This window comes from Pleurodeles waltl, chromosome 1_1 (genome assembly GCF_031143425.1).
Source record: "Pleurodeles waltl isolate 20211129_DDA chromosome 1_1, aPleWal1.hap1.20221129, whole genome shotgun sequence".
In the NCBI taxonomy this organism is placed as follows: domain Eukaryota; kingdom Metazoa; phylum Chordata; class Amphibia; order Caudata; family Salamandridae; genus Pleurodeles; species Pleurodeles waltl.
This window is the reverse complement of record NC_090436.1, coordinates 233365045-233437133: the sequence shown is the minus strand read 5'-3', so window position 1 is coordinate 233437133 and position 72089 is coordinate 233365045.

Below are 72089 nucleotides of genomic sequence, written 5' to 3'. Positions count from 1 at the left end.
AAATTCAAATTGTATAACCGCTTCCACAGACATGGATGCACCAAGGTGGTTAATTGGAAAGTGCCCACCGTACAATATATATATTTTTTAAATAAAAAAGCCATGTGAAACGTGGGCATGGATTTGGACAAATGCAAAGTCTACTCCTACAGTGATCTATAAAATAAAGGTATTTTTATACTGGCGTGTTATTTTAGCTTACTGGCGATGGATGAAAGGATCGTGCAGAGATGTGTTTATAAATGATCTTGGAAAGTGTGTTTAGGACGTGTGTCTGTAAGTTTCAAGCACACAGCTACGTTGTCCCATGCGGCGGCTTCGAAGTTTCTATGCTTCATTGAAAACAAAGGCAGGTGCTTTGAACGGTTTCAAAAGGATAAAACACAATTGTGGCGAAAGTAAATAACGTTTATTCACGGCAGAAACTATGAAAGCCTCAAAACAGACTCGTATACTCACTATATATTATTCATTTCAAAACAAAGAGTTTGCCGTTGTCTAATTTGCAACCACCCTCTAGCTTCTGCCCAGATTATGGAGTTGAACATTACTTTAGGAGGGGTTGTTTCTTTTCGCGACTGTGTTCTCGCTTCTGCTAGTTTCACTACACCCTCCCTGTTGCGCAGTCGGGGTTCATCCATTTTTCCCATAAACAGATAAACAGCCCTGCGGTTGTGCAACCTACACCGAAGATACTTCCCCGATGCACATTCGATCCGAGGGCAACATTTAAAAACGATTCAGATTCGTGCGGCCTACAAAACAGTTAAACAAATACGGTCGTTTCTCCAGAGCTCTCAAATGCTAACCTTTAACCATTGAATGGCGCGTTCATTAAAATAACGTGGACCGAATTCTTTTCACCTTAAATGAAAGGATATTGCCAACACGGCACTGTGGTCTTGTGTTGTTTGACGTTCTTTGAGCAAGACAGTTTGCTTTCCAGCGCCTCGATTGTTTTTGCTCGAAACTCTAATCTACCAACTCGCTTTAAAACCTAGCATTATCTCTAAATCGCAAAGCTTCACGGATGGTTGTCGCATGTCCACCTGAGGACTAGACATTTCCGACAGTTGTGGTAAAACACCAGAAAGGTGAACAGTCACATTAATAAGGTCATACAAAATGAGTTTTAAGTCTCACTCTTACAGGCTTATCTGGAGATTGGCAAAATTAGTACCATTGAGTTAGGTACTTCGTAGCCATGACATGTTGCCTAAAGCGCCACCAAACAGTATTTGCTATATAAAAACAAGCATTGGCAAAGCCAGGCGTTCTTGTCTCCTGCCCCTCCAAAGCAAACCTATCAACTTTGGCGGTGCGTTTGCTAATCTTAAAATGCATCAGCAGAAACAAAAACACGATACTGCTATATTGCCAATGTTGAACAGCACCGGTAAAATAGAAAAAAAGTGATGATGCATTAACACATAGGTATAATTACGCATGTACTTTGGCATCATAATGCTACAGTGGCCCCAGCATCTCCATGCATATGTATAATGCCACAGCGGTCGTTTTGATTTTTTAGAGTTGAGCGCGTAACATCTCTGCCCCGTGTTGTAATCACTCGGTGGGCTTTTAACCACGCCCATGTCACACCCATCACTTTCATTGGTTTGTGGGGTTGCCTTTTAAAATTCGTTTTATTTCATTAGTGAAAGGCATGCATACGTCATGCCTTTTCCGGTGTTTAGCCTTTCTTGAGTACAGACCGGCCAACTACTGAAAACATACAAGGCTCCATGTTTTCTGTATGGGTTCTGGACTACTTTTTCTTTTTATTTCGTAGGCAGCAAGATCTCGCTGGGCAGTAATAGAGTGCTTATCATGACTATAAGTTTAATTCTGTTGTTTGTCCTAGTGTTCCTTGGCAAAATCAAGGTTTTACACAGTGCACTCACACTCGTTTTTTTTTATTACTATGCAACGGAGAAACCGGTCTAGTCTTTCTGTTCTGATTAGTCACCTTCACGCTCATGGCGTGGTGCTTTAAATCAACTCCCTTATTTGAAATTGTATTACTTTTCATTTTCTGTTTATGTGGCAAGAAAAGTCTGGATAGGAGTTTACAGTGTTGATAGCTCTAACTCGAACAAATGCGAGACCCATTGAATTGCAAATGCTTGTTTTTTCAGTTGCTAATTCAGTTGCTGTATTTATGTAGTTGGACAATATCTTTTCAATAATGAATGGTGGACAACTGTCCAAAGATATCATGCTGAGACAACGTGTTTTGTTTTCTAAATTTTGCAAACTAACATGCTATGCTCAAGATTAATAAGTAGTGGGTGTTGTATTTTTCCATACATTATAACACATTACCACATCTCTTTGGGGGATATTCACGAACCCTGTAAGAGCTCGCATTTCTCTTCACTATTATTTGTGATCTCTGCTTAGGTCCTTTTCCTCACTGATGGCCATCTTTCTGAGGCTGCGGGGAAGTAGGTCAGCGGTGCAGTGCTGAGGATGTCAATGTGCAGAACTTCCACTAAAAATCATGATGGTGCGTGGACACCCGGTCAGTCTGATCAGACTCACTTGCTATCTGTAGCATGTCCGTATTGTTTAAAATATCTGCTATTTGGATTAACTGCTGGGGGCATTTTAATTCGTTATTTAACCTTTTGTTTGTCGCATTTCAAATAGTTTTTAATCTTGTTGCTGGGGACATTTTAAATCGTTGTAATCCTTCATACTGGATTTTGTCCTGAACCCTAAACACATTGCACCTTACTTACTTTACTCTTTTCTTGCACATCTCTTTGGGGATAATGGCAGAGCTTGTGAGAGCTTGCACTTGATGACGCAGAAAAGAAGGTTCGACATATATTCATGTACACCGTGTGACCGACATAAATATTTAAGTGTGATTTTAAATTAACGAAATAATGGACGAGGGAAATTGTGCCCTCGGGGTAGTTTGCCATCAGTATAAACGAGCTTTATTAATCATGAAGTATTAAAAATTTACTAATCCGTCATAATCGCAAATGTATGCCATGATTTCCTGTTTGAAAACTGTTTTGCTTAGCTTAAATTTAGTACAGGCTTTGGCCTAGTTGCTTGGTTTCAAATTCTAACTGCGTGATTTTTTTCCTTGAACTAATGAAACATATATTCTTGCTTGAAGTTGTATTTTTTCCAGTAGAAACTGGCTGGTACACTTATCTCCAAGGTTTCGTGCTAGGCCAGTTACATCCCCTTTGATACAAGGTCAGTCTCTGCAGGTGCGGACATTGAAGGTACAGATAGTAAAATAATTGGCAAACCTTGATACAATTTGTGTTCCAAGGCGCCAAGGACAGTGTATGCCTAAATGGGCGCTAGTAAAAGACAATTTTGATTGGACAATTTGAAGCCAACCTATGAACCCTCCAATGGAAGACCCTACAGAATTTGGAATGTTTCTTACTTAAACCCACCGGACAAAGAGAAGTCAGCCATTTTCCTCGATGCCAGTTTGAAGCCTGATGCCAGACTCCATTTTGGACGACACCCTGATGCCCTTTTCTCTATCTGAGAGAAAGAGACTTTAAGAATTCTCACCCTAGAGACTTTAACTTTGATTTGCCCCCGTCTTGCCCATGCAGTAACTTTGCCCCATTCTCCTTGCCGCTGCAGGGAAGCTTGCCCTTAACTTTGCCCCTTTGAAATTTGTCCCATGCTGATCAACCGGTACCTGAAGGACGAAGACTTTTCTTGAATGCTGATTGTATTTGGTAAATATGAAAGGATAAATGTATTATGCATTGTGTTTTTCCTTTTAGGTACCAACTGCTAATTTTGATAGAGTCCTAGCTAGAAGTTTTCCAAATTTGTGTTGACTAAATTCGTTTTGCATGAAGTCCCACATGCCGATGCTAATTAGAGGTTAGTCGAGGTATTCATTCAATGTATCATGAAGAATTGAAATCTTGTTATGCTGACCGAATGTATGCAATTAGTCAAATACAGTTAGTCACATTGGTGATTTGCATTGCTATAACAGAGTGTATCATCATTCAGATTTTGCGTAGATTGCGTTTCTTCCGCCGTTATGGACAGCTAGTAATGTTCATATACATATATCAATTGGTTTTGAGACACATATATATCGTGCTAGCTTTGTTAATATAGGGAAATAAATTCACTAACTTTTAATAAACTGGTGTGGTTATTCATGACTGAAAGGTCATGGTGCGCCGAAATACCAACTGTTATTGATTTCTGATGTGTTGTATTGATCTATTAATTGAATACTGATTACCGATTACAACAGTTAGTGATTATTGATTTGAGTGACCCGACTATTGAGGATGAGGAGAGCCCGACTCCGTTAAAAGATTCACCGACCTCCAACGTGTCCAGGTACAGGTAATTTATAAGGGCTGGACGCGTTATCAGTAGATGGTAGCAGAGATTGATGGTTTAGCCCTTTGGGACCTCATCCGAACAATAGACAGAGTCAGGTTAGAATTTTCTTTGATAAAACAAGTTGGAGAGATGATGATGCCCTAAGTCGCCGATGACTTTCCCGGGATCTCGGAGCTTGCGAATGAGGAACATGCAGGTATGAGAACGGTCTCAGCGTTTCTAGTGACGGTATGAGTGAAGTTAGGGTTTCGCGCTTGCACAGCTTATCGCCGCAGATTAATTGAGAAGTTTGTGAGGATTTTAAGGGGGGTTAAAAGATATTAGAGGAGTGTTACTCCAAAGGTGTGAGAGTAGGGAAGTCGTCGAACTTCACGTGTGTGTGGCGCTTTGAGCAGAAAAATTGTCCATGTGGTTGTTGATGTTGAGACGGGCCCTGCGAGGTCAAGAGACTCCGGAGTATGTTGAAAAGTGTATGAGACACTTGATTGATGTTGTGGTCTGGTCAGGTTTAATAGGTTGATCGGGCGTGGTCAACAAGTTGGTATGAATGTTGCAGAGTGAAAGAAAACTTCGACTTTGAGATTTGACGAATTCTAAAGTGCACTAGAATAGTTCATTGATCAGTTGAGAGTAAAGTTTGCGGGTCAAATTTTGCTTGTGAAAGTGGGAAACCGAGAAAGATGGAATAACTGCCGAGGCTAGTGAAAAATCCCTAAGGTTTCTGAAGCGATTGTATTACCTTTCCTGTAGTAAACCGACAGATCTGTTTTATTCTTTTGGTTAAGTGCTCGCATTATAGTGCAGAAATTAGTTTATGAGTGAAGCCGAATGAAAAGAGGACAAGCCGCGGGACTTTGTCAGCCGCAGTGTGTGAGTGTGACATCACTAGGAGCCGCGCTGGGATAGGTCGGTTGGTGAGAAGGGTCGCGCACGGATTGGACGCAGTCCGTGAAGCGCAATTGGAAGGGGAAAGGCAAGCGAAGAGTATTCCGGGAATTAAAGTCACTTATTGATTACATATTTTAGAAAAACAAAAGACGGAAAGATGAAATTTTTCAAAGCATTTAAGAGTGCCATGAGGGGAGATGTTTATATTAAAGCAAATGTAGGAGAAGAAACACCGCCTGAGGGTACACCAGCTTACATCGTCATTGAAGAAAAGGGTGTAGCGCCATGTCTTTGGTTAAAACAATGGTGCAAATTAACAGAAAAACATGGAAGTGTAGCGTTCCCTATCCATGGGCCGTTTAACCTAAGGGTTTTAGAAAACCTGAGATTTGCACTATACGACATGAAAGTACCTCCAAGACTAGCACAGTTTGAGGCATTAGCAATTTGGGAGCTAATAGCTAGAAACCAACAACAAAAGAAATTTGAGACAAGAATAAGAAAAGTAGAAAAGACACTAGCGGATGCTAGATGGGACAGCACACAAAAGGTTTGGAGATCAGACGTATTACAGGGAATTAAATTGTTTCCAGCGATTACCGAGGAAGCGGAGACGGATGGAAGGAAAGCCACCTGTAAGACAAACAGGAGTCAGTCCAGGGAGGGAGAGAGCAATAGGAACTCGAAAAGGGGAGACGAGTCAGATGATGAGGAGTTCATTATACAATTGCTGAATGATCGCCCACCACCATATGTGGAAAGCGAAAAAGGCTCGAGCATTAGTACTGCCCCTCCAGAGCCAATACAGGGTAATGTAACACCAAATTTGAGGGTATCTCAGAGACCGAGCAGCTCTGACATGCCTTTCTCACCACAAATACCACGGATTCAGAGAATGTACCCAGACGTGCCAACATTGAAACCTGCTGATAACTATCAGCCACAGGTTCAAAGACACTATTGCGATGAGCATAATGTGGGAATGACTTCCGATTCAATGGCGCAGGGAGGACAAAACTATCAGAGACCGACATTGATTCAAGCTGAATCAACACAGTTCTCGATGCCCCAAAAGCAGACACCAGAAGTGCAAGTGGTAGAAAGCCAGTTAGGTATGCCAGCAATGATGAACCACAATGTGGGGATTAACATGCCACAGAATTCGGGGAACAGACAGAATCCAGATGCAATATCTCTACCTATCACTGTAGGTCCACCAGTACCACTGTACATACAGGCAAATTCAAGCACCAGCGACCAAGGGTTAATGATACAGAATGGGACAGGGAGAAGATGCATAGAAACCACTCCAGAGACAACTCCGATAGCGGCACTGCCAAATGGATCTGGGTCCTTGTCAGAATTTAGTCCAATTCCAATTTGCGCTCCGTCAACCGTGGTAAGGTCATATCCACCACTATTAGTACCGTTAACCTCACAGACTGAAGCATTACAGAAACCGTCGATGGCAGTTGATGTAACTGCTACATTGATGGGACTGAACGCGCAACAGTTGACACAATGGTTCAACAGCCTGAACTCCCCACAGAGTACATCAAGCGGGAAGGGAGAAGAATACCTGAATAAAATAAGGTTGGGGATGGAGGCAGATTAACTGGTAGAAGGAACAATGGGTTTGAACAGATTAGAATCCTACACAGAGGAAGAACTAAGATACATGTGCCCTAGGATTACAAGAGAAGTGAGCAACATACATAAGAAATTACAAGAAATTGCAGACAGAAACGGGATCGATATAGGTAAGACCAAACATCTAAGCAGAAGCTACAGGTTAGACTTTGAGACAAAAGATTTTGAACACATGAGATCCGCAGGGATGAAAACACACCTTAAAGAGATACTGCAGAGTGCACAGGTTTGGAGATGTTTAGACAAGTGGGAAAGCAGGTGGGTCAAGAAAAAGGATAAAAAGAAGGAAAACACTTCAGAACGAAGTGAGAAAAAACAACAGAATGACGATCTGATAACCATGCTACCAATGAGAGAGACAGCAGGGGGAAAACTTGTGCATGTACCATGGCACAGGTGCGATATTCAATCCTTTACGTATGACTTTCCCAAATTAAGAGAGAAGCCGATTGAGTGGTATCAACAAACGGATAGATTTGTGAAACTCGCGAAGTGTCTCTGGGAAGACCTGAATACCTTATTTGAAATTGTGGTTCCGGCTGATTTGTGGGAAGATTGTAAAAGGGCTGTAGGTTGGCCGACGAGTGAACCAGAGAGAGATAGGGACACAGGTGCGCCATCACCTATGGTAATGAGTTTGTACCACAAGGTGATCGAGCACTTGAAAACCAAGGTTGCGTCGAAAAATGTGGATTGGCAAAGGATTGACAGGACCGCTCAAGAGGTTAAAGAATCTATACACGCGTATTATGAGAGGTTGTTGAAAGCGTTTAAAAATTACAGTGGCACGGAAACGATTGAGCCAAAAGACATGCTCCATTTTGTGTTCAGGTTTGTGGAAGGGCTGAGACCCGAAATTAGCCAGATGATTAAATCGCATTTGATTTGTTGGCAGTCAAAGTTGATCGATGAAGTGTTGAATTATGCAAAATACTGCAGTGATGAGATTGAGACAAAGCAGAAAAGATTGAAGGAAAAGGTGATGGTGATGCAGCTCAGAGCAGCTCAGACAGGTTTACAAGGTTTACAAGGGTTTCAACAACAGATGCCGCAGCAGCAGCAACAGGGAAATGCTATGTTTCAGCCGCAGATGAGAGGCAGAGGTCGAGGAGGTTTTGTGAATAATGATCCTGATTTGAATACCGTTATGATTCCAAATGGTATACAGGCAATGAAGAAGGTGATGCCATGTCACACGTGCTGAATTGTCGGGCATTGGAAACGGGAGTGCCCAATGATGGTGCAGGAAGGTGTAGGTCAGCAAAACAATGATGTCAATGCATTTCAGACTATGAGAGGACCGAAACTGAGAGGTCCGAACCCACATTTTCAAAACAATATGAACCAGATGCAGGGTCTACAACCCATGCAACCGCAACAGGTGCAAATGCCTTGTGTGCAAATGACACCATTGCAGCCAATGCAACAGCAGTTTCCTATGGTACCTAATCAGCAAATGCAAATACCCTTAGCACCAATGAATCAGCAGCAAGCAATGCTTCCTCAACAGGTCACGGGTCAGGGAATGAGTCAAAATGACACAGTACACCAATTCCCACTACACAGCGAGAATGGAATAAACGATGCATGGGAGAGTGAAAGTTCAGATGAGGAGGGAAATTGTGTGCTTGCAGCATCCTTGGAAGTTGATCAAAAGGGCCCGTATGTGGAGGGAAGAGTTATGGGCCATCGCGTCTCATTCTTGGTTGACACAGGAGCTACACGTTCCACTGTTAGGAGCATTGAAGTACCAAATCTGCCACTTTCAGGGAGAACAGTTCAAGTAGTGGGAGTAGCAAACAGGTACCTGACGAACCCAATCACAGACCCAGTACAAGTCAGAATTGGTAATTATCAAGGGTCACATAATTTTGTGGTATGTGACTCAAGCCCGATATCACTGTTAGGGAGAGACCTATTGTGCAAATTGGGATGTTCGATTATGTGTTCGAACGATGGAATTAGAATACAGACGAGCAGTGATGGGGAAGAAGAGGACAGTGTAGAAGGGGATGAGATGGAAACTGTCGATGAAGAGTATCCTCTGATTACCCTTTTTCCGATGATCACTGAAGCAGATATTCCAGCTGAATTACAGGAAACAGTCGGAAAAGAAGTGTGGGACATGACAGGAAAAGAGGTGGGATTGGTGAAAGGAGTGGAACCAGTGAAAGTGACCGTAAAACCCAATGTAACCTTTCCCCAGACCCCACAGTACCATATGGCACAAGACACCCTCATGAAAGTCGCCCAACTCATTGACGAGTTTGTAAAACAGGGAGTACTGAAAGAAGTGTTAAGCAGTCCATGTAATTCACCAATCATGGGACTAATAAAGCCAAGTGGAAAGGTCCGAATTGTGCAGGACTTGAGGAAAATAAATGACATCATAATTAAATGCTGCCCTGTAGTACCAAATCCAGCTGTGATAATGTTTCAAGTCCCTTGCGATGCCGAGTGGTTCTCAGTCATCGACTTGTCACAAGCATTCTTTTCGGTGCCTCTTCATGAGGACAGCCAATTTCTCTTTTGTTTCAAATTTTTAGACAGAGTCTACAGTTGGTGTCGAATTCCTCAAGGGTTTTCGGAGTCACCGTCAATTTTCAATCAGATTCTAAAGAAAGACTTGGAAGCGTTAGAATTGCCATTCGAGTCAACCCTAGTACAGTACATTGACGACTTACTGATTGCATTCAAGACAGAAAGTGACTGCACAGCCGACACCATTGCTCTATTGAACCATTTGGGAAGGAACGTGTCTCCTTCAAAATTACAGTTCTGTCAGAAGAAAGTGAAATATTTGGGTCACCAAATAGAGAAAGGGTCACGAAAAATTATGAAGGAAAGAATAACAAGTGTACTTCAAATGAGTCCCCCAAAGACGAGGAGGGAGGTGAGGAAGTTTTTGGGAATGGTGAGCTACTGTCGCCAATGGATTCCCAACTTCTCAACCCTAGCAAAACCTTTGCTGAAACTGACCCAGAAGGATGCATTGGATGAAATTGAACTGAAAGGAGAAGAAATGGATGCTTTTATTGAATTGAAAGAATGCATGTGCAGGGCCCCAGCTTTAGGTATGCCTGACTACACAAAGCCTTTCACATTGTTTTGTCATGAACGTGATGCATGTTCCTTGTCTGTCTTGACCCAAGCCCATGGTGGCGTAAACAGACCAGTAGCATATTTTTCAGCTACTTTGGATCCGGTCGCAGCAGCACTGCAAGGCTGCTTGCGCGCCGTAGCCGCAGTTGGTATCAGCCTCGCTCAGAGTGAATGAATAGTGATGGGACACCCTTTAACAGTCATGGTCCCTCACTCAGTTGAGATACTTTTGACACGTTCCCGAACACAGCACATGACTGGTGCTAGACTCACAAGGTACGAAACAATAATTCTGGGATCACCTAATGTGCAGCTGAAAAGGTGCACTACGTTGAATCCAGCAACCTTGTTTCCCAGTGAAAATGCTGAAATTGAGAACGCTGAAGACATCGAGCACGACTGTCTTCAGGTGACTGAATTTTGCACCAAACCAAGACCTGATATCAAAGATACCCGATTGGAAGAAAATGATCAAATTATTTTTGTTGATGGTTCATGTTTAAGAGATGCACTGGGTGTATTGAAAGCAGGATACGCTGTATGCACAGTAACAGGTGTTTTGGAAGCATCTTGGCTTCAAGGAGTTTACTCTGCACAGGTAGCAGAATTGGTAGCCCTTACTAGAGCTTGCCAACTTTCTGCATTGATGAAAGTTACCATTTACACTGACAGTCAGTACGGGTTTGGAATAGTGCATGATTTCGGACAATTGTGGTCACAGAGAGGCTTCATGACCTCTTCAGGGTCGCCAGTGAAAAATGGCGAAAGAATAAAAGAATTGTTACATGCCATTCAACTACCAGGAGAAGTAGCAGTGGTAAAATGCAGTGCACATTCGAAGGGACAAGATTATGTTTCTCTGGGAAATGGGTATGCGGATCAAGTCGCAAGGTTTTGCGCATTGAACTGTATATTGCTTAGGGATGAATGGAATTTGATAAGTGAACCAGAACTCGAACCAAGCGAAATATTTGCTCTAAAGGTGATAGATACGATGGACGAATTGAAATCCCTACATAATGATGTCAGTGAGGATGAGAAACTCTCGTGGACCAAATCACAATGTGTAAAGAGACTAGATGAATTATGGGTTTCAAGTGAAGGGAAATTCGTTCTTCCAAATAGCCTTTTGACACAGATAGCCAGATTTTACCATGGACAAGCTCATCTTGGAAGGGATGCCATGATTAGGTTGTTCAAAACTGATTGGTTTAACCCTAAATTCCGTCAAGTTGCTGAAGCAGTTTGCCACCGTTGCGTTATTTGCCAACAGATGAATGCAGGGAAGGGAACAGTAGTAAATTTGAGCCACATTGGAAGAGCAGGGGGTCCATCCAGCAGGATGCAAATGGACTTCATTGAGATGCCTGTGCATGGAGGCTTGAAGTATGTGTTGGTGGTTGTGTGCATTTTTAGTCACTGGATTGAAGCATACCCTACACACAGAAATGACAGTCTCACAGTTGCAAAACTACTCTTGAGAGAGTTAATACCACGTTTCGGATTCCCGATCTCTTTAGAATCAGATAGGGGAAGTCACTTCAATAATGAAGTAATAAAATTGCTTTGTGCAGCACTGAACATTGAGCAAAAGCTGCATTGTAGCTACCGCCCTGAAGCATCAGGTCTAGTGGAGCAAATGAATGGCACATTAAAATCGAGAATGGCGAAAATATGTGCATCAACAAACTTGAAATGGCCTGACGCATTGCCTTTGGTACTAATGTCAATGAGAAACACCCCTGACAGAAAGACTGGACTGTCCCCACACGAGATTCTCATGGGCAGAGCTATGAGACTTCCAGCAGTTCCTGCAAATGCGCTTTTGAATATTACAGATGATATGGTGTTAGACTACTGCAAAGGTCTAGCTGATGTGGTTCGATCTTTCTCTCACCAGGTGGAGGCAACCACCTTGCCACCAATCCAAGGTCCAGGACACACCCTGAAAGCAGGTGACTGGGTCGTGATAAAGAAGCACGTGAGGAAGTCGTGTTTGGAACCCCGTTGGAAAGGACCTTTCCAAGTGATTCTGACGACTACCACCGCTGTGAAGTGTGCGGGAGTTCCCAACTGGATTCACGCCAGTCACACAAAGAGGGTGTTGTGTCCCACAGATGAGGAAGTTGAAGCGCTGAAGTTACCAGTACCTGATAACAAAGTACCGAGCGCTGAGGCAGAGCAAAACAGAACTAGAAGCAAACAGGCAGAAATAGAGGAGGGAGAAATATTCTCTGAGGACGAAGCAACTGATTCGCTTGGGGAAGACCAAGGAGGAGCCTCAGACAGCGACGAAGCAGCTGAAGGTAACAAAGAGCCTGAAGCAGCCGAAAGTGACAAAGAGCCTGAAGAAAGTAACGGTGACAAAGGGCTCGAAAGAGGTGAAGAAGCAGGAGAGCCTGATCAGAGGAGGGCTTTCCCAGAAGCAGACGATACAGAAAAGGAAAAGGAAAACCTGATTGACTCCCCAGAAGGAGGGGACAAGGCAGAACAGAACGAAACTGTTCAAACTTCTTCAGAAGAGATCGCAGGTCCATCAAGTGGACACAGTGCAAAGAGAAGACCGAGCATATCACCAGTAAAACTAAGAACTAGAGAAACGTTGAACGACAGTGAAGGGCCAAGAGTGAAAGAGAAAAGAAAGGAAGTGTCTGTCGTGGTACCAACACCAAGTGAAGAAAAGGACTTGGCCAAAGAGGAAAGTACCAGTGAGAAAGAATCAAAGAGAGATGCAAAACTGAAAAGAAAAAGGATACCGAGCAGGAGGTATTCCGGTCCGGAGTGGGCATACGTAGCCAATAACGATTGGTCAGACAAATTCGTATCCCTCAGCCTTGAGAACGAAGAGGCAGAACTTCATTTTGGAAATAAAAACTTTATGGACTCTGTTGATTGAAACCATTGATCACTTGATTGATTTTTTTAACCGGCTAAGATATTGCTAACTTGACATTGCTAACCTGATTGACTTTTCAACCGGCTAAGACATTGCTAACTTGATTGACTTTGAAACCGATTTTGAGACAACGCTGCTAACCGATAAGAGACTAAGCTGCTAAAGAAACTGTGTGAACATTGAACTCGTTCAGCTTTGTAAATACCTGCAACTTAGAAAAAAAAAAAAAAAAAAACGCTTTGATAAAGTGTCTTCAGCTTTCTGATTCTATACAGATCATGACTAGCTTCACTACACAGGGGCGTAAAATGAAGTATTGTAAATACATGTGTATAGGCTTACTGACCGCATGCGTACTAATAATTGTAGCAATAGTTCTTGGAATGCATGGTAAAAGCGAGAGTGAGACGAATGATGCTTCTACTTCTAAACCTATTATCGTTACTGAACTAACAGCTCTGAAGAGACTCGAGCAAGACGAGAGACACTTGCATGATAAGAAGGAACTTTCATCTAACGTTTTCTATCGCTTACTGAGTGAGTATGTTGAGACCATGGATGCGAAAGATTGTTATGTGTGTACACAAATACCTACCTCAGTAGTGGAAGGGGTAACGTATCACAGCATGCCTCTTACGTATGGAATTACATGTAGTATAGTAGCTTCCATATTTTATGCTCAAAGAGACATTCATTATTTCTATACTAATTACGATGTTACTTTTGCATATGTCCCCATAATAGGGCACCTAAGTAAGATAGCTAGAGATTGGTCTGCCAAATTAATGAGGGAATTTTTCGAACCAATGTCACCTTTCCACACAGCTCACGCACATAGGGAGAACCTTAAATGCTTGCTTTCACCTGTAGAAATAGAATTTTTAGACCGCACTGACGACAGAAAGAACGAAATGAAGGAGAAATTAGAGAAGGAATTGCACAAAAGGACGTCTGTAGATAATTATGCTTTTGCCGCAATAAAGACACCAGGGAAAATAGCTTTAGATACATTGCATGTGGGAAGATTTTGTATACATAGATTTCCATCATATTATGACACAGTTTTCGTGGGAACGAGTGAATGTAAACACACATACGCATTTCAACAAAAGTGGACGTTCATGCTGAATGGACAAGACCCAGTTATTCCTGGAGTATATTATATTTGTGGACTCAACGCCTATTATCGTCTTCCTAAAGGATGGTATGGGAGGTGTTATTTGGGAATATTGTTCCCAAAGGTTTACCAATTAGATGACTTAAAGAAATTTCCAAGGCTGTCTGAATCACATCGTGTTCAGAAAAGGGAGACAGCTGCTGGTGTGGTAGGAGATATATTTGGAGCTACGATTCCTTCAGTAGGAGTCATATTGAATTCAATCAAAATACGAAAGTTGTCTACTATTGTGGATAACATGTTGACAAAGTTTTCGGGAGCTATAATCCTGATGGATGCTGAACTCGCTGCAGAAAGAGCTATGACTCTTTAAAATCGGCTTGCCTTAGACATTCTTTTAGCAAAGGATGGCGGCGTTTGCAAAATGCTTGGCACGCGTCACTGTTGTACATATATACCCGACAACAGTGGAAAAATTAGAACGATGCTTACAAATTTAACTAGAGAAAGTGTAGATTTAAAGGAATTGAAAGAACCCGGAGTTTGGGAGAAAGTTGGAAAAGGATTTGCTTCTGTGGGAAATTGGCTCAGCAACGTTTGGAACGGATTGTTACTAAAAATATTAAAGGGAATATTGATAATATTAATTTGTCTATTAGGTTCTTGGGGAACATGGAAAGCTTTCAAAATGTTAAAAGCAAGGAACAAAAGAAAAAGAGAAGAGAAAATAGAGAACAAAATGGTGGAAATTTATAGGGAGAAGTCAAAAGGGACTAAAAGAAAAAGGGAATTGACTGAAGTGCCAAATTACTATACAGAATTTTAATGGAATAAAATTTGTGGGTAGATTTGATGTGATGACATAATTAGTCATCAGAAGAGGGATTGATGACGCAGAAAAGAAGGTTCGACATATATTCATGTACACCGTGTAACCGACATATATATTGAAGTGTGATTTTAAATTAACGAAATAATGTACGAGGGAAATTGTGCCCTCGGGGTAGTTTGCCATCAGTATAAACGAGCTTTATTAATCATGAAGTATTAAAAATGTACTAATCCGTCATAATCGCAAATGTATGCCATGATTTCCTGTTTGAAAACTGTTTTGCTTAGCTTAAATTTAGTACAGGCTTTGGCCTAGTTGCTTGGTTTCAAATTCTAACTGCGTGATTTTTTTCCTTGAACTAATGAAACATATATTCTTGCTTGAAGTTGTATTTTTTCCAGAAGAAACTGGCTGGTACACTTATCTCCAAGGTTTCGTGCTAGGCCGGTTACATCCCCTTTGATACAAGGTCAGTCTCTGCAGGTGCGGACAATGAAGGTACAGATAGTAAAATAATTGGCAAACCTTGATACAATTTGTGTTCCAAGGCGCCAAGGACAGTGTATGCATAAATGGGCGCTAGTAAAAGACAATTTTGATTGGACAATTTGAAGCCAACCTATGAACCCTCCAATGGAAGACCCTACAGAATTTGGAATGTTTCTTACTTAAACCCACCGGACAAAGAGAAGTCAGCCATTTTCCTCGATGCCAGTTTGAAGCCTGATGCCAGACTCCATTTTGGACGACACCCTGATGCCCTTTTCTCTATCTGAGAGAAAGAGACTTTAAGAATTCTCACCCTAGAGACTTTAACTTTGATTTGCCCCCGTCTTGCCCATGCAGTAACTTTGCCCCATTCTCCTTGCCGCTGCATGGAAGCTTGCCGTTAACTTTGCCCCTTTGAAATTTGTCCCATGCTGATCAACCGGTACCTGAAGGACGAAGACTTTTCTTGAATGCTGATTGTATTTGGTAAATATGAAAGGATAAATGTATTTCTGCATTGTGTTTTTCCTTTTAGGTACCAACTGCTAATTTTGATAGAGTCCTAGCTAGAAGTTTTCCAAATTTGTGTTGACTAAATTCGTTTTGCATGAAGTCCCACATGCCGATGCTAATTAGAGGTTAGTCGAGGTATTCATTCAATGTATCATGAAGAATTGAAATCTTGTTATGCTGACCGAATGTATGCAATTAGTCAAATACAGTTAGTCACATTGGTGATTTGCATTGCTATAACAGAGTGTATCATCATTCAGATTTTGCGTAGATTGTGTTTCTTCCTCCGTTATGGACAGCTAGTAATGTTCATATACATATATCAATTGGTTTTGAGACACATATATATTGTGCTAGCTTTGTTAATATAGGAAATAAATTCACTAACTTTTAATAAACTGGTGTGGTTATTCATGACTGAAAGGTCATGGTGCGCCGAAATACCAACTGTTATTGATTTCTGATGTGTTGTATTGATCTATTAATTGAATACTGATTACCGATTACAACAGTTAGTGATTATTGATTTGAGTGACCCGACTATTGAGGATGAGGAGAGCCCGACTCAGTTAAAAGATTCACCGACCTCCAACGTGTCCAGGTACAGGTAATTTATAAGGGCTGAACGTGTTATCACACTTCTCTCCACCATTATCTATGATCTCTGCTGAGGTCCTTTTCCTCCCTGATGGCCATCTTGCAGAGGCCGAGGGGAAAGTAGGTCAGCTGTGCAACTCTGAAAGCTGTCAATGCGCCCAACTCCCCATAAAAATCAGGATGATGTGCAGGCACCTGGTCTGTCTGATTGAACTTATTTGATATCTGTAGCATGCCTGTATTGTTTAAAATATCTGCTATTTGACTAAACTGCTGGGGACATTTTAAATTGTTTCTTAACCTTTTATTGGGGGCATTTCAAATAATTTTTAATCTTGCTGCTCGGGGCATTTTAAGTCATTGTAATCCTCCGTACTGATACTTAGACCCATTGCACTTTACTTACTTTGGTCTTCTCTTGCACATCTCTTCGGGAGATAATTGCGGAGCCTGTAAGAGCTCGCCCTTCTCTCCACTATTATTTGTGATCTCGGCAAGGTCCTTTACCTCCCTGACGGCATCTTGCAGAGTCCGAGGGAAAGTAGGTCACCGGTGCAGTGCTGACGCGGTCATTGTGCTCAACTCCGCATAAAAATTGGCAAGGTGCACAGACGCAGGTAGCTGGAGTGTCATAGGCACCCCAAAGGGAAGCCCATCTGCACCTGGACTGCGCCCTGCACCACAACCCCTTGCCAAATTTCCCTCATGAAGTTCACCAGAGGGCAGCTTCTGCAACTTAGTTACCCAGGTGGGAACACTTTATTCCGCATGTTTGATTTTACCTGTGACCTGGAGCACTATCAATGCGTAAACTGCCACCTAACATGCAGCCTCGACCGTGTCCCAACATATTACATCTAATCCTAAGCAAACTGACCATGCCATTACCACTTAGGTCAACCTCATCAATATTAATTGCGTCCAGATAAACCCCACTCTGTAATCAAGCATAAATATGAATTCTTTGAATACTTAGACGCACACTCACTGGAGATTGCTTTTCTTACTGAAACCTGGGCAGATGAGCCCTCTGGCCCAGATTCTGTGGCAGCTGTCTCAGTGAGCTATGCTATTTATCAAAATGAGTGTGTCTCCAAATGGGGAAGTGGGCTAGCAAATGTTTATTGCAAATACCTCGAGATCACTTTACTCAAATTAATAATACTGCCACATACTCAACAGATCTTGTTCTGGACGGTATTTTTTCAAGAAACCAAGACTTACAGCTAGATGTGATACTCCCAATCACCTGGTCAGATCATTACGCTATCAATTTCACTTTAAAACTCTTATGTCAATCTCTATAACAGATGCAACCACAATGGTCAAAAATATCGTGCCTGGAACAAAATCAACAACAGTGATTTCACTGCTCTTCTAGATGCTTAACAACCCCCCTTTGTAAATGATCCTGATCTTGATTCATCAAATAATTCAGTTATGAAACTCTTTAACACAGTTCATACACTTTCCTATCCCACTATTACCAAATTTGTACCTCACAGTCAATTCATTTGGCGACAAACCAGCACACTTTTTTTTCACCAAGGTAGTGGAAGTTTTCTTACACATTTGATGCTAGCTGCAACACTATCCTTGTCAAATCTAAAACTGAACCGCCAGGAACCAATAAAGGTCTGCTTAATGAGTTCTCCCTGTTGACAGAAGACAAAATGATCAAATTAATAGAAATCACTAAGTCAGGAGCTTCTTCTGACCTCTCCCCCCCAAAACCCTCCATGTGATAGCAGATACTGTTGCATGTCCTCTCACCAACCTTTTGAACAGTATTCTTCTTAAGGGTCAATTTCCCAAGGTATGGAGAAAGACATCCATCCATCCACTGCTAGAGAAACCTTGCCTTGACCCCCATGGGACTAAAAGTTACTGCCCTATCTCCTGCCTACCCATGCCAGCAAAAATGCTTGAAAGACACCTTAATTCTGAACTTTCCAGCTTCCTAGAGGACAATAAACTTCTATACGCAGCTGAATATGAGTTCAGAAAAAATCACACCACCGAGTCTTCTCTAATAGCTGCCACCGAGGAAATTAGATCTACAGTCAACAACGTTGGAAAGGCAGCTGTTTTCCTGTTGGATTTATCCACAGCCTGAGACACCATTAGTCACACAGCGCTAATCGACCACCTAGCCACTTTAGGCATTGGAAAACTAGCATTTGAAATGCTTCATTCTTTTCTTCTCGACAGAGAACAGTCCGTAACCGTGGTAGAGTTTACATCACAACCCTTCTCTCTACCATGCAGCATTCCACGGGGATCGTCTGTGAACCCCATCCTTTTTTCATGTTTATGCTACCTTCCTGGCCAGACTGATCTGTTCTTTTGGATTCTGCACAATTGCATATGCCGATTGTGGTGTCAATTTCTATGGACATTAAGAGCACCACTAAACGCAAAACCAAGATTATTAGTTGGATGAGACAAAATCGTCTCGAACTAAACTCTGAAAAAAATTAGGTCCTTTTGTTTTGGAGAGAGACCTCCTTTTGGAAGTCATCCTGTTGGCCCCAACATGTATAGGCAAAGAAAGTCAGGAACCCAGGAGTCACTTTTGATGTCAATTTGACCTTCTCTGATGAGAGTGGCAAGCTTAGGCTTCCTGCTTTCTTCTGCTAAAATCAATGAGAAAGATTGTCCGTTTTATTCATTTTGAACTGCAGAAGTTGGTTGTCATTGCTCTGATGTTATCCAGAGTTGATTATTGAAACACACTTTACATGGGCACCCCACAATGGATTTTGGATAAAGTGCAGATTCTCCAAAATTCAGTTGCCTGCCTCTTAATGAGAATCCTAAAGCTTAAATCAGCCTCAAATGCCCTATTGCAGCTACATTGGCTTCCCATTCGAAACTGAATTGCTTTCACGGCTTTATGCACTGCCCACAAATCACTTCATAGTACAGGCTCTGAGTACCTCAAAACTAAATTCAAATGGTACACACTAGACTAGCTCTTCGTTCTGCTACATCAAGAACAGTTGTAACCCCTCACATTAATAGAGCTTTTCTTGGTGGTCATAGTTTCACCTTCATCACCTGTAAACTCTGGAACAAAATGACCAGACATCTTAGAGCCCAAACCAACTACCCCTGTTTTAGAAAACAACTCAAAACCTGACTCTTTACATCTCTGCCACTCAATTAGCTGAACATTTTTTACTATCAGACAACAGCATGAAGACGTCTTTGAGCAATCTACAAACAAGCACTCTAAAAACACAATAAATATCAATATTATAACCAAAACTCAACCACAATATCTCACATACTACTCGTGTTTTGGGGGAAATATGATTGAATTCTAACATAACACACATATCTTAGGTGGACTAAAAATTTCAGTTTTGAATTTGTTACATTATGACACTGAGATTCCTGTACTACATATTAGGTGTCTCCTTTCCAAATGCAGAGTCTTAACCAAATGTGTGGAGTTTAACCTCTGGATGGGAGGCAGAGACTCCACAATCAGAAAAGAGATCTCTGCGTATTGAAACAAAGAAGAAATGGCATACAGGAAGAGGAAGTTGGCCATTATGTGTTTATCCTGAGCCATTCTCACTTCCAGGCACCATCCTCCTCCATCCTGCTGCTCCTATGAGTATGGGGCCCCCATCATTGCTGAGGGACATGACCATAAGGCCCTACATTCTTCAAGAGTGAATTAACCATCATCACTCAGGGAGTCATTAATAAGTACCCTGAGCTTTATGGGGTCCGGAGACACAGGTGAGCAATGCAGCTCAGGCCCAAACGTGGCAAAACACTGCAATGCGTTGAAGCTCAATCAGTGTCCACACCTAGCAAGGGAGACTGTTCCACAAGCACTCTAGAAAGACCTTTGTTGCTGAGTCAGGATTAAGGAACCGTACATTATCAGCTTTTCCTTCCACCCACATATGTAAATCCTCCACATGACACCACTGTACCAGAAGATCTTCAGATCTGGTTGACCAACCCTCAGTGATCAACTGGAAGAGTTTGAGCACATAGGTGGATTGCAATTTGAGAGTACTGTTCTTTCGTGTGTTTACTGTGAGCTTTGTCATACTCTTACATGTTCTTTTTCACATGTACGTTTGTGTATGGTATTTCTATTGCACAAACATAGCCAAAAGCCGTGTGGTGTTGTACAAGATCAAAAACAATTAGAAAGTCGATGTGTAAGAGGAAAAGAAGCCAGGTTGAGGGTGCTTAATGCATTGTGATGTATGGTTCTTTAAAAAAGTGAGTCTTCAACACTTTCTTAATTTGGAGTAGCGTGGGGCACTTTTGATGGCTATGAGCCTGTTATTCCAGATTCTGGGGTCATAGATAGGAAAAGCCTGCTGCCTTGATTTTTTCTTTTTCACATTTCTTAGCCTGCAGTCCGATGGTGTCCTGGGTGTGCAGAGATTTAAAGAGATGATGAGCTTTTCTGCAAGATAAGCGATGGAACTGAGCAGGATGCAGCTGGTTTTGAAGATGGTGTGGGCTGGCAAGGGAAGCCAATACCCGTCATGGTGGGGTAATGTGATCATATTTCTTCAGTCACTGGATGAGACTTGCTACAGCATGTATGATGTCCCTAAGGTGTGTCAGAAGCGAGGCTGGGAGGCCATGGAGTAGGGCAATATCTCAATCCAGATGCAAGAGTATAAGGACTTGAACAGCAGTTCTGAAGTCCCTTTCTGGAAGACATGGTTTGACTTTCTTAAGAAGAGAAAACTGGTATCAGCTTGTCTTTGTGTTTTTTTAGATATACGCTCCTTAAGGGTGAAGTTGATCTCCAAGGTAAATCCAAGTAACTTGGCATTTGATGAAAGTTAGGGTTTGAAATCATCAAGGTTCATGTCATTGAGCCAGGTTTGTACTGTATCTTATTCATTGTGCTTGGAAAATTAAAGGAAGCATGTTTTGGTTGAGTTGAGCTTCAAGTAGGCGCTGAACATCTAAGTCTGGATGATGTACTAACAGTGTTTGAAGGTGCTGAATGTCTTGACGCAGGGGAGACTTTCAAGTACAGTTTTGTATCATTAGGTAGAGCACCAAGCAGGCCCATGCATGTTTATGGTAAAAAAGTTTAGAAAGTTCAGTATTATTAACATGAAAGTTTCATGTTTGTTTTCTTTGTATTGGCTACTCATCTGATCATGACATTATAGAAATGTTTTTAAAATGCTCAGAACTGCTGCCAATATAAAAATTAAAACACAAATTATACATTAGATAGCTGTAACACTTCCATTTTGTCAATTTATGTGATGCTGACATTGTGTCCCTTTACAGTACTTCCTAGTGACCTTATGTTTGTTACGGTTTACCTTCAAAGCTCACAGAATCAATGAATAAAGTGTGGAACTTTTGATATACCAAAATATAGATCAATTTCACCTCCTTTAAAATGCTTTGTAGCACAGTTTAAAAACTATCTCCTCTCAGATACCCATTGTGTGGAACCTGCTGAAAACGTACATTTCAAAAAGATTAAAATTGATTTTTGACCTACCTCAGCTATAACCAACTCTTTCCCCTCCTTTGAATGGCTGATTCCATATTTCACATCTATATTGTGATTTTTCTATGTGAAGAATTAGGCATGAAGACTCAACTTCACTAATAATGAAGCGAAGCAACCACCAGCATGGCTACTGTGCCCTCTTAGTGACTATCAAGATCTGTTCAAAAGATACTCTAGAAGGCAGCTTAACAATCACTTGGGGGGTCGGTGGATGTTGAAACCACTAACCAGTGGGAGAAAGATCTTGAATATTATTCCAACCTTGAGAAAGACCTGCTTGTGGTGTTCCAAGAGCAGGCCTGAACACCATGTGGTGCTGCACCCAGCTCCTCCTTAACTTCTGAGACTCACCATTCTATAGAGGGCTACAGCTCAATCACTTTCTCCTCTCATTGCCTGCCCAGAAGCACATGATGGAAGCACCACTTCTGCCACTACATCCCACACCTCACTTGTGCTGCCAAATCCTTTCCCACAAAATATGGGCCTCATTTATTAGGAACTGGTGCAGCGTGTTGCTGCAAGCAATATTGCTGTGCCAAGCTCTGTAATTTCCAAAATGCAGGAATACACTGTATTTTCAAGAATTCTGCGCAGCCCTGTGTTTACCCTGTGCTGGTGCTAAATCAGCTGCCAAGCGTCAATGCAGGCACCCTTGCACCATAGTGCAAGGGTGCCTGCGTTGCGGGGTGATTATTTATGTGCAGGAAGGCACACCTTCCTGAACATAAACAGTAATTAATGGCAATTTGCTCCTTCTTTGTGTGCTGCACACAGAAAGAGCAAAAAATGAGAAATACAATTATTTCTCCTCTGTGTGCCACTCTAACGCCACCCCTGGGGAGGTGTTAGTTTATGGCACTGCCTCAGGTTCATGATTTCTCGTAAATCTGGGGCAGCATCAAAAAGCAACGGGTGTTGTGTGGGTATGCCCACAGCAACACCCATTGCATGCTCATTGCTGCAGAAAACTGCGTGGGGTGACCCATATTTACAAGGTGGCGTTAAGCCACGAAAAGTGGCTTAATGTCACCGTGTAAATATGAAGCAGGGCACAGTGCCAACTTGTAAATGAGTTTCTGTGTGTCAGAGGCTGCTCTCAAGGAGGACGTGATGGCACTTGTATAGGTTCAGGGACCACCTTCTTGGGATATCCTGAACTTATTTGGGCAGGTCCAGATGCTCTGAGAGAACAGTCTTTGGATTGCTCCAAAATGTATGCAGCTCCATGACCTAACTGACAGCAACTCATAGGCATCATGTGCCTTCCAAACCTGCCCCAACTCCTGTAATCCAGCCTTCCAGTTCTGTAATCTCTGTTTACCCTGCTACCCCACTGATTCATTCTTCCCATAGGGTGTCTGGACCTGCCATGTCCAGCACTTTGACATATGTGTAAAAAGGCAATTCCCACATTGTTGTTAAAACGGAGAGTGAGGATGGCTAGTGACTTTGGCACCCAGGCCATGAACCTGAGCTGGAACCACCCTATGGCTTGGAGGGGGTTTGACTTTCTTATAATGTGTACTCTGTATGTTTGGACCCTTTATGTGCTGTGGATAATGAACTTTTTTTGCCTTTCTATATTGATTGCTTCTCTTAACGCTTTCTGTCATGTTTATTTGCCCACCCCCTCCAAGTTAGCATTTAACAACAGATTGAAGGTTACATTTCTGTTAATTTTGGTCACCACTATCTAGTTAAAATTAGGTCAGAGTTTCCATAGCAAGAGCATTTTTCTTTTGCTAAAATCTTTGGTGTCATTTGACAAATCTACATAAAACTTCCCAAAAAGTGCTCAGCCACCTAATTCCCTTCCTGGACAGCATAGTGGTGATTTGTCAAGCGAGGCCAAGAAAAAGGTTGGAGTTTCCCAAATTCTTTTTTTTATGCAATTTCCATAGGGAATTTTAGGCACGCAACAGTCAGAACTGCTGAACAGAATTATACCAAATTTTGCAGAAAGCTTGTTATTCAGAAAGTGTGATTTTTTCTAATTTTGTGTAATGTTGTTCAGTAGTGTTTTGGAAAATGAGGTTCAACACTTATAGGTCCCTGTTGCCATGGGATTCCTGCAACAGACTCACTGAACAAAACAGAAAACACACATTCTCATTGGTGGGACTCATGTGGGTATGAACAATGTGATCGTCATCCACAGCAGGACGCATAAATGTTGTGGATGCCATTTTAGGACAGGAGTACTTGGTCTTTGTGCCGTGAAAATTACTATTGAAACTTGTGTAATGGAGCATGTGGGGATATCCTAATCCCTTGGACTTCTGAGGGGGTGTCCCAGAAGGACCTCCCTAGGGACAAATTTGAAAAAGAAAATTGGATTGAGGCAATCCTGCAGGAACCTTGTGAAAGACAGCAAGGCCCCATGTGGTCTTGGAATCTCAATCAAGACTCTCACTCTGGTTCTGTGAATCAAACAAAAAAAAAAAAAAAAAAAAAACCCTTCTACACAAGGCCTTCCCCCTGTACAGAGATCCTTGAATAGAGGCCAGTCCCTTACTAAACCCTACTATGCACAGCGTTTTGACCTGTGAAGAAGTCTTTACACAGAGGCCAGTCCCTCACCTCACCTACTAAGGACAGTTTTCACTGTGATGAGAGGTCTTTGTGTAGAGACCAGCCCCTCACTAAACCCTACTACACACAGCCTTTACAGTGATCTTCACGCAGAAGCCAGTTCCTAACCAAACCCTATTATGCACAGCCTTCACTCTATATAGCGGTCTCTGAGGAGAGGCCAGTTGCCCATCAAACCCTACTCTGAACAGCCTTCAGCCTGCAGAGAGGTCTTCATGGAGACCAGTCCCTCACTAAACCCTACTATACATAGCCTTCGCCTTGTGCAGATGTATTCATGCAGAGGGCAGTCCCGCATTAAACCGTACTACACACAGCCTTTACAGTGATCTTCACACAGAAGCCAGTTCCTCACCAAACCCTACTATGCACAGCCTTCACCCTGTATAGTGGTCTTTGCGCAGAGGCCAGTTGCCCATAAAATCCTACTTTGCGCAGCCTTCGGCCTGCAGAAAGGTCTTCATGGAGGCCAGCCCCTCACCAAACCCTACTACACACAGCCTTTCTCTTGTGCAGAAGTATTAATGCAGATGCCAGTCCCTCACAAAACCCTACTACACACAGCCTCACCCTGTATAGCAGTCTTCACGGAGAGACCAGTTTATCACCAAACCCTACTATGTACAGACTTCGCCCTTCAGAGCGCTCTTCGTGGAGAAGCTAGTCCTAGTTCCTCATCAATCCCTACTACTCACAGCCATTATCCTGTGCACTGGTCTTCACAGAGAGGCCAGCCCCTCACCAAACCCTACTATGCACAAACTTCACCCAGTACAGACATCTTGGTGGAAAGGCCAGTACCTCACCAAACCTCACCACACAAAGGCTTCAACCTGTAGAAAGGTCTTCGTGAAGAGAGTGGTCCCTAACTAAACACAACTTTGCACATTCTGCACTCCATGTGCAGAGTGTGTTTACAGTCCACTCCATCCAGACACCTAAGCCCCCTTAGGTGAGAAGCCCCTACTACACACAACTTGCACTCTGGGTGCTGCTTTTCACTGACAGACCACTCTCTCCACATACTCAGGCTTACTTATATAGCCATGGGTCTAATGTGTACAGCTAGCTTTGTTAGTAATATTTTACTTTACGTTAAAATTACCTAGAAATTCAATGACAACACCAAAGATTAAAGTGACATTATAGTTCAGGGTGGGAATAATTTCCTACTTTATGTTAAAAAATACTCTAGAAATACACAGACACAGTGACCTTGTAGTTAGGGATGGTAATACGTTTATACTTTTCTTAGTAAGATATTTGAATAGAGTTTACTATAGCTCTACTCTTATTAGGAAAAATCAAGCATGGCCTCAATCTGCACTGCCTGAGATGTAAATCAGCCAGGATCACTTTTTTACAAAATATGGGAATGCCCCAGCAAACAAAGAGACTGGCAAGACATCAGCACCATTCTGTCAAAGATGGTGGGCAGATCTGTTGTGCCAGAGCCCAAAGTAGTATTGCTAGGATTAATGGATGAATGGAATGGCAGACTATTTGCAGCAATAGTATTTATTATCCCAAAAAGAGACTTTGCATGACACGGGGGGTACAAACTAAACACCTATCTAACAGAATGAAGACGTGGCATGGACTACGGCACCAAAGCAAAACAAGTCACCCATAAATAGAGGGGGTGCTCAGAGAAACATGGCAAATTCTGGGGTGTTTGGATTGTACATTCTGCAAATTCCATTGCATGTCTCTGTAGAAAGTGAGGTGAACATAGTTATATATAACCCTGTATAAAAGGTGCCCAATAGTCTGTATTTACAACTGTACCAATGCATATTTTGAACTCTTTTATTGCATTTAAAACCCAAGAAAAAAGAGATATAAACAAACCCTTGAAATTTGCTGAAAAAAAGGGTAAAGGGACGTCATTGTTAGGTTTGGTGATACCTTACTTTGTGTAAAAAAACATAGAAATTCACTGAAATAAACAAAGGTTAAAGTGACGTTATAGCTACATGAAAATGTCAAACACACTGTTTTAAACTAAAAAAAGAGTGAAATTCACCAATTATAGGTTACTGAGCTAGCTATAACCTGTATCCCTGGCATGCACTGCTTATGAACTCAGATATTACATCACTCATAACATGTTCAATGACATTATTGCTGACATCACTGTCCTGCCATGGGTGTTGCCCTGCTGCAATTGCAAGACTTCTGCCTCAGCTAAAGAAAACAATCAACTCAAGTAAGTGGCTGTGCTTGTAGGTTTGATTTAGAGAGATAGTGAGAGAGAGAGATGGGAGAGAAGTTTTAATCTTATTTCAGTCCTGAAATGGCAGCCCATATAGCAGGTTGGTGTGCATTTTGGAGAGGACATCCACCTCGAGGGGTGAGTTGGAGAAGAGCTCTAGTTTGCATGATAGGAAGAAATTCAGCCAGCTAAAACATGTTGAACTTCTTTTTACCCACCTCCCCTCATCTTGCCATAGTTTTATGTACTCCACAGTGTGGATCTCCTCTGGCAATGCATAAATATAGTCTAAAACCTCCTGCCTTAAGGTGGCCTTCTAGGGTTCCACTGAGGAAGAATAGAGGGAACCCATGTGGTTGCTTGTAGTATTTAACCAAATTTTTTAGTACAAGTGCTGAAGCCTCATTGAAATCTTTCTTAATCATCTCGCTCAAGCTAATGACCTGATGAGCTCTGGTTGATGCACCTGCACTCAGTGAGTGGTACAGAGACCTGGAAAGACTGTGAGCAGCATTTCCAGTACCTGTATGCAAAATTACTTGTTACTCTCTACTGATGAAGGACAAACATCCTGAAACATTTCTAAAGATACACAGCACTGGCTGCACCAACAAGGAGAAAGGGAGAAAACAACTTGTTATCATTCAATGCATTTACTATAATTGCATTAGGGTGAACTGAGTGTTGGGATGTGAAGCAATGTGCTCCCTTCCTCTTTTTATTTAATGAGGCTTCCTTGAGCTGATGAGCTTTGGTTGATACACCTGTGGTCAGTGAGTGGTACAGAGACCTGAGAAGACTGCAAGCAGCATTTCCAGCACCCCCAAAATGATTTTTCTACTCTCTAGTGATGAAGGATAAATATCCTGAAACACGTCTAGAGATACACAGCACTAGCTGCACCTACAAGGGTGAAAAATAAAGACTGTTATTGAAGTAAGTGTTGCCATGCAATGCATTTACCGCAATGAATTGGGCTGAATTGAGTGTTGGGATTTGAGGCAGTGTGTTTCCTTTCATAGGACCCCATGGAATGAAAGCAGTAGTCAACGACGGCCACGAAGAGCATAGTTGTTATATGTTCATCAATAGTTTTCTTTATTCGTCCATTTGTCCTACCCAGACGCCAGGATACAGTTAAATGCACACCTAAGTAAGTATTTAGGACATAATAGATATTAAAACACATTTCTGTTTTGTAAAACATTTTCATAGTGTAGTATTACTAATGGTACACTTGGGAAGAATTAATAATGTTCCAAACAATAAATCATGCCTGATATGTCTGTAGATATTGGTAGTCTTATTTTTGCTGTCTAAAGATGCTCTATTTAGATTGGGAACGTTATTTTTCTAGAGATTAACTGATACTTCAATGGTATGCACTAAATTTGCCAGAAAGCTAAAAGTAAATTCTACCACACAAAAGCTAAAATAAATAAAACTGATTGAGAAATAGTCTCCCTCTCCAGAGTAAAAAACAAGCAGAATCAAAAACAATTTCGAACGATAGTAGCTGGAAGTCAATGAATTTACTAGTAAGGAAAATATTGTCGAATATTTGAGGTCAGCTCGTCAACACGTGCCAATGGAATTTGGACTCAACCGGATATCGCCTCCTTCATCCAATCTGTGATTTATGGTGCTAAGCAATGCAGTAATATTGCATAGGCTCTGATTTATGTCGATTCACTAAAATGTGCATGCCATTTTCCCCAAATATTCAGGACCACTGGAATTATATGACAAGGGAGAACCAAATTAGGCAGGGTTGACTAAATTATGTGGCAAGAAAAGGCAAATTATGAGATACGTAATGCTGCATGTTTATTGATTTTATTAATTCATAATGTCATTAAGTACATGCCTGGGCACATTTTTCACCGTATTAATACTCATTTAACATCAAAATAGAGTAATAAGCAACTGAAAGGTGATCAGTCAACCCTTATGAAGGGGACTGCGCAGAAATATGGATCACTGCGGTTTTAGTAACTATAGATCTGTTTGAGCTAGAAACTAAATTTTGTAAAAGTCTGAAAATTATGCAACAGATGATGGCATATGTGGCAAATGTGGAATATCCAAAATTATGCAGACAACAGCGCAGCTACAGAATCGCATAATTTCTGTAACCCTATATTCAATAATTAGCAAGGTGTGTGCAATGCACCACTGCACGGTTATCTGCAGTCTTGTGTTGTGTACACAGAATAAAATTGTGCAATACTGCATTGGCCCCTGCTCACACTAAAAATTGTGTTTTTCCCGATGCTAAACAAGATTCATAATGAAGGTGAGAAAGTGGTTTGTTGTGTGAGATTAGTATTCGAGGCACACCATCTTGTTCAGTTCTCTATCAGCGGACAATCGCCTACGAGTAAATCATATGACACTCATAATTTCACAGAAATTGTTCAAATTACTTATGGGAAAATCACACAGCTTTCCTTCTGAGTCTGTTTTCATTTGGCTTTAGTATTCCAAGCAAAGTCAGGTAATTCTAATGTAAGTGACTTGCGTTGCTCTGAATTTGCTTGTCATCCTGAGTTGTTATACTCTCTATACATTACTCTCACTTTTCATGATTTTTTTGCATTTGGCACTACATAGCTCAAGGCCATTTATCGCTGCATTCGACTCACTTTTTAGTGCAAAGAACCTTTTGTGTATGAAAGTTTGTTGATGCTACCATGTGCAGCACTTTGCATCATGAGTGTCTACATGAAAGCGTGGGGGCATATTTATGAAAGCTGTGCATCGCGTTTGCACCACACTAAGTGGTACATGTGTGACACAAGGCTCTGAGTCAGATTTATGAAGCCACACAAAGCCACAATGAGCGGCCGCATAAATCGTGAGTAAGGCAAGTCAGCGCAAATCGCTGCGTCGCCTTACTCTGCGCAAGGGAAGTGTTCCATGGTCGTTACGGTGGGTGTTCTCACGCAACTCCCAATGGCTGTGACGCATTTCCAGATTCACAAGGACTTGTAAACATGGGAAAGCCTCAAAATATTATGCCTCCCCAGAGCAGGCAGAACAAAGAGAAATAGCTTTATTTCTCCTTGTTTATTCCTCTTTCTAGTAAAGAGGAAAACACCTTTATGGATTGTTTCTGGGCAATGGTGCCCCTTCCTGCACTTAAACAACCCTGCCGACAACATAGGCACCCTTGCACCATGATGTAAGGGTGCCTGAGTTGGGTTGAGGCTGCCCAAGTGGCGCAAATGCAGGGGGAAAGGACAGAAATGCACCATATTGGATGAATACGACCCATTCCTGACCTTTCACTTTGACGTAGGGCAGCACAGCAGGGTGATTCTTTCGCACTGCCATATGCCAAATCCCCATAAATGAGGCCCTTGGTACGTATGGGCCTGACACTAAAATACATTAAACAGGTTTCTCTCATCCCTTTTGTGTCCGTGAGCATAACTCACACAATTTTAACTGGAATGATCTCACCAACATATTTTATTGAACTTTGCATAATTTTAGTGAAATATGTGCTTATTTTCCCAGGTAAAAATTGTAATTTTGGCCAGGCTTCGGGAGAACCTATAAATCCCGGAAAAGCTTGATTGGCATACCAGGCCTCAATTACATAGGTAGCAGCTTAATGAGTTATTTTACATCAACGTTTACCAAATATTATGTGACATCAGCACCTACTTAAACAATGGGCCTCAATGGTCTAGGCTGGCCTTCTCAAAATACATGGAGTACGTTACCTAAGCAGTATAAAAGGGGCTTGAAATAAAGGATGTGAGAAAATATACCTACACTAATTATTTACCCCGGACTTCTTTATTTAATCTCCGGATTTATGTCTTTTACAGTGAACTGAATTCAACCAAGCGATGTCAGGGCAATGTTCTTTGTAAAATTGTTATATGCTTGTCCTCTCATAATGCCTCCAGCTAGTTTACTCGTGTTCTGTAGTTCAATTCTAGGATGAAACTCAGATTTGCCAATGTATTAACTAACTCCTTTTATGCAAGAAATAACAGTACAGGGCAGTCGCAGCTTGCTTTGCTCATAAGGAGTGGGGCAGGTGTGTGCGCGGGTGGGTGGGGGTGTAAGGGGTATCTAAAATGTGATACTTTAAAACAAATAATAATAACATTTACCTTTTTGCCGCCGTGCCCCGCTCCGCTCCTCTCCTCTGCTGGCTGCAGGCAGACACAGTTTCCCAGCCTGCAGCCAATCCTGATGCTGCTCAAAGCAGCATCCGGATTTGATGGGAGCGCCCAGCTAGGGCGTTCCTAGGCAGACTTGGAGCCTCTGCAGGCTCTCTCCAGCCAGACAACTGTGTTGCTGGGCTGGAGAGAACCTATGCGCATGTGTGTTTGGCTGGCCCGAGACGGGTGGCCAAACATACATGCGCAGTGAGGGGGAGTGCTGTCCACTCCCCCCTAACTGCTCCTTATTCCAGATGCCCCACCCCTTTCACAACGAGGGGAGAATAAACAGGGTTTATTCTCCCCTCGTTGTGAAAGTTATGCAGCTTCTGCTGTTGACAGGGGGTGGGACTCTCCTCCATCCCAACTGAGGAACCGCCCCTTGTACAGGGGAAATGCAAGAAATACTAGTGAAGGTCAGTCTATCCTCCTGCTTAGATGTAAGATAAGAAAACTGGGGTGAAGAATATTTACCCCCACTATTTTCACCTTACAGTCAGCTTGCATGCCATGCTTTAAATATGACCACTTTAGAGGTAAGACTGCATGTTCTGATAAATAAGATGACATATCACTGATAAACATGCAATCAACACAGGCATTTTGACTTGAGAGTCTCAGATCTGTAATTTGAGTTATCTGTTTTGATTCTTGTGACTTTTGAAGCAGTGTTTATTGCATGCCTGATATAGCTACTGTAGTCTACTTTAATTGACGTGTTCTCCACTATCTTCCTCCTCTGCCCAGATAGACAACATTGCTCTCCCACTTATTGATTGTCTCCGAAACACAGAACTGCTTTATATTTAAGTGGCACACACACAATGGACAAGAAGATGGGATCATGGATTACATGGCTTCTCTGATTAGATATTGTTTGGTAAATGTAAATGATCATACTGCTTTCTTGTCAAGGCGAGGTCACTAGCTAACCCAGAGTTTGTGTTGTTCAGCGCAAGTTCCTGGGACAGCGCTGGCAGATGATGCTTACCTTTCTTTCAAGTAAATTGTGATGAGGTTTGCATATTTGAGAAATACAATAGAGTTCCAAAGACCTATAATTGTCTCCTTCGATCTTACAATTGGTGCTCACTTATGGAAGAAATGTTTTTCGAGTACATGACCTTTAAATTAGATTTTGAGTGGGGTTTGCAGTGACTAGTTAGAGGGGGTTCTTATAAAATCCTTTAGTATCAGAATTGTCACATTATTTCTTCATGCCAGATCTACAGCCACCTTGCAGCACCCTAGCCAACCCTAAATCATACATCAAGTAATCTCCCCTTTTTCAAGCCCAAATTGGTCTCTAGCTATGTTCACACTCTACAAATACATATCCATATATATGTATAGACCCTTGATTGTCGCTTGACAACAACACAAAAGCAGAAGTCTCCCTCATTGAGGAAAGATTATTTTCTACTGTCTGCCGAGGGATTATTTGAAAAATGTATTACTTCTTCTAACTTGAATCTCCAAGGCTTTCCTCCACAAATAGAAGAGCCAGTTTACTAATTTAGTTCACTTGGATATTTGTGTCTTTCTTCGCCCACAAGTTAGATTTCTAGAAAACACCTGATTCAAAAAGCTATGTGCTGGGATTCTGGATAGGCCCTGGACCGAAAGGAAGGTTCTGACAATTAAAATACTGAACCAAGTTGAATGAACATTTAAATTCCAGGCCTGAAGACCTCTGAGTGTGAACTACTGAAGAATTCACTGAAGACATGTGAGGTGTTTAGAATTCAAGAAAAGATCAGTGATTGTGTGGTTCTGTTTTAAAACAATTCATCAAAGGAGTTGAGAGTTGGGGTTTGCTTATCTTTGCCTTAGGTTTGATATATTTAAAAAATGCTCCATGTGAAGGTTTGGCTGTTACTAGGCAATGACAAAGCAATTTTGTCATTGGCTTCAAGGCTTCTAAGAATATCCCCTCTAGGGACTGACATAGGGGTCATTACTTGCTACCTAAGGTGATCTAAGCCGTCTGTAGACCTAAATGTTTATCGTTTTCAACTACTCTGTTGAGGTTAGCCCAGTTTCTCACAAAGAGAATTTTAGATTGAGTAATCCAGACCTTACAAATGTACAACTTCAGAATAATACTGCCTTATCTTCCCACAAACACCCAATTCCCACACAAAGCAACTTCATTGGGGATATCTGGGGATAACCAAAAATAGTCTGAGGCACCATAAAGGGCATAGGGAATAAATGCAACCCCAACAACTGAAAACCTGTACTTTTTCTATTATTTATTTTTGTTTGCTGTTTTGCTAACACACAGTCTCTTTTTCTCTCATTCTCATTTGCTGTGTCTCTCTTTTTCGCTCTCTCCCTCTTTATACTTCATTTTCTATATTTCCGGTACTAATTCTCTACAGAGAAGGGATATAAACCATATTAGTTCACATAAAGGATAATGGACACATGAAAGAAGACTCAAAGCAGAAGTAGGAGGGCAAAAATAAATTATACACTAAGCCCTATTAAAAAATTCCTAATTTTACAAATGCCAAAAATTCCTGACAGGTATAAAAAGTTTTACTACAGCTGCTTTCTCTGGCACAAGTGCGGACAAATCAGCAGTAACTGATCACATGCAAGTGATAGAAAGTAGGAGGGACACGGCATAGTTTACCTTGTAAGTCTGTGAACACCCACATGCATGTACATTTTCAGGCACTCACAAACTGAAGCCTAATACCTTCCCAACCAGGAAATGTTTGGAGGTTTATTCCAACCATAGGCTAGGGTAACTCCCTTTCTAAATTGGGATGAGGAAAGACTCACCCCAGAACATGTTGCACCATAGGGGGAGGGCCTTCTGCATGGAGAAGAATGTGTTTTTGCATATGTATCCATAGCTGTCAATGTAAGCAATTGCTCCGCATGTACAGCAACTGAAATGGTAAATAAATAGTCTAAAAAAGGCATAATAGTTGCAATACTGTGCCTAGGAACCTGTAATTGACATGCCTTCCTCGACATACTATTAGAGCTGTTGTGTATAATAGTTAATAGTGTAAAAGTACATTACGAAGTAGTGGTGCTTGGCCCATACTTTTAAAAAAAATTGTGCAAAATAAGTTCATTATACACATCTGGATTACACATGGTAAAGCAGTATTACTGATGATATGAGATGTCACGAAGCGCTATATGTACTCCGCCTACTGCATATCCTAAGTAACTCCATGGCAATGTAAAGTCAAGAAACTTTAATTCAGTTGCAATAACTATGTCACATACAATAGATGCCAATAACCGTATCAAATACAAACATAGTACATGCTGCTCTAAATAGTTCACAATGCTATTAGATACACACACTCATGCATGCACTTGACAAATATCTAAAAAAGCAATAAATATATCACATGAAATGAAAGGAAGAGCATTGGTGGAACAAAAAGTACCACTTTTGTGCAATAATCCTTTTCTACATGGTTTCACGTTTTGTTAATACACTGTTATCGGTTGCAATTTAAAAATAAGTATAATCATTTCACAACAAAATTCTTAATTGAACTGACCATAACGTAGGTTTGTAATTAGATTTTCTACAGACCCTCTGTGATGTTTCAATAAAATGTGACTGTTTCTTTGCTGTTCAGCCTTCAGGAACATGAACGTACTGCACAGTCAAGCAACGCTATAGGTATAGAAATGTTCATCTTAGCTCACCAACATCATTGCTGTATAAGATAGTGCCTTGATAGGGGTTAGCCAAATAGTAATAATTAGGTGTGCACCCTGAATATCAAACCTACAATATCGGTGTGACAAAATATGGAAATAAAGGTGAGTATTCCTAGATTCTCTACATCTAACTCCATGTATCTGTACCAATTTGGTACTCATATAGTCAAGTACATACATGTGGAGTTAGGAATAGTAAATCTATTCTTCTCTATAGGCATGTACCATTCGATATGTTGCCCCTCAATACACTGTCCTCGACATACTTGTATCTCAATACTGTTGGCGGCAATATTCAGTAGTACAGCCTAATAAATGGAGCTAACTTCTTCCAGGAAATACACAAAAACAGACTTGCTAAATGACTCTCAGATATTTTCCAGAAAAACCACAGATTAATTCAAAGCAGCTTTAATCGTTAATTCACGGGTGAAGCTACCACATGGGCAACATGTGTTGCTCCTAGAAGTGCTGATGTCATATTTTGGACACGCACAAGCACAGCCAGACTCCTACCCAACCTCCTCCTATGGTACTGAAGAAGAATGCACTGCATCCTTCTGTCAATTCAAAGTCTGTTCTACCTACTGTAACCCTCAATGCCCTCTGCCCAGCACGGCCAACTCAATTCCCATTACCCACCTGCAACCGTAATTGGTAATTCCAGAAGTGGTAATTCAATCATCCCTGCGCTATGCAACACATAGTCAGGTCCTATGGGTCAAAACTAGTCTTTCTTTTCTTGACAAATGGGCCTGGGCACTGGTAATTGTAACAGAAATGTATAGCTCTAGGGTTTTAGTGATGTGATTGTTGAGGACTTGCATTCTGTTAAACGTAGGTCTCTCGTATGAAGTAGAACAGTCCAAAGTAAGTTACCAAACACCCAGCTGGATACTAACCCAAAGCAATTGACAAGGAATTCTTTATTGAAGGAAACACTCAGAAGATGATAGTCTGGAAGGCTGGTGATGACACGACTTCCCCGCACTTTCAGTTACTGAAAAAAGAGTGTGGTAGAAATAAAAACATTACAAGTTTACTCTTATCGAATCTTCCGGCAGTGCTTTTCTCTTGAAACTGGATTCCACAGGAGTAGTGTCAGTGAAGGGATACCACTCCGGGCAACTCCAAATGTTTCAGTGTTTCCAGACCTGAAATTTCCAGGTTCCGGTTTCACCATCTGGACATTGAGAGAATGAATACTCATCCTATTCCTGCAATTCCCCATTGGCTAACATGGGGCTCTATGGAGTACAGGAACCAATGATGATCAACGCCGGCGGTGATGGTGTTCACCGCCATGGACGTGACCGCCATTTTCTTTTCACCACTTCACTGGATTCCTGACTTTCCACTCAATGACATCTCCACTGCGTGTGCTGCTGTGACCTGTGTGTGGAACCTGCCATGGCCCATGCTACAGGGGAAAGGGCCCCAGCCTTCACGTCAGAGGAGTTGGAGAAGCTTGTGGATGGGGTCCTACCTATGTAAGGGCCTCCAGGACGTTTGCATGAAAAATGGCTGCATGTAAATGTATGTGTGTACTAGCAGTGTGTCATTTGGGGGGATATGGCTGCAGGCAAAGTGAATGCAGAGGTACGGGTCATGTGTGTGCTTGATGAGGGCAAATGCATTATGTAAGCCATTTGTGTGACAGGCTGGATTGTGTGGTTCATGGTGTCCTTCTGTCTGTGTTTCCTCTGTGGGTCAGCGCCCATCAGAAGAAGGGGTTGTGGCGTGCCCTGGGGGTCTATAGCCAGCAGAGCACCTACTGCAGGAAACGTTGGGAGGACCTGAGACGCTGGGCCCAGAAAACTGTGGAGGCCAAGCTGGGAACGGCCTCCAAATGAGGGAGGGGTGCCCGTTGGAGCCTGACCCCCCTCATGGCCCGCATACTGGCACTGTCCAATCCTGGGTTGGATGGGCGCTTGAGGACAGCACAGAAGCACAGCAGCCACAAGGGGGTGAATACAGACTTTGTAGAATTTTGTATATGTTGCCTGCCATGGGGTTTGGGTGCAAGGTTGTAGTCAGTAGATGCCCCAATATGCTGGTTTAGCCTTTCCTGCGTGGTCCTGCTTAGCTATGTAGGGTGGTATGAAGTTTTTGCTATTGCTAGGTAGCTAGCATATCATCGCAGACAGGGCTTAGTTCAACCCAGTAGGTGTGCAGATGGTAGTCTTTGGGTTCCTTCCTGATGTAGTACCTAGGCAATGGTTTGTCACTGTGGTCCATACTGTGCAATGTATGTCCCAGGGAGTGATTGTGATGTGTATGCCACCTGTGATGTTGGTGTTGTGATTGACCCTGTGCTCTCTTTGTTTCTCCCCTACCTTCTCTCCTTTTGTCATCCTGTCCATCTGTGCATTAGCATCATCTGGTGAAGTTGAAGGGGCACCGTCGAGTGAGGGAGCTGCAGCCCATGGGACCCAGGAGGCTGAGTCCACTGACGCCGAGGGGACCAGTGGGACGCAGGAGACTGAAGCGATGAGTACAGACTCTGATTCTTCAATGGAAGCTCCCTGGTGGTGGCAAACCCCTCTGGGACCACCCCAGCTACAAAATATTTTGCCACCCCTGTACCAGCACTGCCTTCCCAGTAGCCCCCCACCCAGTTTCCTGTGCCCGCTCATCCAGGAGGGAGGGCGTCTCCTTTGCCCCAGGCAGCTCAGGCTCTGTCACAGTCGGCCCTGCTGCCCTCACTGAGGAGGCTATTGACCTCCTAAGATCCATCTCTGTAGGGCAGCCAACCATAGTGAATGCCATCCAGGGGCTGGAAACCCAGATGCAGCAATACCTACCTGGTGGGCATTCACAGTGGCTTGACTGCCCTACAGAGATTGTTTCAGGCCCTGGCCTCCTCTCTAACTGCAGCCAGTGTCCCTGGTCCATCTGTCCCCCCAATAACTACCTGTTCCCAGTCCCAAAATCCTCTACCCCAACCCATCCCACGCACAAAATCAGACAAGCATGTACCCAACAGACCGGACTCGCACAGACAAGCACAGGCACCACACTTCACTCCACAAGCACACACACAGCCAACACACTGAAGATCAAACAGCTACTGCCTCCACTCTCTCCCCCTCCTCCTCCTCCCTCACTGTCACTTCAACACTCACAGCTGCATCCACCGCATCATCAGTCCCAGATCCTGCCACCTGTACAGTCTTGCTCTCAGTCACCACAACAGTAGACACGCAGACATGCACCCCACACACCACATGCGCAGTCACCACCACCACCATCACCACCTCATGCAGCACACCCACCTCCCTTGCAGACACCACTGCAACATACATCCACATGTCCTGTTTGTCCTCCCCCACCCTGTCTGCCCTCCCTCCAAAGACAAAAAAACGCTCCCACTCAGACACCCAACAGCCATACACCTCACACGTGCACACTGTCCATGCACCTGCATCCAAGTCCAGCACACCTTCTCCTCCTAGAACCACTCCCTCTACCTCCACTCCCATTCCTCCTCCCACACCCTGCCCCACTGATCCTAAGAAGCTTTTTCTTTCCCACCTTGACCTCTTTCCTATCCCCCCCATCCTGCCTGTAAGAGGAAAGTCCCCCCAGCCGAGTACCTCCAGCTCCTATTTGACTTCTGGTCCTCCCCCTAAAAGTTCCCCCACCATTAAGCGGAACACGAGTGGCACTCCAGCCCCCCGTCCCAAGGCCACTCTTCCTCCCCCTACTCAGAAGGGCACGGACCCGCCCCCTCCCAAACCTAAGCCCAGGGACACCCTCACAAGAAACCCTCCCACCCCACCCCTATCTCCCCTGAGGTGCCTGCCTGCCATCTCCATAATGGCCCTGCCCAGTGGAGTGCCTAGACTGTCAGGAGTCAAGTTGGGCCTTGGACGTTGCCCTGTGGCCATTGATAACTTTGGACTGGCCAATGGCACTTTCTGTACATATTAATGTTTATCTCTATTTTCAATTGAGTTTGCTGTTCCCACGTAATTACAATGGTTGGACCAGAGGTATGTGCCCTGGCTTTCTTTGCTCCTGGGTTATGTTACTATTGAATTACTCTGCAGACTAATCAGGGTGTGTCGCATGTGTGTTTGGTGTGTGTTGTGCATGTGTGTGTGTCACTCTCCCCTCCCTCCCTTCTGTGCTTGGAGGCTGTACTCACCGTTGTTGTCTTCGTTGGTGTTGGTGCTCTTGGACAGCCATTGCATAGTACAGCCTTTGGCAGACTTCCAGTTCGGGTTCCATGGCAGCCAAGGACTCCTCTGTGTCCCTGGAGGTGAGTGTCTGGATATATATGATCTGTTTCCACCAGGCTTTTGGTGGTGTTGCTAATGCCCCGGTAATCCTGGCAGTCTGCTATGTCATGATATGGTAGGCAGATTCTTGTCTTCTGCCAGCCTGTAGGTGGCTACCACCGTTGTCAGTGGCCATACCGCACTGGCAGTTGAGGTGGTACATTGGCTGTCTATGGGAGGGATCATCACCATGGTCATAATTTGGCGGTCATTACTGTTATCCTGGAGGCGGTACTACCGCCACAGCTGGTGTGGCAGTCACCTGACCGCTAATGTCGTAATGAGGGCCATTATGTGTTAAACCGAGGGAACTGAAATAAAAAAAAAAAATACCTTAAACGTAAAATGTACTAAATAGCCTTCCTTATATTTTAAGAGTCTGAATGTGGAATGCTCAACCATTGGATTAATTGGCTGATATTGTGCATTCATTTGGTTGAATTTTCCATTTCACCTCATCTGGTTGTGATGGGCCTGGATAATAGGTGCCTGCTTGGGAAATTTCTGCCTAATCGTTTATGGGAAGGCATGGAGGATATTTTTTAAAAGGTCAAAATAGAGCTGCCATGATGTTTAGGTTGAAGTGTGTTCTGTGCAAAAAGCCACCAGTGTGGCAATGCAGTTAATGAACAGCGTGATTGGTAGCTCTACTACAGCAATTTTTGAGAGGGTGATCACTCACTTACATTCTAGTCTTTGAAAACAGCCTAAGAGGAAGAAGGCATAACATTCTGTGATATGGTCAGATGTAAGGATATCTATTGCCCAGGTAGCAGACAGTCTTTGTCCAAAAATGGCAAATCGCTGGCGTGCCTCTGTCATTTAAAGCTGTCCTTTCATGTGTAAGGTTATCATAGATACTACGTCTGTTGTCCTACAGTGCAAAAGTGTTCAGTTCAGTGAGCCACTATCCCTTTCTCCAGAGAAACATAGAGATCACATCCCCATAATGGTTAAAGTGTTAAAATTACTTGACAGTTTTAGATGATGATAATGATTCTATTAGGGTTCAGGTTACCCTAAATGTAGTCACTGATACAGGTTCTAACATCATCTTGAATGCACTAGGTGAACCTTATTTTGATATGACCATCATACATCCCTGGTCAGTAAATTAGCCCATAATATTTGATTTTGCCAGTCTTTAGATTCAATATTCAATGGACAAAGCTAGCAGGATCAATTTAAGATGACCAATTCTAGCTAACAAGCTGGTTGTTACACTGTGTATCAAGACTTACATGGTAGTATTTTTGACTAGGAAGGGAAAGGAACATATGGAAGGATAGATGAGTCCTCAAGGTCTGATAAAATAAGCTGTGAGACACGTTTGAGCCATTAAAGTAAAATATAGAATGTATTGCTGATACATCTCGACTGCCTTTAAATCTAACAGTGATTTGAGCCAACGATCTGTATGTCTTCTTGGCAATGCATATGCTTCCCTTTCAGCAGGATTGACATCACTGCTAATAATGATTGATCCTAGATTAGAAACCATGGCAGACAAGTAGCTGTCATTTGATCTTAGTGGTGATTATTTTTTATGGGCATTTCTACCTCAGTGCAAATATTTACCTTCATGGACAAAGTGATAGTGAAACTTGAAGACAGTGTTCACCCCAAAAGATTTGCAGAGGTTAAGCTCACTCCTTAAGCCATTTTCAGGGCAGCTACATGATAGTCTACAGGAAGATTCCATTTCTTGGGCTATTTCACTAGGGGAATGCACATGTAGTTTTTTCCCCAAGTGACATGGCTAATAGGAGGTAGTTTCCAGGGCGGTAAATGGAAGATCATGTTCTGATCACCGTAGGTTGCTCTGAATTAAATCCATATTCCCAAGAAGGACTGATGACAGACTTGCAATCTTTCTCTATCAGTGGACATTTCTACTATGTTAGCCTTTGGTATTTAAAACTCTACAGGAACAAATTGTATTCTCACTGGCACCACTAATTTCTTTTCATCCTCTGTTTTTCCTAACAGGAGGGTCGTGTGCCAGTGCAAAATGACATCTCGTAGTTGTAACTTCAGGGGGCAATGGAGCTCTTAGAGATCTCTCAAGTAATCAACAAAAGGAATATATTCCTTGGGCTATATCACCACAGAACTGTGGGGGTCATTCTGACCCCGGCGGTCATGGACCGCCGGGGCCAGGGTTGGCGGGAGCACCGCCAACAGGCTGGCGGTGCCCCGCAGGGCATTCTGACCCCGGCGGTTTGGCCGCGGTCAGAAGAGGAAAACCGGCGGTCTCCCGCCGGTTTTCCGCTGCCCAAAAGAATCCTCCATGGCGGCGCAGCTCGCTGCGCCACCATGGGGATTCTGACACCCCATACCGCCATCCTGTTTCTGGCGGCTCTGCCGCCAGGAACAGGATGGCGGTATGGGGTGTTGTGGGGCCCCTGGGGGCCCCTGCAGTGCCCATGCCAATGGCATGGGCACTGCAGGGTCCCCCGTAAGAGGGCCCCACTTTGAATTTCACTGTCTGCATTGCAGACAGTGAAATTCGCGACGGGTGCAACTGCACCCGTCGCACCTTCCCACTCCGCCGGCTCCATTCAGAGCCGGTGTCCTCGTGGGAAGGTTGTTTTCCACTGGGCTGGCGGGCGGCCTTTTGGCGGTCGCCCGCCAGCCCAGTGGAAAACCCAGAATCACCGCAGCGGTCTTACGACCGCGGTGCGGTATTCTGGAGGGGGGAACTCTGGCGGGCGGCCTCCGCCGCCCGCCAGAGTTAGAATCACCCCCTGTGTACTTAGACTACATATTGTCCATGTCGCACAACAGGTAAATTATTTTCTGTCAGTTTGAGATGGTTATTGCAGGTCTACCATTCAACAAAAAAAGAGGGAGTTAAGTGGAGAAAAACCAGACAAGGGACATGTGTGTCCATGGGTGGGAGGTTTGTGGAAGGGAGGGTGCCTGCTGTGCAGGCTCACAGTGCAGTGAAACACTACGGCTGCTGTAGTGTTTTGCCGCCTGCACTAGTACATATACGGCCCCTGCCAAAAGCAGTCGAGGACGCCCCTCCCTTCAAAATATTTCTGTGGACATCCACGCTCGTCCTCCTACAAGTATGTACTGAAAACCAAAAAGGAGCCTGTCTGTTTTTTTGGACTAATCCTCTAAACTACAAAGAAAACCCTCAGTAGAAAGGTAGGCAATCACAGTTTCCTTTTACCCCGTTTTCAATCGTACCACCAAAAGACTGGAATAAAGTATTGTTTACTGACTTGGTGGGTATTTTTAACTCTCACTTTCCACACATGACTACCCCCAAGTCTTATCTTTCATCAGTAGAACACCTTGATAAGTGCTCCCACGTAATTCATATGTTGCAGCACACCCTGTTCCATAGCAGAAAAGGGTGGGCCCAATGATGAAGCATGCCACCAAGTGGAAACCTGGTGGGTGAGGGTTATATAAATGGGCTATGTAAGACAACTGAGGGTTTTCATTGTAGTTTCGAGGGTTAGTCTATAAAAAACAGACAGGCTCCTTTTTGGTTTTCGGTCTTGCAGTTCTACAGCAGGTATAATTTGTCATCATTTGAAAGAAATCAGTGCTCAGTGACTCTCAGAATATCTTTGTTCTGGGTTCATTGTGGATTCTGTGGAGGCACCCCTCTTTATTTTGATTTCAATTATCAATATGCTTTAGAAAGAGATTTGTTGGGTGGGTACTAAAAGTAGGTCACCTGTCCCTGAGAAGTCTAAAATTTTGGGTCTGTTATCAGCATCCATTAAAGCAATATTTCAAGGACCGTTGCACTACTGGTCTCTTCGTTTGAGAAAAGGTCTCCCTTACTCAGCAATACTTTCTCTTTCTTTCTCCACACAAACTTCACACAGGTTTATCCAAAATAGATTTGGCATTTCTATATGGAAAACCCTAAGAATAACGCCCAGTATCATCCTACGAAGTAGCCGACTAAGAAGGGAGAAATTAGGCTATTTTTCCAAAAATAAATCCTGCAAGGAGAAATCTATTTTTCCAGGCTCTAGATATCATGTTAGATCAGACACAAACAGACTAGATTGGAGCAATAGTTGTGGAGAAATGAGAACAGATGGAAAGTCGTACTTAGAAGAATACAGTTCTTTGTAATCAAATATTTTATGTGCATAAGAACTGGGTGGTTTGTCCAGCTGCAAATGGACACCATTTCTGCAGTGAGGTACAAAACCAAACAAGTGAGGGAATGCTCTACACAAATGTCACACAGGTTTATCATAAGAGATTTGGAATTTCTATATGGAAAACCATGAGAATCTCACCCACGTTTATCCTATGAGATAGCAGACTAAGGGCCCAGGTTTGTTTAGTGCAGGAATGGGCATTAAATCAAGGAAGTGTCCAAGGTCACAACAACCTTTTAATCAAAAGTAGGGACTCTGTGCAGTGTACAGGTGCACCTGAAAGTGTTACTTTCCCACTAGCATCAGAGCAATTTAAATTGGATGAGGTACTGTGGATGGCACCCCCATCAGCCATCATAAATGCAAGTTCTTTGAATTTTAAATAAATCAGTTTCTTTTTACTTAACAGCTATACACAAACTGTAGACAACTTAACTCATCTTTCAGTTTTCACAGTGTTTCAATTAAAGGATTTCATTTGATAAGTCATTGTTATTATTTACAGTTTTATTACAGCCATATAATTATTCAAGATTTTTATCTATACAGTGTAAAGCAATTCTTAAATGAAAACATAGTAAATTTTGGTTAATAATGCAACCTTAGGAATGACTTCTGTTGAAATACCGAGGCTCCTCAACCGTAAGTCAGTCAAAGTGAATCAGCCAATGTGTTTCATTATTACTGCCACTTTTTCAAGACTGAAATATCATTAATACAATGAGACAAACTAACATATTCATACACAAATGATTTCCTCTATCATTATAACCTTCAGAGTTACAATATGTGCCTTGATCAGCCAGATTCTTCCAAGCTCTTGTTGGCTGTAGGAGTCTTCATATTTGGCATTGGGCCACATAAGAAGCCCTTAACTCAGTAAGGTTTGGACAGTGTTTTTTGTGCTGGGTGTAAGCTACAGCTTAAGCTATGTGTGACCATGGTAGATCAGGAAATGTTTGTCATGCATTTATTTGGACAGTTATTCACACACGACTCTCTGCAGCATGCCAGATTCAGGCTGGATTGATTGCACATACATTACAATAGAATTCCAAATTCTGTTCCTTGGAAATATGCATTGAAGTGGAGCTACAAGAGTTTTGACCCAGACGTTTCGAGACAACGATTTCCCAGGAGAATGGTAAAGCATTTGTTCCTGGAATTCAATTAAAACCTAACTTAGAGCTTAAATGTTACTCACACCTTATCCCTAAACATTACCTTTCCTCGTCTCTTACCCGAATTCTAACATTATTCTCAAAAACAGTCTTAATGCTAATCCAAAGCATGATCTTGCTCCAGCCCAAACACCATCCCTTACTTCAAACCTACTCTAACTGCACCACTAAACATAACCTTACCCTTTGCCTTCCTGTAACCCTATTTATTACTATAAACACATTGTTGTTTAAGTTAAAGCTCAGAGGTGAAAGACGTGGTTACATTTTGGATGTACAGTTTTCCAATATCTTTGCTTTTAGTAAAACAGTTATGTTGCAAAAACAGAGATCTAAAGGGGCTTTTGCGAAAGTAGTGTCATTTCCCTAGTGGAATGTCTACAAAATTCCACAAAACATTATACAAAATCATGCGAAATGTCTATCATTTTTTAGTGCAAAATGCATCTCTGTACTCTTTCTTGAATTTGTGGACACATTTTGCTCTAAAATAGCTCAAAATTGCTTTCACGCAAACAACAGCCACTCACATTCTGTCTGTTCTCATTGTGCCTATGCTCCCATTATAAGAATTTACCACAACCGGAATCTAAATCATAAACTAGCACAAAGGCATGATTTTGAGCATTTCGCGTAAGAAGCATAATTTGAAATGCTGGAAATTGAGCAAGATTACGGCGGAATAAATGAAATTTCTTTTTGGCCTACATACAGAACTAAAAGTTCCCAGACATTTTAAACAATTTTTTTTCATCATGTCGCCGCTGAACTTAATTAAAAAGGACTTTTAGTGTAGAATAACAGAAACTATTATACAATTATCAACTTCAAAACCTGTCAGAAGTGCTCAGCGGATGTAACTTGACAAGGGCAACAGAAGGAGTGATGTTCCCAGGATAATGCACCATCCTCATCTACAACCATTTTTTCCCCTCAGATGAACTTAACTGAGCTACTATTCGCCTAAACAGTGTAGATGTCACTTTGTGGCAAAAGTACAACTACTGAACCAGTCCCACAAAGTTCCATCACTTCTTTTCGATTTAATGTTATTTTGTCTGTCCTGCTGAGCCGCAATGTATGCATGCTTCTTGCCAGTAAATACATTTAAACCGCTGGCATTACAATAATCGCAACAAGCAAATGGAGTTCTGCTCTCAGCTCTGTGTTGGCCTTAAAATTATTTTACATTTATTTCACGAAACATAGCAATAGGATGAAAATAAGATGGCAGTTTACAAGGTAAATCTTTACAACAGAAAATAATATGAAGAGGTATATTTGTATGTTTGGCTGAAAAGGACATTCTCACCCAACTCTTTAACTGTATGGCATAGGTTGCGCTTGAGTGTAAGTCTCCAGACATCCAACCGTATTTCTTAGGTTTCGCCTGCACAGCGCTTGCGCTAGGCTTGTGGAATCTATTGTATGTAATCTATTTTAAAAGGGACTTTCATCCTGCCTTCACTTCTTATTGGTCCATGTGCTTGCCAGTTTGCTTTCCTCTATTTCTATTTGTTGAAGCCTGTTTTTCTTCTGTGTTTTTCTTATCAGTTTCCCCTGACCTAACTACTCGTTCCCACCCGCTTTGTTTGTTGGAGCTTTTTTAGGTTTCTTATATCATTTTATGAAGCATACATGTTAAAAAAGTCAATACTTTCCGTTTAAATACAATAAGATTTAACACAGGTTTAAATAAACAAACTAGTGTGCATATATCTGGAATGCCACTGTTTCCCAACAAACACGTTTTAGATGATACCTGTGTGCTATGTTCTGTCCAAATATTGTGCATGCAGCAAAGTAGAGTATTTTTTCACAACAAATTTTGCATATTTAAAACCTTAATACCGAAAAACACACTTCCTGAGTCATGTTTCCTAAAAAATACTATCAATTTGAGCTTGTACTCCAACACTAGATGCCAATGACTGGGTGCCTCAAATTGAAATATTTGCTCTAGTTGTATAGCAGAACTCTGCCAGTCAGGTAGAGGGCTAGAGAGGATGCCCCTCCATTTCAAGAACGAAGGCTGCTTGACAAGTCGTAGGCAAACTTGACAGTCATTTCAACATAGCTAGCTGTCTTTCTTACTCGTCTTCCAACAAACCGCTCTACAAGGTAAACATGTTAGACTATTTTTCAAGTAGCTGATATCATCCTAAACTGTATCTTATGTTTAGAAGGAATAACATTGTCTTTAGAAATCATGTTGGAATATCAATATAAATCATTGTTAGGTAAATGTATCAAACTTACAATAGCTATTATACTTTGCTTACAAATGTAATTTCTTTCATTAATTTCTAGCAAATTTATTTTTGTTTGTAATGCTCCCGTTATTTCATACCGAGGTGGATTCTAATGTTCCAATGTCATTCAGCATTTAACATTGTTATTGAATCCGTCTGTCCGCCCAGCCACCAAATGAAAGTTGAAAGACCAATAAATAGAAAACTGATGTATTTGTGTCTTACAATAGCGCAGTAAAGCGATGTGCTACCAGAGCGCTTGCCTGTATCAAAACCTACCCACTTGTACCCAGTGAATTCTTAATTACTCAATTTATGTAATAATAATTGTTAAATGTACACCCCTTTTAGCTACGTTATTGTGAATATCTTCAGTAACATATAAGCTTCTCTTTTAATAAAAAAATGAATAAGTTGTGCTATAAAAGAGCCATATTACTCTGGTAATAATCAGCATTATGGATAAAAGAAACAGACTTCCTGTGACTGTCATCGTGGTAACTTGACAGTAGACAAAGGTCAGTCGCTGAATCGAAGTTTCTTAAATCCCTCCGAAGTTGCCTGTGCTGTGTATTCATGAGCGGGATAGTGTAGCAATGTTTTATTGGTGTGCACATACTATCCCAATTTGACAGGTTAACCCATGGTTTTCCGACGATCACTTTGACCCTGTCTGCTTTTACCTGAAACCTTTCCCTTTTGCTCACAGTGATTCAATGTATTTTGCACCATCCCTGCAAATTTAGCGCCAAAATTAAATTTGGGATTTCTCTGGAATATATTACTTAAATCACAATGTTGCTATTAGTAGCAATCAGGCTAGCCCAGAGTCGGACCAAATTAAATTTTGGTTCCAGTAGACAGTCTAATGTCCGAACCAGTGCCAGCCAGTCTTTAGTGTTCAACATAGTTCCTGGTGTCTTATGACGACATATGGCATAGCTGGCAAGCTTCCTGGGTCCATGTGTGATCCCATTTGTTTTTCTTAGAATTCTGGGACTGAAAGTTTTATTTAATGTAACATAAGATCATGACTACAAGTCCCAGAATTCTAAGGGAAAAAAATGGGATGACCTGGGAAACTTGCCAGCTATGCATTTGGACAGATTCTGAAGTGCCCGTGATTTTACTGTCTGCATGCCTGCCACCTTTAGATAGCCCAGATGAGAGATGTCTATATATCTGCAGAGGAACACGGCTGGTCCTAGCTCTTTCATCTATTCTTTTTACCAAAGAAATGTTTCCTAACTAGGGAAACCATTTTCTGGTTGTGCTCCCAAGGACAGTGAGCCCTTTACCTAATATCCCCAGCACAATATGTTGCCTTTCTTTATTTAAAAAAAAAAATTGATAAACATTTAACAATTTCAGTAGCTAATATTGTGCAATTACTCACAAAACTACAAATTACAAAAAAATATTATTAATCACGTAGGCAAAACCTAATGCATTTACTACAAGGAGCCAGTAAGTAGTTATGCCGGTCAGACAATGTGGGATCGTTTTTCACCATGTCAAGGAAGGGGGTGCGACCTCAGGAAGGGCGGGACCTCGAGATGAGAATGAGGCTTTCAGGTCGTCACACTGTGGTATACCTTGGAGGGATACTGGTGATGGTGGTGCCTCGAGATGTGCTGCTTTAAGCCATAGCAACATGATGAGCAACAGTGGAGAAACACTGGACGGGGCAGAGTCTGGAGAGGGAGTGGCCACTCCTACCTTGTCCAAAAGCATGAAATGATTCTGAACAGAAACCCCCTCTGTGTGTCCCAGGGAGGATGAGTAATCTCTAATGGAATTCAGTAGTGAAATGCTTCTGCACACGTGCTGGAAATCCACCCGGTGCGCAAAGTGTGACTTCGAATGTCCAATGGGTGACTGAGTGAAAATTGCCAATATTGCGTCACATGCTGTGGCACAATGTGAGTTGGCATGTCTGATTATGTCTTGTTAAATAGTTACCTTCAGAAACAATTGTGTGACACCTGCATGCTCATAGGTAGCATTTTTTTGTCCTTCCAATTGGTTGTCAAAATGTGGGGAAGACTGTGGAAATGACCACTTATGGGACGGGGAGTGGTTGTAAAATGAAGCCCACATCTTACTACAGTCTGAGTCCCGGTAATTAGTTTGTGCTGCACAAGACCCTTTCAAGGTCCACCCTGACATACTATGACATGAAATCGAGAAGGCGGTAAGAGAGTTGTTTACTGTACGCTTGATGCATACATAGCATTGTCCAGCCTGTGTTTAGTAGCTGTTCAACTCGTTCGGTCGGGAGCCAAGTTAATAGGGTGATTACTTTACACGAGTTTGCAGTGCGTTCTCGAAAGTTGGTTATTCAGGAGATCAAATCTTTTACAAAGCCTTGAACGCTGAGTGATGAAAGACGAGTGAGAACCTGAATTTTACCTGAAAACATTGGCCAGGTTGATGATGAAAGTAATGAGCTGTATGCAATGGAGAAGAGTAAAGGAAACTATCAGTAGAACAACCTCATTATGGTTAGACCTCACAACTGAATGTAAGTGTCACCAAGGGAGAGAGTGGTCCATTTGCGAAACTCAATGAATCACTCTCTTAGTATGAAACGTATTTACTTATTTTTCGGACAAAATAATTGTCTATCATTTTCGCGTAATAGTCAGGTTCGGAAAGGTTGAAATGGATGTGCTCGGCACAGGCAGCATGCAGGGCACATGCATCGCTTTGAAACGACGAATTGTTCGTTTATCCAAGTCTGAGCTGAGGTGATCTGCCTGCGGCGCAGTGCAATGTCCAGGCCCTTTAATATCTCCCTATCATCTTAAAAAAGAACCTGTTTGTGCAGAGTTTGGTGCTGACTAGGGACTGGAGGGCCCGCCAAAAGACAGCTGCACACTCAACAAAGGCGTGCTCCGGAAGCTGCTCCACAAGCAAGGGCGCGGTATCTAAGATCAGCAGAAAACAAGCATTTGTAAATGAATTTGGTTTTGCCTATGTGTTTAACATTATTTTTTGTTGTTGCAAGATTTAATTTGTTCTTTAAGACAGCGCTCGTATCACTTATTATTTACGCAGGGGTCTCTGCAGTGCTTAATTTGAGCAGATGATTGCCTGGTGGGGGGAATCAGTACTTATTTTTGGGGACCGGCACTTATTTTTCCGAGTTCGATATTTAGGAGAGCCACAAAGGGAAAAAACACATAAAATCGGAACATAGGAGGAAGAGAAAGACGGAAAGAACATCACAAAGCAAGAAAGCAAGAACCAGGAAGAATGAGATAAGTGGGAAGAGCATAGCTGGAGGTAGATTAAAGAGGCATTAGGCAGATTCAAGACCACCAGCCATGTTATTTTGTGCAGGACATTTAATTGCAACAGCTGTGGTCTTCTGTGGAGAGCTTCGGGTACGGCACTCATTCTTTTACAAACTAGGCATTGGGTCGCTGGCTTCCAGTAGTGATGCATTTGGTGTCCACAGAAATCATAGGGGGTCATTACGACCCTGGCGGCCGGCGGAATGTTGGCGGTAACACCGCCAACAGGCTGGCGGTGTTCCGCCAGCAATTATGACCTTGGCGGAAAAGCTACGGCCATACCCCCGGCCCCTCCAGTTTGCCGCCAGGATTCTGCCTGACGGTCATAATCCCCAGGGCAGCGGTGCATGCACCGCTGCCCTGGGGATTATGAGTCCCCGACCGCCGGCCTGTCCATGGCGGTACACGCTGCCATGGAAAGGCCGGCGGTAAGGGGACTTGGGGTGCCCCTGGGGGCCCCTGCACTGCCCATGCACTTGGCATGGGCAGTGCAGGGGCCCCCAGGCATAGCCCCGTCGCGCATTTCACTGCCCGAATTTCGGGCAGTGAAATGCGCGAAGGGTGCTACTGCACCCGCTGCACATCAGCATTGCCACCGGCTCTATTACGAGCCGGCTGCAATGTTGATGTGACATTTCCGCTAGGCAGGCGGACGGTAACACTGTTACCGTCCGCTGGCCCAGCGGAAATGTCATAATAGGGAGACAGAAATACTGCCGGCAATGGCGGTATTCTGTCTTCCGCGGCCTCGGCGGTCTTTTGAAAAGACCGCCGAGGTCGTAATGACCCCCATAATGTTTAGAACCGCTTATCCCTATCATTTAATAGATCACAAAGCCAGCTCAATGCATATTTACGAAGACAAGGTTAGACGCACCCTTAAAGCCAGAGAACTCACACATAAAATGTAATTTATTCTGTTTTATAAAATGTGACATACATATAGGAGAAAAAAAGCAAGCATAACGATACTTCGTACCTATAAGTGTGTTACTTTAGTAATAAGGATTTATATTTAGAGCCTAGGGATGAGTCAGGTTATCATCGAAGGCAGTTCAGTGAATTAACTTAGATTTTTGCTTCCAGTGGGAGCAAACACTATCGTTTGCCTTTTCTAAGCAGTAAATTTCACATTAGAATGAGGCTCGATTGCATATCATATTCTGTTGTTGAAGGGCTCTTAAGTACATCACACAATACTACAGAAAGCAGGCATTGCAGGCATAAAGTAGAACGAGAGAAAATTAAGAGCACTCTCCAGCCTCAGCAACAAAAGGGCGCACTAGAGTGGAAGCCTGCTTCGGTCCCAAGAGAACTGGTGAGTGCGTGTTGACCCAGGGGGACTGGTGGGTGCTGTTGTGATCAGTGTCGGGACTCAGTATGAATCACAACATCCAGTGTTTCTGTGCAAATCACTTAATCTCTCTGTGCCTGTGTAACACCCCGATACCTTCTTTGGGGTTTCTGCCATGTGTAAAGTAGCAAATCAATTAAGAAAAGAAGTTCCAAAATCAAAGTGGATGACCACAGTACTTGGACCTCATGACACTGATAAGAACAGACACATTAGGAACAAGCATTGGTAAATGCATGAAATAGTGGTACAGCCAATAGAAAATGAGGAAAGGTAAGTGGCAAGCACAGGAACCAATTAAAAGCAAGGAAAGTGGGCGGGATGTAAGCCCCTTTTAAGATTTATGTTAAATACAGTAGATTTCACAAGCACAGTGCATACACTGTGCAGGCGAAACCTAAAAAGGAATGCCTGGTGGAAGACTGCTGGAAAAGTCTAGTTTGAAGTACAAAAGTCTAGTGAGCAAGACAGCAGACAGGAAGTGGCTGAGCATCGAGGGCCTACAATGAAAGTGAATTTTCACTGGCCCATGCGCACCATCAAAGCAAGGGTGTAACACAGCCCTCAATTCTTTAAGGGGGGGCCACTAAGCCCAAGATCAATGAATATCCATGAAAAATGGGAGGGTTGGGCCCCTCATCATATTTTGCAGGGAGAGCCCCATCATTTTGTGTTACGTCACTGGATCAAAGGCATGCTGCTCCTATGGAGCCATTGCTGTACTGACCTTAGATATGTATGGCATGCTGCTGAGCCCACTCCTAATTTTGGAATGCAGCTCTGCGCAAACAGGTCATGGGGCTGATTTGGATTATACATTAGCACATTCATTCTACTCACACTAGCACATCAGTGCCATACTCTGACTATTCCTTTAATAATCATCACATTAAATGTTAACTGTACATGGCACTTTGTGAAACCAAGATGATCCACTCATATCCTCATTATACCAAGACACACATAGACTATTTTCTCTTGCAAAAGAGCTTACTCCTAGATGTAGCCCATTGTAACATTTTAGAAGATAGAATCGCATACCACAACTCCTCCTCACCAACAACGCAATGCTTGTTGGAAAAAGATAACACTGATAGGAGCATGGTGAGAAGGCTGGTTCACTTTTGGTGGCTTAGCTATGCCAATGGGAGTCTCAAATGGCAATTTTGGCTATCAGGGACATGAGATTGGATGTCTTAGTACATCCCACGGGCATCACTGATAGGTCTGCCTCCTTTCAAAGTCATTGTATGACTTAGATCAAACAGATAATCAAAAACAGATAGAGGAAATCCTCTGGCCTCCATTTATTTCTGTTGAAACAAGAGACCGACCGAGGGCAACATTTCCAAAGAGGAAATTACAAAACCAATTTTGGCATTACTGAATTGCAAATCTCCAGGAGAGAATAGGTTTCTGGAGGAATTTGATTAAGTTGGGAAGGCCTTATTATTCCAGTCCTGTAGGAAGACTGAGCTCAAGGGTTCCCTGGGATTAATTTCGTACAAAACCATGATTACTCTCTTATCCAAAGCACGGAAAGACCTCATCGAGCGTTCTAGCTGTTGCACAATATTGCTGATCAATATAGACGGCAAATTATTGGTGACGGTCTTGGCAATGAGACTGCATAGAGACATTCCCATGTTAATTCATTATACTCATGTGGGATTAACACTAGGATGCATGTTTCAGAATCACTTATGGACACTGGGGCATTTCATGTGGTAGACTAAAAACCATCCAATGCCACACATCACACTCAACATTAAGAACATATTCGATCAGATGGAATATAAGCATGTCTTCTATTTACTTACTATAACCGGGTTATAGTTTCAGATGCACTTCCTAAATAAAATAGGTCTACTATATCATTCATCCACAGCTGACATTAATTGTGGGTGGTTCCTGTACAGATTGGTATGTATTAAAAAAGCCACTCACTAGAGGTGTCCGTACTATCCTCTTTTGCTCTATTTCTCTGTACACACACAAAACACTCTTCCTATTGGAGTGATCCAACAAGAGGGGGCAGAGAAAAAAGGGGGGTCCAAAATGCGAACAGAAATGCATCAAATTTGTCAGGAAGCTAGATCTTGATTTAGAAAGTGTGTTTTTTTCCAATTTGGTGTCAATCCATTCAAATATATTCATCAAATATATTTGTGTATCTGGACGGTTGGGTTTGAGGAACTCTTGCAAAAGTTCCTCAAGCCAGGATCGGTAATCCCTGCCCCCACTAGGCCCTGTAGGGAGGGGTCCCAGAGAAGCCCATCAGGACCAAAATAAAAATGTTGTTTTTAAAAAAAGTCCCTAGCCCCCAGGAGTCCTGTGGGATGGTAAGTATTTTTGAAAAAAAGAAAATACTCATCAGCATTTTCTAACTAAAATGCTATAGATGCGCCGCGGGGAACCCATTCCCTAGGGCCAAATGATAATTGAAGGGCAGGGGGCAAGGGTCCCCTCTCTAAGGCTTAAGAGGCTCCTGGGAACCCCACCCCACCAGGGCTGAAAATGTATTAATTGTGGAGGGGGGGCGCACCAGTCCTTCCAGAGGCAATAGCAGCCCCTGGGACACCATTTCCTGGGGCCAAACACATACATTTAAGGAGAGGGGCCTCTCAGCCCTCCACCCTCAGCCCAAAAGGGCCCCAGGGACCCCACCCCCTGAGGCCAAATATTTTAAATAATTAATAGGGAGGGTGTGGGTGGCCCCCTCTCCAAGCCTTACAAGGTCCTGAGGATGCCATCCCCCAGGGCAGGCTCTTTACCTCTGTGCCAGGGAGACCACCCCGGGGACAGACAGGGAAAGAAGTGTGCTCCTATCCGATGAGAGCTTTCAAAATGTTGCAGCCTGGTGGAAGCCCACTGTTTCCCTGCTTGTACTTTTGCAGCCAGAGAAACTGAGATTTCCCTCACTCAGAGCAAGCAAAAAATGCTGCTTTCTCTGGGTGGGAGCAATGCTGGCTCTTGTAGCATGTGGAGAGCCAACTGGGGCCTCTGGTTCCCACTATAACTCATGCACCTCCATACATAGTATTGTGAACTTGCTAGCAACACTACATTAACTATAACTCAGCCCTCTACCATGCATGCTGTTCATCATAAATGATGAAATTTTTTGAGATGTCATGAGTCTTGCCATAAAAACTAACATTTAACTATCTATAAGGAATCTAATATAAAATGGTATAAGCAGTGCATGGGGAAGGCACAAATTATATTTAATATAGTGTGACTAGCAGGCTGACACTGTGTATGGAGGACAATGAGTTATAGTCGGTTTTGACATTTTGACCAGGGCAGAAATTATAACTGTAAATTCTGAATATTACTTTATAATTTCTAATGTTTTTGTAGTTTAAATTCATTGTCTATACATCAATTAATGAAGATTTCCTAACTACAATTCCATTAGATCCTATGGAAAACATAATATGGGGGACAGGATATCCATCACGTTTGTGAAGGAGAAGCCCGTCCTCCAAACTCTAAATCAGGCTTTAGTCTTAACCTTTGTTTTTTTCATTGATATATGCATTTGTTATGACTTAATGCTGTTGTTACCTTTACCTATAAATGGTGGCTAATACTGATTGTGCTGAGAAAGACCTGCAGGTAAGAGTAAAATGCAATGTGAATTTGAATTTGCTTGTGAAAATAAACTTAAATGTTACAATATTGAACATGTAAACCATCATTGTAAAAAATGAGACAATCAAAATGCCTCCTGACCACTTCTAAGTTTTCTCTTTTAGTTTGAGCCATAGTGTATGGCATCACCATCGAGAACGTGACTATGGTGTTTCCTTGGGGACATTTCTCATCTATTTTCAAGTATTTTTTTGTTTATTGTTGCTGCTACAGTATTGCAGTAAAGATGATATGTCATGCTCTCCAGGTCAGAGTCTCTAATAGAATCAAAACATCCTTTCACACTAGTGAGGGAGATGTTGCAATAGTAGAAAGTGCAATAAACTGGAATGATAGCATACACATGTAATATATAACCTACAGAGTTTAGAAAGATTACTACTAGTATCACTATCAACAATAATAACAATTGATTTATACAATTCCTCATGCTGAAGTGTAGATGTATGTTTGTATGAGATATTTGTGTAGTGCAAACCTAGACAAAAGGCAATTTGCTACTGTGCAATGTTGAAGGGAGGGAGACAGTTATTGAGAGAAAATAATCTATATTCTGAGATTAGAGGTGGATTGTTACTTTGGCATCACGTTGCATTTTTTGAAAAAGTGAATATTCAGCACTTTCATAACTTGGAATTGAGTAAGTGTGGTCCTAAAGGTTAAAGGGATGATGGGCCACATGTACAAAGCTTTTTGCATGTCGCAAACAGCGAATCTGGCTGTTTGCGACGTGCAAAAAGCACTTCCCCATGTACAAACCCAGTTTTGCGATTCTGTAAACTTTTTACCGAATCGCAATACGGGATTGCGACTCGCAATTAGGAAGGTGTGTTCCCTTCCTAATTGCAACTCGCAGTCTCATGTATGATTGTTTTGTGACCGCGAATGCGGTCACAAAACAATCGCAGTTAGCTAACCCATTCACAAATGGGAAGGGGTCCCAATGGGACCCCTTCCCCTTTGTGAATGTCACTGAAAAAAAAATTCAGAGCCCTAAAAAAATGAAGCAAAAACGTTTCATTTTTTGTTTTTGTAATGCATTTCGTTTTCCTTTAAGGAAAATGAGCTGCATTACAAAAAAAACTGCTTTATTTAAAAGCAGTCACAGACATGGTGGTCTGCTGTCTCCAGCAGGCCACCATCCCTGTGAGGGCCGCCATTCCCAAGGGGGTCGCAAATTGCGACCTACCTCATAAATAATCATGAGGTGGGCACTTGCGACACCCTTGCAAGTCGCAAATAGTGTCAAGGACACTATCCTACATACGGTTTTGCGACTAGCAAATTGCGAGTCACTCTGACTCGAAATTTGCGAGTCGCAAAATGAAACCTTGATACATGTAGTCCTATGTTCCATAACCTTGGGGCACAAATAAAGAAGGCCTGTTCGCTTGTTTTTTTCTTATTTGCTCTTTTCCCTTTCCAGTGGATGGTGCTCTAGCTCATGGTGTGACAAGAGCCACAGGAAGTGGTGAATTTGTCAGCCAAGCAGGTGGATGTTCAATTAATGGTAGTATTGGAGAAGGTGCAGCTTGAAGATAATATGAGCTGGACAGAGAAGCCAGTGGAGTTTCAACGATTATATGACGGAACACTGAATTAAAAACAACTACTAACCTTAACAACGAGGTCGGAACACCGACCTCGTCCTTACTACTAATGATTTTACCACGAATGCCTTAACAACAATATTTCGTTGTAAAGGCATTCCTGATAAAATCATTAGCAATAGGCACCATTCACCCTACATCCCTCACCCCACCCCCCCAACCCCACCCCAAAACCTAAAACCCCCTGACCCCCCACCCACTCCCCAAAACCAAAAACGCCCCACCCCCCCAACCCCACCCCAAAACCTAAAACCCCCTGACCCCCACCCACTCCCCAAAACCAAAAACGCCCCACCCCCCCAACCCCACCCTAAAACCTAAAACCCCCTGACCCCCACCCACTCCCCAAAACCAAAAACGCCCCACCCCCCCAACCCCACCCCAAAACCTAAAACCCCCTGACCCCCCACCCACTCCCCAAAACCAAAAACGCCCCACCCCAAAACCTAAAACCCCCCTGACCCCCACCCCCTCCCCAAAACCAAAAACGCCCCACCCCCCCAACCCCACCCCAAAACCTAAAACCCCCTAACCCCCACCCCCTCCCCAAAACCAAAAACGCCCCACCCCCCCAACCCCACCCCAAAACCTAAAACCCCCTAACCCCCCACCCCCTCCCCAAAACCAAAAACGCCCCACCCCCCCAACCCCACCCCAAAACCTAAAACCCCCTAACCCCCACCCCCTCCCCAAAACCAAAAACGCCCCACCCCACCCCCCCAACCCCACCCCAAAACCTAAACCCACCACTTACCTTCACCAACTCCCTTCTTTGTACCTTAACCACGCATGTTCGTTGTTCAGAACATACGTAGTTAAGGCACAAAAATACGAAGTTGTGGTTAAAAAAAGCGTTGTTACGCTTTCGTTAACCACGACTTTCGTAATAAAAAAGTCGTAAAAAAGGATGTTTACCGTTTCAACAAGGTGGGTATGATCAGGGGTCATTTTACTTCTATCCCTTAATAGGGCATGCTGATTCAAGTAGTATGTGTTTAAAGAGCGGCCTGAATAGAGTCTTCAAGGCCATGGAGCAAAGTATTATCACTATCTAAGTGAGAGGTATTGAACCGAAGCTCTGAAGTTGCTTTTTGGAAGGAATGTTTTCACTTTATTTTTCAAAAGAGACAGACTGTCTTGGCTTTCCTGGTGATTTTTTTTTTAGGGTAAGATTGTTGTCCTATGTGAGTCTGAGTGACTTCGAATTGTGAGAAAGCTGGAGTGTAAATCCATCTAGGTTGATGTAGTGGAGCTACTGTTTCTAAGGACTGTGATTAATAGGTGTTACTATTAACAACTGAATGGTACTTGGAGGGTGACTAGATCATTTTGTTGCATGGACCAGTATTGTTTTTAGATAGATGAATGAATCAATTTGTAGATAAACCTGTGGATCATTGAATAACTAGAGTTGAGTAAATGGATTAATGGATCATTATATGATAACGTGAGACTACATTTTTGGTTTAGACTTATCAGAGCATTTGTTATTCTTGCAAGAGTAGTATTTCAAGGTCAACAGTTGGGGAAAAACTTTATTAGTTTCCGAATGTCAAAAACATTGTTTTCTCAATTACATTAAAGATGTGGACACCAGGTTGTGTCTACCCACTTACTATGACTGTTTTAGCTTCTTGATTTAGGATGCTATGCAACCAGTTCCACACATTTGCAGTCAATGCTGCCCAATGTGTCACCATGATAATTTGCTGTTAGGATAGTTTCTTCTTGCTTTATTCTAGTTTCCTTGTTTCTTCTGCCTAGCAGCTGGACCCCTGAAACTGTGCATTACAAAAATAAACAATCACAATTGTAATACTCTCTACTTTCCTAAGTAGGTAAATGCACAATAGCTGTTAATGGAATGTTGAGAAACCTTTATTATAAAAAATATTTCTAAATCTTGGCTACAGACAGCTTTAGTTATCTGTTGGTAGACCTACTTCTTCCAATACATTGTGAATACTTACAATGGGCTTTGGATTACCACTTGCTCAGGATTAGATGGTTTTGTTGTTTACCTCATTTTCTTGCCTCTCTTTCCATGACCTTCCTCCATATTCTTATATATTTCCAATCCTGGAGATTTTTGGTCTCACATTGTACTTACTAATTGAGTGTATCCTTTAAAAGTTGATGTCAAGGAACTTCTTTTAAATTTGATTTGTTGTGTCATTGGTCTTTTTTCACTCAGTGAGAGATCATGACCACTGCTATTTCCCCTCTGTGTTGGTGTATGCTTGCTCCCTCCCTATATTTTTGCTTAATTTAGCTTTTTCTCCCTGGTGCTCACTTGCACCACCTCCTTCTGCAGTTACTTTCTCCTGCTTGGTGTCTCTTTCCCTCATTCGTTTATTTACTTACTTTGCCTCCCTCAGCTGTTAGGCCCCACCTGGCTCTGCCTACAGTACACCAGTCTGTCTCAATGTTCTCATTGAACTCACACCTGAGGGGCTGCAGTAAAAAGGTGCACAAAGCTGCTTGTTGTATTAGACATGCGGCTCTGTGATGTGACGTCATTGCTAAGGAAGCTTTTGGATTCTTTCTGGAATGGAAAGTTAAAGCTAATGTGAGTAATCATAGAAAGTTTGATCATTGCTAGGTCTCACCTAGACAAAGTATACATTGTCTCTTTGAGACCTTTCATTTTCTATCAATAGGCTTAGAGACTGCTCATTGCTTATCATTGGTTGGCTTCATTGTCACTCTTGTTTGCTTGCTTTCTTCTAGGTCAAGTAGCATAGGCTTCCTTTCTCTGCATCTGTTTGTCCTTCCAGGAGCATGGACACATTACTTGTATCCTTCCAAAGCTCATTTTTGCTGGCACTACTTTTTTCTTTGAGTATAAGCAACCTAAGAGTGCATGGCCCTCATTATGACATTGCCCGCCAATGCCATACCGTCATAATGCCACACGGGTGGCCTGAACCCCGCTCGCCCTATTATGGTTCCCTGCTGGGCCGGCAGGCGGAAACAGTGTTTCCACCCGCTGGCCCAACAGGAAACAGGGCCCTAACATTGCAACGGGCTCCTAATGGAGCCGGCTGCAATACGCCGGTGCAGTAGGTGCAGCAGCACCGTCGCGCATTCCACTGCCCATAATCCGGGCAGTGGAATGCACAATGGGGCTGTGCATGGGGGTGCCTGCACTGACTATGCCAAGTGCATGGGCAGTGCAGGGCCCCCCCGGGCCCCTGAGTCCCCCATTCCACCAGCCTACAGGCTGGCGGATGGGAACTCGTAATCCCCAGGGCAGTGCTGCTTGCAGCACTTGGACCCCCAGGCTGCAGGCTGGTGGCAGCCTGGCGGTGTCGGTGTTTAGACTGCCACTTTGAACACCAGGGTCATAATGACCCCTATGTCTTTTTCAGTAGACTCCCTCATGTACTTCTCCTCTCTCTGTTGTCTGTCTTCTTGCCCTTATCCATACTCCCTCACTCCATGGTTGCTTTCCCCCAATCTGTTGTTCTTGCCGCCACCAGCCCTCCCTCCTTCCTTTGTGGCTTGCAATCCCCCATCACTCTTGCTCCCTTCGTTGTTCCTTGAAACCGGCAGCTCCATAGTTCTTTTTTTCTGCATCTGACCTCCATGATGCCTCCTGCCACACTATCTTCCCATCTTTCCATTGTTGCTTGCAACCAATACACACCCTCCATTCCTTCTGACATTGTAGATTGCAACCTCCACCCTCCCTCCCTCTGTTGTTGTTTGCCCCTTACCATACTAGAAAACAAGTGCTATGACAAGGACACCTATGCTCGTGTCACAGCATGTTTTTTTCTCCACCCACCCTCTGTGTTGCCTCCTGTCAGCAATAAAAGTAAAACATTTTAACTTTTAGCCATACCACACATCAGTTGCGCTGCTGCAAAACATGGCTAGAACATTGACAAAGCCAATACCTTGTGTGAGCAAGACCTATTTTGCTTTACCAATGCTTGTTTACTACACATGCACAAGAGGCACGTATCACATGGGTGAGCTTCACCATATGAATCTGTAATAGCTTAAACCAAAAGTTAGGAAAAATGTCCTATGCCACACTGTTTACATGACCAGTGCCATTTATTGAAATAGGCATGCAGCATTTGCTGGTGGAGTGTGCACTAACATAGGACCTCATAATCTGTAGAACATCTTTGACTGTGTTCTTGGAAACATTTCTACTGGAACATCTATCAAACTTGCATGACTCTTCATCTGGAGAAACACCATCTCTACAGCTTTGTTCACCCAATAGAAGAAATCCTATAACAAAAGCCCCTTCAATATTGGTGATGAAAAAGTATCAAAAGGGGATGATCTTTTTGGAAGCGAAAATGCCAGCTAACCCATTGATTTGTTTAAGATTGACAGGACAACTCCAGAGCCCAAAGAGTCAGTGTATGCGTACTATGAGAGATTGTTGCAGGTGTTTAAGCAGTGCAGTGGAATGAAGACTCTTGAAGCTAAAGGCATGACATTTTGTGTCCCGGTTGGTGACAGGTTTGAGACCTGAGAATAGCTAAATGATTCAACATTTGATCTGTTGGCAGAATAAGTCAGTTGAACCTGAGATATGCAAAATATTGTAGTGATGAACTGGAAATGAAGCAGAAGTTATTGAAAGAGAATATGATGGTGGCACAAATGAAAGTAGCACAGAGAGGAAGTCAGAGTGAACCTTGTTTAGGGAATGTTTGTTCTATGCAGGGAAGTTATCAGCACGGAGCTCCTCTGATATAAGTTGGAAATGGGTTCCTGCAACAAGGTAGAGGTTATGGTGATCCAACTGACCCAAGTACAAGGATTGATGTGTCAACTTTGAAAAGATTGAATCCTTGCCTTTATTGGTACAAATTAGGCAATTGGAAGTGGTAATGTTTTCTAAATCCCAACACAGTAATGAATGAGAAGTAGGTTCAGAATTCAGGGTTTGTACAGCCCCACAGCAGTAATGTCATACAGCTAAAGAGTGTACCAAAACTGAGAATGTGAAATTCTAATGTGTCCCAAGGTCCAGTGATGCCGGTTTCAAAAGCATCAATGTCGCAGAAAAATGTGAATGGTCTCCAATTTAATTCATATCAAGTCCCACATTTAAATCAAAATTCCTTCCAAAATCAGAATCTGTTTCAGCAGTTTCCAGTGTTTGATACCTTTGAGGGCTACACTTGTGATCAGTCAAAATGATGGTGCCTGAGGGGAGGAACATTGTGTACTTGGCTCAGTCTTAGAGAAAGATCAGAGTGGTGCATTCATAAAAGGTTAGGTGAATGGTCACTGTATCATTTTTGATTGGCACTGGTTCTGTCCGCTCTACTGTGAGAACAGGGGAGGTTCCAAACCTTCCACTCTCGGCAAAAAGAATCCAAGTTGCAGAAGTTGGAAATAAACAGATGACAACACAGCAACAGAAGAATTACCTGTGAAAATAGGGGCCTTTGAGGAGAATCACCAGTTTGTCATGTGTGATTCGAGTCCAGTAAGTTTACAAGAATATGATTTATTGTACAAGTTAGTTTGCACTATCTATTGCATACTGAGGGGTGTCAAGTTACAGACCCATGATGAGGACGTAGGCTTTGAAAAGATGAGTCAAAGGCCAGAGATTGAGTTGTATCCTGTAAAGACTTCTGAAGATTTACCACTGAATCTTAGAGATACCTTAAAGCCGGAGGTCTGAGACTTCTCAGGAAAAGGCATTCGTCTCATTAAGGGAGTTGAACCTGTTCGCATAAAAGTAAAACCTGAGGTTGACTGTCTTAGAAATCCACAATACAATCTGACCCCTGAAACAATTGCTGGAATTACTCCAGTGATTGATTCAATGATTCAGCAAGGCATTTTGAAGGAGATAATGGGGAGTCCATGTACTTCACCCATTATGGGCGTACAGAAGCCTAGCAGTAAATACTGCATAGTGAAGAACCTGAGAAGGATTAACAACATTGTTATTCCCTGTTGTTCCATGGTACCGAATCCAGCTGTGCTTTTGTTTCAAATTCCATGTGATGCTGAGTGGTACACTGTCATCGATCTATGTCAGGCATTTTTCTCTGTTCATTTGCATGAGAACAGCCAGTACATCTTCGCTTTTTGGTTCCAGAACTGTGTTTTGTCATGGTGCTGAGTCCCACCCAATCATGCCCGGAATGCTTTCCTAATTCAGTAAATCAATGACCTGCAAGCAGCATCTGATACTCAAGAATCTTGCAAACTAAACACCATTGTGTTACTGAACCACTTAGGTGATAATGGACATAAAATGTTCCTGAGTAAACTGTAGTATTGTCAAAAGGAAGTTCTGTATCTCAGATATCACATTGAGAAAGGAGCGAGGAAGGTGTCACAAGAAAGTATAAGGTGAATCTTCCAACCATCCAAAGAGAAGTCAGGATATTTTTGGGAATGGTGGGCTACTGTCACCAGTGCATACCAAACTTGACCCTAGTGGCCAAGCTTTTATAGAAGCTAACTGACAAGGCTGTGTCTGATCTGATACCATGGGATAACAACTGCTTGGTTGCCTTCCTAGAGCTGAAAGACTCTGCCATTCCACTGCACTAGGAATGCCTGATTACAAAAAAGCTTTTATTCTTTTCTGCAGTGAGAGAGAAGGCTGCACTCTCTCAGTGCTTACACAGATGCGTGGAAATGTGAGACACCCTGTGGCCCTCTTCTCTGCTGCTCTTGATCCTGTAGCCACAAGACTGCCCGGACGTCTTAAAGCCATTGCAGCAGTTGATGTGAGCAAAGAACGATCGGAAAGTATTGTGATGTGATATCATCTAACAGTTCTTGTGCTACATTCAGTTGAGGTATTGTTGATACATATGCACACTAAGTATCTCCCAAACAGCCCTTGACGAAGTATGAATATATTCTACTTGCGGTGGATAATGTCACCCTCAAGAGGTGTGCTACTTTGTATCCTACCACCCTCATGCCTCTCCTGGAGAATGAAAATGGTGATACAGAGTTTGAGTATGATTGCCTCAATGTCACTGAACTATGCAATAAACCAAGACCACATAAACAGGATGAACCACCAGTAGAGTCTGATTACATACTGTTTGTGGATGGGTCTTGTATAAGAGACTATGGGAGAAACTTGAGAGCTTCTTATACAGTCTGTATAATCTCAGGAGTAGTCGAAGCTTCCTGAGTTTGAGGGGTGTTTTCTGCACAAGTGACTTAATTGATAGCTCTTACTAGAGCCTGCTGTGTTTCTGACCAGTTGAGAGTGGTTGTAGGGCACAACCATGCATGCCAGAACCACACATGCCTTAACAACACTGTCGGAACCACGACTGCGTCTTTTGCATGCACGCCTTTAACTCGCACGTCTTTATAAAAAATTCCGTTGTAAGAGCATGCTTAGTAAAGGTATATGTGGAAACGGCATGTGTGGTTGTGTCATACAACCCCGCTCTTAACCTAAAAAACTACAACAACCCCCCAAACGCCTTGAGCTCAAAACTACCCCACCTTTAAAAACCTTCCCCCCAAAAACCCTGGCCCCTGTTTACATAAAACAACTAACCAGAGAGCCCTAAAACCTCCCCACCCTTAAAAACTAAACTACCCCAACACCCCTACCTGCCCTGAGCTCTAAAACTTTCTCCCACCTCTAATAACTAAACTACCCCAAACCCTCCACCTACCCTAAGCCCTAAAAAGTAAACTCTCCCAAACCTCAACCCCACCCCTAAAAAATAAACTACCCTTACACCCCCACTTGCCCTGAGCCCTACAACCATCCCCCAATCCTAGTACCTAAACTACCCCATTCCCCCACCCACCCTAAGCCCTAAAACAAAATCTATCCCGACCCCCACACCTGCCCTTAAAAAATAAACTACCCCAACACTCCAACCCACCCTGAACCCTAAAACCTTCCCCACCTATATTAAGTAAACTACCATGATCCCCACCCACCCTAAGTCCTATAAAATAAACTACCCTGACCCCATCCACCTAACAAATGAACAACCATGACCTCCTCAACCACCCTAAGTCCTAAATCCACCCTGCCCCTAAAAACTATCCCCAATCCCTGCCCCAGCCCCACTTACCTCACTGCATCCTCTCCCCATCCTTCCTCCTCTCCGCACTTCTCCTGCCCTTCCTTAAACTTTCCCTACCCCTAAAAAATAAAGTACCCCACACCCCCACCCTCTTTCCTCATATCTTCCCTGCCCCTAAAAAATATACTACCCCACCCACCCTGAGCCCTCAAACCTTCCCCCACCCCTAATAAGCAAATTACCCCGATCCCCCACCCACGCTAAGCCCTATAAAATAAAATACCCTTATCCCCCACCCCTGTCCCTAACAAATAAATTACCTGACCTCACCACCCACCCTAAGCCCTAAATGCACCCCACCCCTTAAAACTAACCGCAAACCATGCACCAGCCCCACTTACCTCACTGCATCCTCTAATGATCCTTTCTCCTCTCCACCCTTCTCCCGCCCTTCCTTAAACCTTCACCTGCTCCTAAACAATAAACTACCCTGCCCCCACCCCACCCCCCAAAAAAGTAAAGAACACTGACCCCCCACACCCACCCTAAACCTAATAAATAAACTTCCCTAACCACTCGCCTCTGCCCCTAAAAAAATATACTACCCCAAAACCCCCACCCACCCTAAGCCCTAAATTCACCACACCCCTAAAGACTACACTCCAAATCATGACCCAGCCCCTCTTACCTCACTGCGTCCTCTCCAAATCCACTAGACCGTTCTCTACCTTTTTCTCTGCCTTACCCATGCATGTGCGGTTAAGGCAGAAAAAAAGGCTGTCATTGTTTAGGCAAATGTTGTTCCGCTTGAGTGGGAAACATCTGCTTTGTTTAGGACACCTTGTTTAGAAACTTTCCGGTTCACAGTTACTATATTTAGAGATGGTCAGTATGGCTTTGGTGTCATGTTATGAGGTTGCTTGAAGCACTACAATTGCCTGTACAAATTGCAGTTGTATAGTGCTCTGCTCATTGCAGTGGTGACAAGTATGTGACAGTGGGCAACAATTATGATGATGAGGTCACCTGATATTGTGTATGTGGGTCACAAGCCTTTAATGATAAGTACATGAATGAATAGAAATGAGCGACCAACTATAACCTTTTGTTGTCAACAACTGATACCTGGGAGGAAGTAAAGAGATTGCATAAGGAAATGTCAGAGGCAGAACAGCAGAGTTCGATCAGAGCAGCCTGTGTGAAAACAGATGATGATATATGGGTTTCTGTAGATGGTAGACCAGTGTTGCCCAACAGCATGCTATCCCCAATGGTAAGACGTTTCCATGGACCAGCATATATTGGGAGGGATGCCATGATCAGGGTACTCAAACAACATTGATTTAACCTACGGTTTAGACTGGTTACTGAAGAATTGTGCCACAGGTGTGTTGTGTGTTAACAGATGAATGTAGGCAAAAGAACTTCAGTGACATTGAGCCATATAGGAAGATCAGGAAGGCCACTCAACAGAATGCAGATTGACTTGAAATGCCTATGTGCCATGGGCTGAGATATGTCCTGGTGATTCTGTTTATCTTCTTGTGTTGGGTGGGGGCCTAACTCACCAGGAGAAATGTCAGTCTCACAGTAGCCAAATTGTTGTTGAATGAGTTGATACCTAGGTTTGGTTTCCAAACTTTGCTGGAGTCAGAACAAAGGAATCATTTAGATAATGAGGTGCTGAGAATGTTGGGTGCAGCCTTGCAAGTGGAGCAAAGACTATATAGCAATCAGCCATAGACGTTTTGCATCTAGTGGCAGTTGAAAGGAACATTGAAAGCCAGATTGGCCAAAATGTGTGCCTCAATATCTCTGAAGTGACCAGACGCTTTGCCTTTTGTGCCAATGAGTCTCTGCAGTGTTCCTGGTAGAAAAGCAGGATTGTCCCCTCATGAGATAATCATGGAGAGAGCCATTAGACTGCCTCCAGTACCTAAAAATGTGCTTGTGAATATTACGGATGACATGGTTTTGACTACTGCAAGGGACTAGCTAATGCGGTCCGTTCTGTTTACCACCAGGTTGTAGCTGTTACCGCCTCCTCTCATCTGGAGAAGTGCCATGATCTCAGTCCTGGTGACTGGGTCTTGGTGAAGAAACATATTCTGAAATCATATCTGGAGTCTAGGTGGTGAGGACTGTACCAGGTTATCCAAGTGGTGAATACTGCAGTTAAGTGTGGGTGTCTTCCTAACTGGATTAATATGGCCCACTCTCGAAAAGTGGAGTGTCCTCTTGATGACATGACAGTACCTCTTCTAGAAGTTAAACTCACAACTGAGAGACAGCAAGAAGAAGGTGCACAGAGTACTGAGGCCCATATTTATACTTTTTGACGCTAAACTGCGCTAACGCAGTTTAGCGTCAAAAAGTTTTGCGCCGGCTAACGCCATTCTGAAGCGCCATGCGGGCGCCGTATTTATTGAATGGCGTTAGCCGGCGCAAGCAGACCGGCGCTGCCTGGTGTGCGGGAGAAAAACCACGTACACCAGGCAGCGCCGGCGTAGGGGGAAAATGGCGCATGGGCGTCTTAAAATGGGGCAAGTCAGGTTACGTCGAAAAAATCGTCGTAACCCGACTTGCGCCATTTATTTTCGACGCCCATCCCCCATCAACATGACTCCTATCATTGTAAAGATAGGAGTCATGCCCCCTTGCCCAATGGCCATGCCCAGGGGACTTCTGTCCCCTGGGCATGGTCATTGGGCATAGTGGCATGTAGGGGGGCACAAATCAGGCCCCCCTATGCCAAAAAAAATTATTAAAAAAAAATAAAAAAATACTTACCTGAATGTCCCTGGGGTGGGTCCCTCCAGCCTTGGGTGTCCTCCTGGGGTGGGCAAGGGTGGCAGGGGGGGTCCCTGGGGGCAGGGGAGGGCACTCTGGGCTCATTTTGAGCCCACTTGTCCCTTAACGCCATGCCTGACCCAGGCGTTAAAAAGCGGCGCAAATGCGCCGTTTTTAGCCACGCCCACTCCCGGGCGTCTCTTTTGCCCGGGAGTATAAATACCACGTAAAGGCCTGGGAGTCATTTTTTAGACGGGAACGCCTCCCTTGCATATCATTAACGCAAGGAAGGGGTTCACGCTAAAAAATGACGCACATTCCGGGAACTTTGGCGCTATTCGCCTCTAACGCCATAGTATAAATATGGCGTTAGTTGGCGTTAGTTTAGCGTCGAATTTGCGTCGAAAAAAACGACGCAAATTCGGCGCAAACGGAGTATAAATACGGCCCTGAGACTCTGCAAGAACCTATGACAGTACATCCTCAGCTTGAGGGAGGTCTTGATGAACTGACATTTGAGGAGTCTTGGCTTGAACCACTACCTGAACTTGACTCAGATTCTGATGAAGCGCTTAGTGTTGTGTCACGCTGAGTAGAGACTGAGGACTGCTGGCAGAAAAGGCAAGAAAGGGAGAGATTAAAATTGCCTACAGAACCAGGTCTGAATTCTCTCCCAGAGGATACTCAGGAGTTTGACCTGAGTGACAGTGAAAGTGAACAACCAGTACTCAGCAGATCAAAAAGAGCCAGAGGACCATGATGAAGGTACCCATCCCCTAAATGTACATATTTTGCTGATAACAATTCTGAAGGGGAAACGTGGTTTGAAAGACAAGAGTTAGATCCCAGCTGAGCCTCCGTAAACATGAGTTACAAATGAACTAAGTTTGAACTTACACTCTCACTGAACCAACTGCGGTTCTGATTTAGATTTCCTATGGGTTTTATTTTTCGGTGGACGGGATATCTGTCACCGTTGTAATGGAGTAACCCATCTGCCGAAATCTAAATCATTCCCTGAGTTGAATATCTACTGGCATGATCATTTGAACTGAGTTTTGATTTGGAAATAGGAAAAAAACATTGTTTAAAAGAATCAAGAAGAGTCCCCGGGCCCGAGTCAGCAGAAGGAGAGTAACGAGGTCATTTAGAAGAAGACAAAGTAGTGCTAAGGAAGTGTCACGAAGATTTGTTAATCATTTCCTTTCACATCATTTGAACTTTGTTTTGCCTTTTGCACAAGTAGAAAAATGCAGTGAAGACTCTGTTTGCTGCTAATTTCTACTCAACGGTCTGATTCTAGAGCAGTCACAGAAACTTTTAAAACAAATATGTATATATATATATATATATATATATATATATATATTAGGTGGAGTGTTGCTTGTCACTGTTGTTATATTAATCCTTCTTTTTGTAAGGTTATCTTCACCTGCAACTTCTACAGTAGCTGCGCTTAAACCTACTGTGACCTCTAAGGCCCTGAGTCCTATAAATAATATCTTGCACATGCTGGATTATGAAGCCTTACATGTAGATGTATCTTGAGGAGATTATCCTCCAAATGCCTATTTTAAATTGCTGAATGCAAAGAAGTGTTATGTCTGTACGCAGTTACCTACATCAGCTTCAGAGGGAATTACCTATCGCCATATTCCTCTTTTGTATGGTGTTACGTTTAGCCTTCTGTTAAGTCTTTATATGGAGAGGGAAAGTTCCAATGTCATTATTCAAATTATGATTTGGTATTTTCTGAAGGTCATTTGGTGAAGAGGCTGAATCGCCATTTCCATGCTAAGACAATGAAAATGGTTGCCAGTTTCCTTATACCGATCACAACATTGGACACAGCTTATACCCATAGAAACAACTTGACATGTTCTTTAACTGAGATGGAGAAGAAATGTTCAGATGCAATAGTAGACTGGAAGAGAACAATGGATGAAAGGGGAAATAGAGGAAGGGATGAGAGACATAAGGGAAAGTTCAATGAGGAAGAAGTGAAACATCCAGACTTAGGAGTTATGCCTGTGCTGCTTTTAGATTGGGAACACAAGTGAAAATTGTACGTGAGTAGGAAAAAAACTTTCCTTAGCACTAAGTTCATGGGTAGGAGTGATTGTGACCATACATTGGCTTTTGTTCTTTGGAGGATGAGATCTTGTTATGCCTGGAGTTTATTTTGTTTGTGGAGATCATGCATTTTTGCCCAAAGGATGGTATATGTTATTTGGATGTGGTTTTCCCAAACATTTATCATGTGGAACATTTGAATGATCCTGTATGGAAAACAAATCCTAGAGCTAAACTTGGTGCTGAAATTGTGGGAGATATTTTTGGTGCAGTGATTCCAAATGTAGGTAAAATCTGGAATGACCTCAAGATTAGAAAACTGTCCACCATAGTGGATAGATTGTCTAAGAGTAAAGATTTTTTTTTATTGGCTGTAGACACTGAAATGATAGCTAAGAGATCCATGGTTTTACAGAATCATCTTGCGCTAGACATCCTTCTTGCAAAAAAGGGCAGTCTACAGCATGCTAAAGGTCAAGCAATGCTGCAACTATATCCCTGGTAAGAGTGAGGACTTGAAGAAATACATTAAGACCATTACATACATGAAAATAGATTTACAGGAATTAGGAGCTACAGATGTTTCAGTTGGATGTTTGGAAATCTAGGAAGTAGAATACTGGGTTCTGCCTTGAGACCTCTTATCGTTATTGTCATATGTGCGTTATGTCTGTTCATCATTTTCAAAGGATATAAATTTGTAAAGGCAAGGAAGGAAAAGTACCATTCGAAGGGACTGAAAAGAACTAGAAGAGATATGAAGACAACCCTCCTCGCAGCAAGAAATAACATCAGCCCCATACTGGACCATGGAGACACCGCCACTGCATCCTCCTCGACCTCTCCACTGCATTCAACACAGTCTCCTACTCCACCCTCTGCACCAGACTCCACGGCACCAGCATCCACTGCAAAACACTGGAATGAATTAGATCCTTCCTGACCGGAAGAACACATAGTGTCAGACTCCTACCGTACACTTTGGTGCCCAAAGAAACATGCTGTGGAGTACCCCAGGGATCCTCACTAAGCCCGACCCTCTTCAACATCTACATGGCCCAGGTCACCAAGATGATCAGACAGCATGGACTAAACATCGTCTCCTATGCCGATGACACCCAGCTGATCTTCTCCCTGACCAACGACCCATCAACAACAAAGAGAAATTTCCACAACAACATGGGAGCAGTCGCCTCCTGGATGGAAGCCAGTTGCCTCAGGCTCGACTCGGACAAAACATAGATCCTCATACTCAGCTCCACCCCCTCCACCTGGGATGACTCCTGGTGGCCAGACGCCCTTGGAAATACTCCCACCAACCATGCACGCAACCTGGGCATGATCCTGAAGTCAATGTTTTCCCCACTGAGACTAAAAGGACGGTCACCCACTCCTTGGTCATGTCAACATCAGGGCAGTGCTTGCTCTACGGGCAACTAAAATGCAAAAACCCAATCTTTATGCAAGAGCATAATTCATGCATTGTGTTTATATGCAGTTTGTTAACCTTTTGCATTGCAGAGATTTACCTTGAAACTACTATTAATGATGTTTGCAAATAATGTTCATTTGCAAAGTATTGCTGCAGGCTTACAGAGTGTATCAGGGCGTGGTCCCTTTCTAGGACCTTCTAGAAGCTTTCCCTGCAGCATGACTGGGTGTGGTTGTGGGCTGGGCCAGACTCTATATAAGAGAGCCAGCCCGGCTCCACGTGCTCACTATTCAGAGGTCCTGGTACAGAGCAGCAGCAATTTCCTGAGCTCCTGTTCCAGAGGCCTACTTTGAAGTTCCCAACCCCGCTCTAAAAAGACTCTTGAATTCTTGGGCCTATTCTTGAAAACTTTCAGAGTACGCGAAGCATTGCTTCGATGTTAATCTTGGTGTTCGGATCGGCAAAGGTTTGCGCGATCATTTCATGGCATTTGCATACTTTGTTCGAATCGGCTGAGCGCGCAATTCATTTCTTGCATGACAACCCTGGTGCACGGATAGGCAAAGGTTTTGCGCGATCATTTCATGGCATTTGCATACTTTGTTTGAATCGGCTGTGTGTGTGATTCATTTCTTGCATGACAACCTTGGTGTTCGGATCGGCAAAGGTCTTGCCCGATCATTTCATGGCATTTGAATACTTTGTTCGAATCGGCTGAGTGTGCGATTCATTTCTTGCATGACAACCCTGGTGCACGGATCTGCAAAGGTTTTGCGCGATCATTTCATGGCATTTGCATACTTTGTTCGAATCGGCTGAGCGTGCGATTCATTTCTTGCATGACAACCTTGATGTTCGGATCGGCAAAGGCTTGCGCGGTCATTTCATGGCATTTACATATCCTGGTTAGAATCGGCAGTGTGCGCGATTCATTTCTTGCATGACAAACTTGGTGTTCAAATCGGCAAAAGGTTGCGCGATCATTTCAAGACATTTACATATTCCTGTTGGAATCGGAAGAGTGCATGATTCATTTTCCACATGTAAAACTTGATTCCCAGATCGGGAACAGTGTGTACAATCAGTTCATGGCCATACAAAAAAAACCTCTGAAGTGTAATGTTATTTAATGTGCACACATTTCTTTTTGTGAAAAGAACAAAACCTAAATGTGACATTCTAGTGCATATTAAGGGGCATATTTATACTCCGTTTGCGCCGAATTTGCGTCGTTTTTTTCGACGCAAATTCGACGCAAAACTAACTCCATATTTATACTTTGGCGTTAGACGCGTCTAGCGCCAAAGTTCATGGAGTTAGCGTCATTTTTTGGCGTGAACACCTTCCTTG